Genomic DNA, 72,089 nt, shown 5'->3' on the forward strand with positions numbered 1-72,089 from the left:
TTTAAAAAAACGTATCTTAAATATTGGTAAAAATTCGTTAAAGATGGGCATGTTTCTTGTATCTTAAATATCCTTTAGCCTCAATTAGTTTATAAGTGAGCATTATAGGTTCTAAATGAGCTTGTCAACAAATTTTCCAAAGAGAATGATTTTGAATGTAATAAAAATTTGTCGAACCATTGAACGGTGAGGCATTAATGTGGTATCAAAGTCTTCGGAAGTTTAATTCCCGTGTGGTTTGATACTGTGTTGTTAATCGTTTGATGAATTGAACTGGGTTAGATGTAACTCTCGTCTCTAGTCAGATGTGGATTTCGAAGTTGACAAGAAGTTTTGGAAGCTCATTTCGAAGTTAGGGATTTTAGGAGCAGATAATAATGAGGTGTATGAGGAAGAAATATGAAAGATGGATGCGGGAGATAGAGAATGCAAGTGCTTGAGGGAGAAGACTATATCGCGTGTCCAATGAATTATTTTTTGGATAACCTTATTTCATTGATTTTCAAATATTTTCACATTTATATTTACATGGACAACCATACTTTCACATATAGCATCTTGAGACATAATTGTTTTTATAGAAATTGATATAATATGTAACACTTCTATTTTTTTTTCTCTTTTAAAGTGGACGATTGTATTGCGTAATAAAAAAATGGATTTTTTTAGAGACTTTTTAAAATACTCATTTTATTAAATCCCATGATCAGTCGTAAAGGTGAAAATCGAATATTGATATAATTAATAACAATTTATGAGAAAGTCTTATGTTGATAGTTTCTCACAATGACTGCCCAAATATTATTATTGTTTTATTATTATTATGGGTAAAAATTCGTTAAAGATAAGCATGTTTCTTGTAGCTTAAATATCCTTTCAGCCTCAATTAGTTTATAAGTGAGCATCATAGGTTCTAAATGAGCCTTTCAACTAATTTTCCAAATACAACGGTTTTGAATTTAATAAAAATGTGTCGAACCATTAATCGATGAGGCATTAATGCGGTATCGAAGTCTTCGGAAGTTTAATTCCCAGGTGGTTTAATACTATGTTTTTAATCATTGGATGAAGCAGACTGGGTCAGATGTAACTCTCGTCACAGGTCAGATGTGGATTCCGAAGTTGAAACCAAGTTTTATAAGCTCATTTAGAAGTTTGGGATTTTAGGAGAGGATGATAATGAGTTGTATGAGGAAGAAATATGAAAGATGGATACGAGAGATAGAGAATGAAACTGCTTGAGGGAGAAGACTACATCGGGTGTCCAATGAGTTATTTTTCGGATGACCTTATTTCATTGATTTTATCATATTTTCACATTTATATTTACATGTAGAAAAAGTATTTCATGGACAACCATACTTTCTCACATAGCATCTTGAGACATAATTGTTTTTAGAGAAATTGATGTAATATGTAACATTTCTATTTTTTTCTTTTAAAGTTGACGACTGTATCGCGTAATAAAAAAATTGATTTTTTAGAGACTTTTTAAAATACTCATTTTATTAAATCCGATGATCAGTAAAACAAGTTAAAATCAAATATTGGTATTATTTATAACAATTTATGAGAAAGTCTTATGTTGATAATTTCTCACAATGACTGCCCAAATATTATTATTTTTTCTTATTATTATGGGTAAAAATTCCTTAAAGATAGGCAAGTTTCTTGTAACTTAAATATCCTTTCAGTCGCAATTAGTTTATAAGTGAGCATCATAAGTTCTAACTGAGCTTGTCTACGAATTTTCCAAAGACAACGATTTTGAATTTTAAAAAAACGTATCTTAAATATTGGTAAAAATTCGTTAAAGATGGGCATGTTTCTTGTATCTTAAATATCCTTTAGCCTCAATTAGTTTATAAGTGAGCATTATAGGTTCTAAATGAGCTTGTCAACAAATTTTCCAAAGAGAATGATTTTGAATGTAATAAAAATTTGTCGAACCATTGAACGGTGAGGCATTAATGTGGTATCAAAGTCTTCGGAAGTTTAATTCCCGTGTGGTTTGATATTGTGTTGTTAATCGTTTGATGAATTGAACTGGGTTAGATGTAACTCTCGTCTCTAGTCAGATGTGGATTTCGAAGTTGACAAGAAGTTTTGGAAGCTCATTTCGAAGTTAGGGATTTTAGGAGCAGATAATAATGAGGTGTATGAGGAAGAAATATGAAAGGTGGATGCGGGAGATAGAGAATGCAAGTGCTTGAGGGAGAAGACTATATCGCGTGTCCAATGAATTATTTTTTGGATAACCTTATTTCATTGATTTTCAAATATTTTCACATTTATATTTACATGGACAACCATACTTTCACATATAGCATCTTGAGACATAATTGTTTTTATAGAAATTGATATAATATGTAACACTTCTATTTTTTTTTCTCTTTTAAAGTGGACGATTGTATTGCGTAATAAAAAAATGGATTTTTTTAGAGATTTTTAAAATACTCATTTTATTAAATCCCATGATCAGTCGTAAAAGTGAAAATCGAATATTGATATAATTAATAACAATTTATGAGAAAGTCTTATGTTGATAGTTTCTCACAATGACTGCCCAAATATTATTATTGTTTTATTATTATTATGGGTAAAAATTCGTTAAAGATAAGCATGTTTCTTGTAGCTTAAATATCCTTTCAGCCTCAATTAGTTTATAAGTGAGCATCATAGGTTCTAAATGAGCCTTTCAACTAATTTTCCAAATACAACGGTTTTGAATTTAATAAAAATGTGTCGAACCATTAATCGATGAGGCATTAATGCGGTATCGGAGTCTTCGGAAGTTTAATTCCCAGGTGGTTTAATACTGTGTTTTTAATCATTGGATGAAGCAGACTGGGTCAGATGTAACTCTCGTCACAGGTCAGATGTGGATTCCGAAGTTGAAACCAAGTTTGATAAGCTCATTTAGAAGTTTGGGATTTTAGGAGAGGATGATAATGAGTTGTATGAGGAAGAAATATGAAAGATGGATACGAGAGATAGAGAATGAAACTGCTTGAGGGAGAAGACTACATCGGGTGTCCAATGAGTTATTTTTCGGATGACCTTATTTCATTGATTTTATCATATTTTCACATTTATATTTACATGTAGAAAAAGTATTTCATGGACAACCATACTTTCTCACATAGCATCTTGGGACATAATTGTTTTTAGAGAAATTGATGTAATATGTAACATTTCTATTTTTTTCTTTTAAAGTTGACGACTGTATCGCGTAATAAAAAAATTGATTTTTTAGAGACTTTTTTAAATACTCATTTTATTAAATCCGTTGATCAGTCAAACAAAATAAAATCGAATATTGGTATAATTTATAACAATTTATGGGAAAGTCCTATGTTGATAGTTTCTCACAATGACTACCCAAATATTATTATTTTTTCATATTATTATGGGTAAAAATTCATTAAAGATAGGCAAGTTTCTTTTAACTTAAATATCCTTTTTGCCTCAATTAGTTTATAAGTGAGCATCATAAGTTCTAAATGAGCTTGTCAAAGAATTTCCCAAAGATAACGATTTTGAATTTAATAAAAATGTGTTGAACCATTGAACGGTGAGGCATTAATGCGGTATCAATGTCTTCGGAAGTTTAATTCCCATGTGGTTTGATACTGTGTTGTTAATCGTTGGATGAATCGGACTGGGTCAGGTGTAACTCTCGTCTCAGGTCAGATGTGGATTACGAAGTTGACAAGAAGTTTTGGAAGCTCAGTTAGAATTTCGGAATTTTATGAGCTGATAATAATGAGGTGTATGAGATAGAAATATGAAAGATGGACGCGAGAGATAGAGATTGCAAGTGGTTGAGGGACAAGACTATATCGGGTCTCCAATGAATACTTTTTCGGATAACCTTATTTCATTGATTTTATCATATTTTCACATTTATATTTACATGTAGAAAAAGTATTTCATGGACCACCATACTTTCTCATATAGCATCTTGAGACATAATTGTTTTTAGAGTAATTGATGTAATACGTAACACTTCTTTCTTTTTTCTTTTAAAGTAGACGACTGTATCGCGTGATAAAAAATTTGATTTTTTAGAAACTTTTTTAAATACTCATTTTATTAAATCCGATGACCAATCAAACAAATTAAAATCGAATATTGGTATAATTTATAATAATTTATGAGAAAGTCTTCTCTTGATAGTTTCTCACAATGACTGCCAAAATATTATTATTGTTTTCGTATTATTATGGGTAAAAATTCGTTAAAGATAGGCAAGTTTCGTGTATCTTAAATATCCTTCCAGTCTCAGTTAGTTTTCAAGTGAGCATCATACGTTCTAAATGAGCTTGTCAACTAATTTTCCAAAGACAACGATTTTGAATTTGATAAAAATGTGTCGAACCATTGAACCGTGAGGCATTAATGTGGTATCGAAGTCTTCAGAAGTTTAATTTTAAGGTGGTTTGAATTGTGTTGTTAATCGTTGGATGAATCGGATTGGGTCAGATGTAACTCTCGTCTCAGGTCAGATGTGGATTACGAAGTTGACAAGAAGTTTTGAAGCTCATTTAGAAGTTAGGTATTTTAGGGGAAGATATTAATGAGGTGTATGAGAAAGAAATATGAAAGATGGATGCGAGAGATAGAGAATGCAAATGCATGAGGGAGAAGACAATATCGGGCGTCCAATGAATTCTTTGTTGGATAACCTTATTTCATTGATTTTATCATATATTCACATTTATATTTACATGTAGAAAATGTATTTCTTGGACAACCATACTTTCTCATTCAGCATATTAAGACAGAACTGTTTTTAGAGAAATTGATGTAATATGTAACACTTCTATTTTTTTTCTTTTAAAGTGGATGACTGTATCGCATAATAAAAAAATTGATTATTTAGAGACTTTTTAAAATACTCATTTTATTAAATCCGATGATCAGTCAAACAAGTTAAAATCAAATATTGGTATTATTTATAACAATTTATGAGAAAGTCTTATGTTGATAATTTCTCACAATGACTGCCTAAATATTATTATTTTTTCTTATTATTATGGGTAAAAATTCCTTAAAGATAGGCATGTTTCTTGTAACTTAAATATCCTTTCAGTCGCAATTAGTTTATAAGTGAGCATCATAAGTTCTAACTGAGCTTGTCTACGAATTTTCCAAAGACAACGATTTTGAATTTTAAAAAAACGTATCTTAAATATTGGTAAAAATTCGTTAAAGATGGGCATGTTTCTTGTATCTTAAATATCCTTTAGCCTCAATTAGTTTATAAGTGAGCATTATAGGTTCTAAATGAGCTTGTCAACAAATTTTCCAAAGAGAATGATTTTGAATGTAATAAAAATTTGTCGAACCATTGAACGGTGAGGCATTAATGTGGTATCAAAGTCTTCGGAAGTTTAATTCCCGTGTGGTTTGATACTGTGTTGTTAATCGTTGGATGAATTGAACTGGGTCAGATGTAACTCTCGTCTCTAGTCAGATGTGGATTTCGAAGTTGACAAGAAGTTTTGGAAGCTCTTTCGAAGTTAGGGATTTTAGGAGCAGATAATAATGAGGTGTATGAGGAAGAAATATGAAAGATGGATGCGGGAGATAGAGAATGCAAGTGCTTGAGGGAGAAGACTATATCGCGTGTCCAATGAATTATTTTTTGGATAACCTTATTTCATTGATTTTCAAATATTTTCACATTTATATTTACATGGACAACCATACTTTCACATATAGCATCTTGAGACATAATTGTTTTTATAGAAATTGATATAATATGTAACACTTCTATTTTTTTTTCTCTTTTAAAGTGGACGATTGTATTGCGTAATAAAAAAATGGATTTTTTTAGAGACTTTTTAAAATACTCATTTTATTAAATCCCATGATCAGTCGTAAAAGTGAAAATCGAATATTGATATAATTAATAACAATTTATGAGAAAGTCTTATGTTGATAGTTTCTCACAATGACTGCCCAAATATTATTATTGTTTTATTATTATTATGGGTAAAAATTCGTTAAAGATAAGCATGTTTCTTGTAGCTTAAATATCCTTTCAGCCTCAATTAGTTTATAAGTGAGCATCATAGGTTCTAAATGAGCCTTTCAACTAATTTTCCAAATACAACGGTTTTGAATTTAATAAAAATGTGTCGAACCATTAATCGATGAGGCATTAATGCGGTATCGGAGTCTTCGGAAGTTTAATTCCCAGGTGGTTTAATACTGTGTTTTTAATCATTGGATGAAGCAGACTGGGTCAGATGTAACTCTCGTCACAGGTCAGATGTGGATTCCGAAGTTGAAACCAAGTTTGATAAGCTCATTTAGAAGTTTGGGATTTTAGGAGAGGATGATAATGAGTTGTATGAGGAAGAAATATGAAAGATGGATACGAGAGATAGAGAATGAAACTGCTTGAGGGAGAAGACTACATCGGGTGTCCAATGAGTTATTTTTCGGATGACCTTATTTCATTGATTTTATCATATTTTCACATTTATATTTACATGTAGAAAAAGTATTTCATGGACAACCATACTTTCTCACATAGCATCTTGGGACATAATTGTTTTTAGAGAAATTGATGTAATATGTAACATTTCTATTTTTTTCTTTTAAAGTTGACGACTGTATCGCGTAATAAAAAAATTGATTTTTTAGAGACTTTTTTAAATACTCATTTTATTAAATCCGTTGATCAGTCAAACAAAATAAAATCGAATATTGGTATAATTTATAACAATTTATGGGAAAGTCCTATGTTGATAGTTTCTCACAATGACTACCCAAATATTATTATTTTTTCTTATTATTATGGGTAAAAATTCATTAAAGATAGGCAAGTTTCTTTTAACTTAAATATCCTTTTTGCCTCAATTAGTTTATAAGTGAGCATCATAAGTTCTAAATGAGCTTGTCAAAGAATTTCCCAAAGATAACGATTTTGAATTTAATAAAAATGTGTTGAACCATTGAACGGTGAGGCATTAATGCGGTATCAATGTCTTCGGAAGTTTAATTCCCATGTGGTTTGATACTGTGTTGTTAATCGTTGGATGAATCGGACTGGGTCAGGTGTAACTCTCGTCTCAGGTCAGATGTGGATTACGAAGTTGACAAGAAGTTTTGGAAGCTCAGTTAGAATTTCGGAATTTTATGAGCTGATAATAATGAGGTGTATGAGATAGAAATATGAAAGATGGACGCGAGAGATAGAGATTGCAAGTGGTTGAGGGACAAGACTATATCGGGTCTCCAATGAATACTTTTTCGGATAACCTTATTTCATTGATTTTATCATATTTTCACATTTATATTTACATGTAGAAAAAGTATTTCATGGACCACCATACTTTCTCATATAGCATCTTGAGACATAATTGTTTTTAGAGTAATTGATGTAATACGTAACACTTCTTTCTTTTTTCTTTTAAAGTAGACGACTGTATCGCGTGATAAAAAATTTGATTTTTTAGAAACTTTTTTAAATACTCATTTTATTAAATCCGATGACCAATCAAACAAATTAAAATCGAATATTGGTATAATTTATAATAATTTATGAGAAAGTCTTCTCTTGATAGTTTCTCACAATGACTGCCAAAATATTATTATTGTTTTCGTATTATTATGGGTAAAAATTCGTTAAAGATAGGCAAGTTTCGTGTATCTTAAATATCCTTCCAGTCTCAGTTAGTTTTCAAGTGAGCATCATACGTTCTAAATGAGCTTGTCAACTAATTTTCCAAAGACAACGATTTTGAATTTGATAAAAATGTGTCGAACCATTGAACCGTGAGGCATTAATGTGGTATCGAAGTCTTCAGAAGTTTAATTTTAAGGTGGTTTGAATTGTGTTGTTAATCGTTGGATGAATCGGATTGGGTCAGATGTAACTCTCGTCTCAGGTCAGATGTGGATTACGAAGTTGACAAGAAGTTTTGAAGCTCATTTAGAAGTTAGGTATTTTAGGGGAAGATATTAATGAGGTGTATGAGAAAGAAATATGAAAGATGGATGCGAGAGATAGAGAATGCAAATGCATGAGGGAGAAGACAATATCGGGCGTCCAATGAATTCTTTGTTGGATAACCTTATTTCATTGATTTTATCATATATTCACATTTATATTTACATGTAGAAAATGTATTTCTTGGACAACCATACTTTCTCATTCAGCATATTAAGACAGAACTGTTTTTAGAGAAATTGATGTAATATGTAACACTTCTATTTTTTTTCTTTTAAAGTGGATGACTGTATCGCATAATAAAAAAATTGATTATTTAGAGACTTTTTAAAATACTCATTTTATTAAATCCGATGATCAGTCAAACAAGTTAAAATCAAATATTGGTATTATTTATAACAATTTATGAGAAAGTCTTATGTTGATAATTTCTCACAATGACTGCCTAAATATTATTATTTTTTCTTATTATTATGGGTAAAAATTCCTTAAAGATAGGCATGTTTCTTGTAACTTAAATATCCTTTCAGTCGCAATTAGTTTATAAGTGAGCATCATAAGTTCTAACTGAGCTTGTCTACGAATTTTCCAAAGACAACGATTTTGAATTTTAAAAAAACGTATCTTAAATATTGGTAAAAATTCGTTAAAGATGGGCATGTTTCTTGTATCTTAAATATCCTTTAGCCTCAATTAGTTTATAAGTGAGCATTATAGGTTCTAAATGAGCTTGTCAACAAATTTTCCAAAGAGAATGATTTTGAATGTAATAAAAATTTGTCGAACCATTGAACGGTGAGGCATTAATGTGGTATCAAAGTCTTCGGAAGTTTAATTCCCGTGTGGTTTGATACTGTGTTGTTAATCGTTGGATGAATTGAACTGGGTCAGATGTAACTCTCGTCTCTAGTCAGATGTGGATTTCGAAGTTGACAAGAAGTTTTGGAAGCTCTTTCGAAGTTAGGGATTTTAGGAGCAGATAATAATGAGGTGTATGAGGAAGAAATATGAAAGATGGATGCGGGAGATAGAGAATGCAAGTGCTTGAGGGAGAAGACTATATCGCGTGTCCAATGAATTATTTTTTGGATAACCTTATTTCATTGATTTTCAAATATTTTCACATTTATATTTACATGGACAACCATACTTTCACATATAGCATCTTGAGACATAATTGTTTTTATAGAAATTGATATAATATGTAACACTTCTATTTTTTTTTCTCTTTTAAAGTGGACGATTGTATTGCGTAATAAAAAAATGGATTTTTTTAGAGACTTTTTAAAATACTCATTTTATTAAATCCCATGATCAGTCGTAAAAGTGAAAATCGAATATTGATATAATTAATAACAATTTATGAGAAAGTCTTATGTTGATAGTTTCTCACAATGACTGCCCAAATATTATTATTGTTTTATTATTATTATGGGTAAAAATTCGTTAAAGATAAGCATGTTTCTTGTAGCTTAAATATCCTTTCAGCCTCAATTAGTTTATAAGTGAGCATCATAGGTTCTAAATGAGCCTTTCAACTAATTTTCCAAATACAACGGTTTTGAATTTAATAAAAATGTGTCGAACCATTAATCGATGAGGCATTAATGCGGTATCGGAGTCTTCGGAAGTTTAATTCCCAGGTGGTTTAATACTGTGTTTTTAATCATTGGATGAAGCAGACTGGGTCAGATGTAACTCTCGTCACAGGTCAGATGTGGATTCCGAAGTTGAAACCAAGTTTGATAAGCTCATTTAGAAGTTTGGGATTTTAGGAGAGGATGATAATGAGTTGTATGAGGAAGAAATATGAAAGATGGATACGAGAGATAGAGAATGAAACTGCTTGAGGGAGAAGACTACATCGGGTGTCCAATGAGTTATTTTTCGGATGACCTTATTTCATTGATTTTATCATATTTTCACATTTATATTTACATGTAGAAAAAGTATTTCATGGACAACCATACTTTCTCACATAGCATCTTGGGACATAATTGTTTTTAGAGAAATTGATGTAATATGTAACATTTCTATTTTTTTCTTTTAAAGTTGACGACTGTATCGCGTAATAAAAAAATTGATTTTTTAGAGACTTTTTTAAATACTCATTTTATTAAATCCGTTGATCAGTCAAACAAAATAAAATCGAATATTGGTATAATTTATAACAATTTATGGGAAAGTCCTATGTTGATAGTTTCTCACAATGACTACCCAAATATTATTATTTTTTCTTATTATTATGGGTAAAAATTCATTAAAGATAGGCAAGTTTCTTTTAACTTAAATATCCTTTTTGCCTCAATTAGTTTATAAGTGAGCATCATAAGTTCTAAATGAGCTTGTCAAAGAATTTCCCAAAGATAACGATTTTGAATTTAATAAAAATGTGTTGAACCATTGAACGGTGAGGCATTAATGCGGTATCAATGTCTTCGGAAGTTTAATTCCCATGTGGTTTGATACTGTGTTGTTAATCGTTGGATGAATCGGACTGGGTCAGGTGTAACTCTCGTCTCAGGTCAGATGTGGATTACGAAGTTGACAAGAAGTTTTGGAAGCTCAGTTAGAATTTCGGAATTTTATGAGCTGATAATAATGAGGTGTATGAGATAGAAATATGAAAGATGGACGCGAGAGATAGAGATTGCAAGTGGTTGAGGGAGAAGACTATATCGGGTCTCCAATGAATACTTTTTCGGATAACCTTATTTCATTGATTTTATCATATTTTCACATTTATATTTACATGTAGAAAAAGTATTTCATGGACCACCATACTTTCTCATATAGCATCTTGAGACATAATTGTTTTTAGAGTAATTGATGTAATACGTAACACTTCTTTCTTTTTTCTTTTAAAGTAGACGACTGTATCGCGTGATAAAAAATTTGATTTTTTAGAAACTTTTTTAAATACTCATTTTATTAAATCCGATGACCAATCAAACAAATTAAAATCGAATATTGGTATAATTTATAATAATTTATGAGAAAGTCTTCTCTTGATAGTTTCTCACAATGACTGCCAAAATATTATTATTGTTTTCGTATTATTATGGGTAAAAATTCGTTAAAGATAGGCAAGTTTCGTGTATCTTAAATATCCTTCCAGTCTCAGTTAGTTTTCAAGTGAGCATCATACGTTCTAAATGAGCTTGTCAACTAATTTTCCAAAGACAACGATTTTGAATTTGATAAAAATGTGTCGAACCATTGAACCGTGAGGCATTAATGTGGTATCGAAGTCTTCAGAAGTTTAATTTTAAGGTGGTTTGAATTGTGTTGTTAATCGTTGGATGAATCGGATTGGGTCAGATGTAACTCTCGTCTCAGGTCAGATGTGGATTACGAAGTTGACAAGAAGTTTTGAAGCTCATTTAGAAGTTAGGTATTTTAGGGGAAGATATTAATGAGGTGTATGAGAAAGAAATATGAAAGATGGATGCGAGAGATAGAGAATGCAAATGCATGAGGGAGAAGACAATATCGGGCGTCCAATGAATTCTTTGTTGGATAACCTTATTTCATTGATTTTATCATATATTCACATTTATATTTACATGTAGAAAATGTATTTCTTGGACAACCATACTTTCTCATTCAGCATATTAAGACAGAACTGTTTTTAGAGAAATTGATGTAATATGTAACACTTCTATTTTTTTTCTTTTAAAGTGGATGACTGTATCGCATAATAAAAAAATTGATTATTTAGAGACTTTTTAAAATACTCATTTTATTAAATCCGATGATCAGTCAAACAAGTTAAAATCAAATATTGGTATTATTTATAACAATTTATGAGAAAGTCTTATGTTGATAATTTCTCACAATGACTGCCTAAATATTATTATTTTTTCTTATTATTATGGGTAAAAATTCCTTAAAGATAGGCATGTTTCTTGTAACTTAAATATCCTTTCAGTCGCAATTAGTTTATAAGTGAGCATCATAAGTTCTAACTGAGCTTGTCTACGAATTTTCCAAAGACAACGATTTTGAATTTTAAAAAAACGTATCTTAAATATTGGTAAAAATTCGTTAAAGATGGGCATGTTTCTTGTATCTTAAATATCCTTTAGCCTCAATTAGTTTATAAGTGAGCATTATAGGTTCTAAATGAGCTTGTCAACAAATTTTCCAAAGAGAATGATTTTGAATGTAATAAAAATTTGTCGAACCATTGAACGGTGAGGCATTAATGTGGTATCAAAGTCTTCGGAAGTTTAATTCCCGTGTGGTTTGATACTGTGTTGTTAATCGTTGGATGAATTGAACTGGGTCAGATGTAACTCTCGTCTCTAGTCAGATGTGGATTTCGAAGTTGACAAGAAGTTATGGAAGCTCTTTCGAAGTTAGGGATTTTAGGAGCAGATAATAATGAGGTGTATGAGGAAGAAATATGAAAGATGGATGCGGGAGATAGAGAATGCAAGTGCTTGAGGGAGAAGACTATATCGCGTGTCCAATGAATTATTTTTTGGATAACCTTATTTCATTGATTTTCAAATATTTTCACATTTATATTTACATGGACAACCATACTTTCACATATAGCATCTTGAGACATAATTGTTTTTATAGAAATTGATATAATATGTAACACTTCTATTTTTTTTTCTCTTTTAAAGTGGACGATTGTATTGCGTAATAAAAAAATGGATTTTTTTAGAGACTTTTTAAAATACTCATTTTATTAAATCCCATGATCAGTCGTAAAAGTGAAAATCGAATATTGATATAATTAATAACAATTTATGAGAAAGTCTTATGTTGATAGTTTCTCACAATGACTGCCCAAATATTATTATTGTTTTATTATTATTATGGGTAAAAATTCGTTAAAGATAAGCATGTTTCTTGTAGCTTAAATATCCTTTCAGCCTCAATTAGTTTATAAGTGAGCATCATAGGTTCTAAATGAGCCTTTCAACTAATTTTCCAAATACAACGGTTTTGAATTTAATAAAAATGTGTCGAACCATTAATCGATGAGGCATTAATGCGGTATCGGAGTCTTCGGAAGTTTAATTCCCAGGTGGTTTAATACTGTGTTTTTAATCATTGGATGAAGCAGACTGGGTCAGATGTAACTCTCGTCACAGGTCAGATGTGGATTCCGAAGTTGAAACCAAGTTTGATAAGCTCATTTAGAAGTTTGGGATTTTAGGAGAGGATGATAATGAGTTGTATGAGGAAGAAATATGAAAGATGGATACGAGAGATAGAGAATGAAACTGCTTGAGGGAGAAGACTACATCGGGTGTCCAATGAGTTATTTTTCGGATGACCTTATTTCATTGATTTTATCATATTTTCACATTTATATTTACATGTAGAAAAATTATTTCATGGACAACCATACTTTCTCACATAGCATCTTGAGACATAATTGTTTTTAGAGAAATTGATGTAATATGTAACATTTCTATTTTTTTCTTTTAAAGTTGACGACTGTATCGCGTAATAAAAAAATTGATTTTTTAGAGACTTTTTTAAATACTCATTTTATTAAATCCGTTGATCAGTCAAACAAAATAAAATCGAATATTGGTATAATTTATAACAATTTATGGGAAAGTCCTATGTTGATAGTTTCTCACAATGACTACCCAAATATTATTATTTTTTCTTATTATTATGGGTAAAAATTCATTAAAGATAGGCAAGTTTCTTTTAACTTAAATATCCTTTTTGCCTCAATTAGTTTATAAGTGAGCATCATAAGTTCTAAATGAGCTTGTCAAAGAATTTCCCAAAGATAACGATTTTGAATTTAATAAAAATGTGTCGAACCATTGAACGGTGAGGCATTAATGCGGTATCAATGTCTTCGGAAGTTTAATTCCCATGTGGTTTGATACTGTGTTGTTAATCGTTGGATGAATCGGACTGGGTCAGGTGTAACTCTCGTCTCAGGTCAGATGTGGATTACGAAGTTGACAAGAAGTTTTGGAAGCTCAGTTAGAATTTCGGAATTTTATGAGCTGATAATAATGAGGTGTATGAGATAGAAATATGAAAGATGGACGCGAGAGATAGAGATTGCAAGTGGTTGAGGGAGAAGACTATATCGGGTGTCCAATGAATTCTTTTTCGGATGACCTTATTTAATTGATTTTATCATATTTTCACATTTATATTTACATGTAGAAAAAGTATTTCATGGACAACCATACTTTCACATATAGCATCTTGAGACAGAATTATTTTTAGAGAAATTTTCGTAATATGTAACACTTCTATTTTTTTTCTTTTAAAGTGGACGAATGTAACACGTAAAGTGCCTATTGACATCATTATATACACATGTCCAAACTAAAAATATCAAATGGACTTGTTATACAATAGGGCCTAAAAATAAAAATCTAAGAACTATGTACAATATCTTCATTGTACATAACTCCACAGCGGAAGATCACGATAAACAACATCCCTTGAAACATCAGTAGACAACCTCTCTTGAATTCAACGTGCAAGGAATACATGAAAAATAACAACAATAATGGGATGAGATGATAATCTCAGTGAGTTCTCCTATCCTATGGGTCCACTCGGCTCTACAAGCTTTTTACTCGATTCTAACTCAAGTATCCACCTTCCGTTACTTGATCATCACTCGCACCTTGTAACTAGGACTTAGGTAACTAAGGGATAATCACAATGTATGGAAACATGTAACATCACTATTCGGATTCACGCAATATCGATCCCCAACCGTACCTACGTCTAGGCCAAGGCTTGGTTCACGCATGCCCGTATGGTCCAACTTTCACGGTTGATACCAGGTTCCCCTATAGAACTTGAATCCACTTTTAAGAACCATCACTCGTATGGGACTCGAATCCACTTTGAGTATCTTTCACTGTATGGGACTCTAACCCACTTAGGTGTCCACCTTTCCGCCATGTCCACCATGGTTGGGGCTCAAACCTAATTGAGGCACGAGTCATTGGTGCCACATCCCCACTTACTACTTTACCTAAGCCCTTGAAGTGGTATGTGCATAATCACAACTAGTTTCGATAATGTGATTAATTCTCAATACCCAATAGGACTTTCGGAGCAACACTCCTCACCACATTAGGACTTTTGGAACAAAAGTTCCTCACCAAAATATCAAAAAAATTCTCATGATATCATATCAATTCTCATGGCATCATAAAATGATCCATTCTTATTACATAAAGTCACACATGTTCCATACAAAGCATATTAATTCATTTATCAGGTGAATACTTGTCCATGATACACACGTAGGTACTGTTGCGTCCAAGCATCATCGTATACCCATTTCCATAACCTAGATTATCTTCTAAGTTGTTAATCAAGTTATTCTCCTAGGTTTCCTCACTCATCTTCATAGGATTTTAAAACATGTTATTTCACATTCAACACAACAACAATGTTTAGCATTCATCATAATATAATTCATAGCATTTGTAAGGCACATAATATACTATAACATGGTACAAGAATAATAGTCTTTTACGTTATCTTTCTAACGCATCCGTCCGCGTCAAAAATAGAGTTACAACACTCAAATAATCTAACAATGTAACTTAATCAAGAATATAGGTTAACACTTGTTCCTTGCACACATATTCAACAACAGGAGCTTAGTCTAGTGGTAAGGCTTGCTTCATATCAAGGAGGTCCTGACTTCAACCCCCATTGGTGACATATTTTAATTTAACAAGGAATTAATTCATGTCAATGGACTGATCAAATAAAACCTGCATAAACTTCCTTTTTTTTCTAACACAACAATTCAACTGATTCCTCAAACAATACTCATCAAAGTTTCACCTTACATCATACAATCATTCCTTAATTTACCCAAGATCATGAAAACATAATCATAATAACAACAAGTTCATCATGGATTCATCAAGTTCATGGTTATGCATTACACACAAAACCTAACCCCAAATTTATAAAATTTCTTCCCCCCAATGCTACACTAGCTAAGAACTCACCTCGAAGATGAAGATGATGGAAAGGATTTGGTTTGATGGTTGATGTTTTCCATTTCTTCTTCAAGACTTCTTCATCCTCCAAGTTTCCTCTTCTCTCTTTCTCTTCTCCTTTTCTCTTCTTTTTCCCCTTTATTTCTTTTCTTTATGATATCTCTATCTCTAATACCTACTCTTCCTTTCTATCTTTATTCATATCCACTTCTTCTTTCTTTTCAATCACCACCACACAATATACATACATAATATATAACTATAATATATAATATCAAGTAGTGATAAAAATATCTCAATTGATATTTTGTCTTCTAGTACCAATTATTAATGTTATCAAAATGTCCCCTCTTGTACTTATTAATAATGGTCCTTCTCTTTTAATAAGGATTGATCTCTTCAGAGTTCACTTGTTACTCTATTGGTCCCAACTGACAAAAGATAGAGTACATAGGAACTCAATTGGTTTTAACTGATAACTAATTAAGTATTCAAGGGAATATGGGATATTACATTCTCCCCCCTTAAATTGAAATTCACCCTCAAATTTCCTCCTCTCGATAAATAAACAATTCTTGCATAAATGTCTTAGACCAACACTTGACTTCTCTTCAATTTCAAACCTCCTACATATTCATTCTTCCAACTTATTTTCCTTGACAAACTTCTTTCTTATGTGAACTCTCAATACTTTATGGTCTTAACCATATCCTCATTCCAATACTGGATTAACATTTAAACTTGCTCCCACCTAATTCATCTGATATACCGCTCTACATCAGTTGGTCACTTTCCTCCCGGAAACCATGACTTCCCTTCCTTGCACTAAGTGACACAAAACATAATTACGACATCTTATCTTGATTTGGGTAATAAATACTCATTTAATCTTCATAAGAAAACTTATTGATTCCTTGATCACACACAATATTTATTGCTCTTCTTTTATTATTCCTTCAACAAATGCGACAAACTTTGTAATCCATCTATTGATAATCTCATCAACTTCACTTAATCTGATACTATATGCTGCAAGCCTTTACTCCTAATGTTTCACTTCTCTCATACTACTCCAATAAGATAACACCATTAACATGAGATTGTCTTACACCAATTCTTATAACTAATTATCTCTCATATCCCTATAATCTTGATTAAGCTCTATCATCCATCACTTTTCACTACACTACTATAATTCCAACAGTCGAACACCCGGGATTCCTAGACATTATTGGTTAGCTAACAGTCTACATAGAGGACCACACCTATCCTCCAGAGTGCCCACCACCCAAAACAGTACTAGGACCTCACTGACATCTATTAATAGAATAAATTTCTTGTTGACATACAAAGGTTTAGAATATGACCAACACCCTCCATAAGATAGATATGCAGGAGCCACATAACTACAACCATAAAGGTGTATGACATTCAGATTTATCCTGTGCTTGAATGAACTTATCCAAATTAGCTTGACAATATCTAATTCTTGTTACTATATTCCATATCAAATCCTCTTATAGGGTTCTAATTCTTTCAAGGTTTCTGCTGACACATGATCTCGACCAATAACAAAATAGCACCATCAAGGAACTTCGAGTCATCCATGATTAATAATATTCCTTCTCTTTTAATAAGGATTGATCTCTTCAGAGTTCACTGGTTACTATATTGGTCCCAACTGACAAGAGATAGACTTCAACTTTGAGATCAAAATGTCAAGACTTCAAGCTTTCACATAAGAGTGTTAGAAAATCCAATATCTATATCACTTGCGTTATATACCATGCAACGAAATGTAAAGCATTGAACTTTTTCTGTTTTGGGCTAACTTAATTAAAATCAAATTGATCAATATTAATTTTTCTCATACATGGATGTTTGCAAATTAATCATTTTGATAAATATAAATTTTTTATAGAGGCAATGACTCTTTAGAACATCTCTCAATATATGCAGAGTTTCTCCATTTAGACTCATTGATCATATGGGATATGAAAATCCTTTTGATCATTAATTCTTTAGAGTAAATTAACCTTCTAAAATGATGCAAAATAAAGTGACTCTGCACAAAAGCACTTACAAAAAAGGCATTCTAAAAAAAGAAAAGACTTAAAATTTTCCATAATTATTCATTTTGCTACATGATTTTGTTTGTCTCTATTATACATTTCAGGTTGGTTTTAATACATTTTCCGCTCATATTTGTGCCATTCACATTCTTGAATCATTTAGTCATTCTCATCATTTCTTGAGTTGTTTCATTCATAATAATTTTGAGTGTATCTTCCTATGCTTAACTTTCTTATTTGTTTTTGAAAATTCTGCTTTTTTTGTCTTATAGTATTTTCTATTTAAACTCTATTGTTGAAAGCCTTTGTAGATTTGTTGCATTATATTTGAAGTCTTGATTGCCATTCTTACTTGGGTTCCTTTTTAAGAACTTGAAAAATGGACTTTGATTGGGAAAATTTAAGATGACAAATCTTTTAGAAGTCATAAATCAAGTGAAAAGACAATTGAAAAATCCAAGAGTGTGGACACATAGTTGACTGAAAATGTCCCTTTTAAACATGGGATTTTCCCACAATCGGCCAAAACATCATTTTAAAAAAAAAAGAGCTTTTGCACATTATCAATTCAAAAACAGTCTACCAACAATCATCAATTTTACACAGACTCAACTGAATAACTTTATCTAGAGTTTTTACACAGACTCAACTAAAGAACGTTCACTAGAGCTTTTAACAGGTTCAACTCAATAAAATTCAATTATCTCTTAACATGCTATGCTTGTAACCTTTAAAATTATTACAAAGAAGACACAAGAGACTATGCTCTTGAATAAACACTTTCATCACAACAATTCTCAAATGGAACTTTTTACTCTTTTTTCGCTAAGACAACTCTAATGAAAAAAGAGTGACAAAAGAAGGCTTCTAATTAGAAAGAAGGCTTATATTTCGCTAAAAAAGAAAATAATCCATGGTCATTCTTAATGAATTAATCGATTAAACCTATGTATTAATCAATTAATCAATTTAAAATATGAAAATTTGATTTTCTAAATCAGTTAATCGATTATCATCCTCTTTAATCGATTAGGATGCATTACACTTTCATTCTAATTGATTAAATGACCTCTTAACTTAGACATTGTATAATACATTTTTAATTGATTAAGCAAGCTTCTAATCAATTAAGTGCTTTCCTTAGGTGGTTTTAAGAGATTTTATCATAAGAGAAGAGGTTTAAAGACACATTTATCTCTGTGTACGCGCATTGCTTTAATACCTCAAATTTTACTCATATTCCTTAACAATTAAATTGATTATAACTAGAGAAAACTATGCGCATGACAAGAAAATATTTCACACTTTCAACTTTGAGATCAAAATTCAAGCTTTTACATAAGAGTGTTAGCAAATCCAACATCTATATCACTTGCGTTATATACTATGCCACAAAACGTAAAGCATTGAACTTGTTCTGTTGTGGGGTAACTTAAGTTAAAATCAAATTGATCAATATTAATATTTCTTATACATGGATGTTTGCAAATTAACCATTTTTATAAATAAAAAAATTTCATATTTGAAACATTGACTCTTTAGAAGATCTCAATTTGAGACTAATAACTAACTCTCATTTGTTTTATAGAGCAAGATTTCATATTTTCAACTTTGAGATCAAAATGTCAAGACTTCAAACTTTCACATAAGAGTGTTAGCAAATCCAACATCTATATCACTTACGTTATATACTATGCCACGAAATGTAAAGCATTGTACTTGTTCTGTTGTGGGCTAACTTAAGTTAAAATTAAATTGATCAATATTAATATTTCTTATACATAGATGTTTGCAAATTAATCATTCAGATAAATATAAAAATTGCATATTTGAAGCAATGACTCTTTAGAACATCTCTCAATATATGTAGAGTTTCTCCATTTAGATTCATTGATCATATGGGATATGAAAATCCTTTTGATCATTAATTCTCTAGAGTAAATTAACCTTCAATGATATTTTTGTCATGTCGTTTGGACGACTCAATCTTTAAACTTAGGCGTGCAATTTTTTTTAAAAAAAGTTCTCTCTCTTTTGATTTAAATTATTTTAACACACCACTTATAACCTTCTAAGGCATTTTCCTGATTTTTTTACAAAATATTGTAATTTTAAAATATTGTGTTATTGAGATTCCAAGTTGAGAGTAATAACAATGAATACTCATTTGATTCATAAAGCAAGTATGAAAATTAAGTGAAATGAACATTTAGAAATACATTCGTAAATAATAAAATTATAACAACAGATAATCAGTTAACACTTTACAATTGATTATAGAAGAACAAAAATAAATAAAATAATTAATTTAATTATAAAATATTGAAACGAATGATTTAATGAATAGCAATTGATTGTTTGTGATCAAGAAAGAATGTGAAGAATTAGTTGGCAGCACTGCAGATACGTCTAATGACTCCGGCGGATCCGGTTAATGGTTGAATATCTCCCATGTTTATCATAGCAGTTGCAAAATCAGACTTGAAAACCGTAGGATTTTGGCTGTATTGAGAAACGATAAATGAAGAACATGGGGATCTATATATGATGTCTAGAACCATTGTGAGTCATCTCTTGATTGATCTCCTTGCATTGAGTGTCTTAAACCCTAGATATGAGCTTGATGAGGAATTGGTGGACACACACTACCTACAAACACAACAAACTATACATTTTTGGTATTTTGGTTAGTTAATAATGAAAAACAAAGTATGATACAATCAAATTGTGCTTGGTGATCTCTCCCAATGCAAACCCAATGAATGAGGAGGAAGGAGGATGCCAAGGTGTGATCCCAAAACTAATGCACATGATGAGATAGCATGAGGGATCTTAGGGTCAAAATTGGGGTCTTACCCCAACACTTCCTTTGCTGCAGAGAGCAGTGAAAAATAAAAAGATGGATGAGGAACTTAAAGATGACAATAAACATTCCACTTCTTGATGTTATTAAGCAGGTTCCCAAATATGTAAAATTTCTGAAAGAGTTGTGCACACACAAAGGATATTAAAGGAAAATGAAAGAGTGAACATGAGACAAAACGTTTCAACTTTCATTCCACCTATGCATTTATTTGTAAAAGCCAAAATGGGCCAGAATGTTTTGTCTCTCACTCAGACCATGCCCTAAAAGTGAAAAGATTCAGGAAACTTTTCTATTCCACGAACTATTGGGGATACCAAGTTTGAAAATTGCATATTAGATTTAGTTGGTACTGACAAAGGTTTAATCGAGTGTAAAATATCTAAGCTCTGAAAAACACTCCATTTATGCACATAAAAAGCATCCATGTAAATCATACAAAGAACAAGATTTGAGACTAATAACAAATTCTCATTTGTTTTATAGAGCAAGATTTCACACTTTCAACTTTGAAATCAAAATTCAAGCTTTCACATAAGAGTGTTAGCAAATCCAACATCTGTATCACTTGCGTTATATACTATGTCACGAAATGTAAAGCATTGAACTTGTTCTGTTTTGGGCTAACTTAAGTTAAAATCAAATTGATCAATATTAATTTTTCTTATACATAGATGTTTGCAAATTAATCATTCTGATAAATATAAAAATTGCATATTTGAAACAATGACTCTTTAGAACATCTCTCAATATATGTTGAGTTTCTCCATTTAGACCCATTCATCATATGAGATATGAAAATCCTTTTGATCATCTAGAAATACATTTGTATATAATAAAATTATAACAAAAGATAATCATTTAACACTTTACAATTGATTACACAAGAACAAAAATAAATAAAATAATTAATTTAATTATAAAATATTGAAACAGACCATTTAATGAATATCAATGGATTGTTTGTGATAAAGAAAGAAAGAATGTGTAGAATTAGTTGGCAGCACTGCAGATACGTCTAATGATTCCGGCGGATCCTGTTAATGGTTGAATATCTCCCATGTTTATCATAGAAGCTGCAAAATCAGATTTAAAAGCGGTAGGATTTTGGCTGTATTGAGAAACGATAGAATCCGTAGATCCACCGCTGAAAAGAACTTGGTCTGATTGTAGAAGACCCTTCTTTTGAATTAAATTCTTAAAGTAGTTGTTGTCAAAAGAATTTGGTGTGACCAAGTCGAGTGCTGCCAACTTCTGATTGTTTGAAGTGGAACTGGAAGATGGACAACCACGTTGGCGAGTGGTAGCGAATCCAGCATCTATGTCACTTGCATTGTTGTATATCCTATCACGAAATGTAAAGCATTGAGCTTGTCCGATTGTGTGGGCACCTAAGTTAGTTAAAATGAAATTGATTAATATAAGCAAATATGAAAATATGGATGTTTGAAACTAGTAATAAATTTACCAGATAGAGCAACCATGTCTTTGGCAGTGAGACCTTTAATAGTAAATTTAGATATAAGAGTTTGAAGATCGTCGGTAAAGAATGGAAGGTCCGTATTGGCCAAACTTTTGCTTGCCGTAGTAGAATCTCTTCTTCCAAGTTTCACTGTCCATGATGGACCACCTACCTGTAATTGTAAATATGAAATTATTAATATATAGTCATGAAATTATTAATAAGCATGCAATGCAAATTGTAAACTTACAGCGAATGATGCATCACGTGCGGCTACAGCTACTATGTCTGCACAAGACACAACTCCGGGACATACTTTCTCTACCTGTGATTTTGCATTATCAATGACTTGAAATCCTCTTGCTGAGTTAAGATTTGGAAGTGCAGTCTTTTCGCTCTCGATTGTGGTACTGTCATCTAGCAAAATGGATGCATCACAGCCCTGCACAAAGCAGTCATGAAAATGAAGGCGAATGAGAGATGCAGCCATGCGACGCTCTTTAGAGACAGCTGTACGAATGGCAGTTCTAATGGTGGTTAGTGCATCGGGGCATGTAGTGTCGTAAAATGTAGAAGACAACTGTGCATCACATATTGTGGCTAGCAGCACCAATATTGTAACAACAATTCTATAAGCCATGTAAGTGTTGATTGATGATTGAATTTCAGAAAATAATATATGAATGTTAGCAAGATGATTATGAAATGATCGATCATGCATATATATATATATATATAGTGTGTGTAATAGAAACTGCGAGAGAATGTTTCATGGTCACTCATGTCCGCTACCTTCAACGCGTTGCACTGCAAAGGTTTGCTAATTCGCTCCTCAACCTTTTCCATATTCACAATTCTGACCAATTCTCCCTTGGTTGGTTGGTTGACAAATAGTATTGTTTCTTGCCACTTCATCATCTCTACGTACATACTTTTCAATATAGCACCTTGAGACAAAATTGATTTTATCGACAACCATACTTTCACATATAGCACCTTGAGACAAAATTGATTTTTTAGAGACTATATTAAATACTCATTTTATTAAATCTGATGATAAGTCAAACAAGTTAAAATCTAAGATTGGTATAATTTCTAACAATTTATGAGAAAGTCTTCGGTTGACAGTTTCTCACAATGACAACCCAAATATTATTATTGTTTTCTTATTATTATGGGTAAAAATTCGTTAAAGATAGACAAGTTTCTTGTAATTTAAATATCCTTTCGATCTCAATTTGTTTATAAGTGAGCATCATAGGTTCTAAATGAGTTTGTCAACGAATTTTCCAAAGACAACGATTTTGAATTCAATAAAAATGTGTCGAACCATTGAACGGTGAGGCATTAATGCGGTATCGAAGTCTTCAGAAGTTTAATTCCCAGGTGGTTTGATACCGTGTTGTTAATCGTTGGCTGAATCGGACGCGGTCAGATGTAACTCTCGTCTCAGATCATATGTGGATTCCGAAGTTGACAAGAAGGTTTGGAAACTCATTTATAAGTTGGGAGTTTCAGGAGCGGATAATAGAGATGGATGCGAGAGATAGAAAAGGCAAGTGCTTGAGGAAGAAGACTATATCGGATGTCCAATGAATTGCTTCACATTCAATATAAGATGAGGTGGTAACAAGGTGAACTGACGTAGAATTACTAACATAATGTAGAAAGGTAACACTGATTTTTGTTTTTTCCACGAAACAAAATTACATATTTTCAATGATTTGTTAGCTGCTTCTTTTTGGGGTAAAAATTGTGTTGAGTCGTATGCTAATGAAGCTAACGGAGCGGAAGGTGGATTGGTTATCCTATGGAAGAAGGGTCTTTTAAGGAAAATTTACTTCATATCCATGCAGTTACACCAACACCCCTATATATTTTTAAAAATACCAAATTTACCCTTGTTTGTTTTTAACCAATTTACCATTTCACTTTTAACCGTTCAATTGAGACTTTCGAAAATTACACTATTCACCCTCATACCGGAACTCATTGGAAAAGATTTTCGGTATGTTTTTTTCCAAACCGGAAGACTTCATTAAAGACATTTAGTTTATTGCATAACGTGTTCCGGAAGACTTACTTGAAGAGTTCCAGTTCAGTTTTGAAAAAACAACGTTTCAGAACACTTATCATATGTGTTACGGTTAATAAAGTCACATACACTTAAAGTCTTTCACAAAGACTTCCGGTATGTTATTTGTATGATCTGGAACTCTTCCTTGCAGACTTCCGGTTTACATTTTTAAAAAAAAATTGACTTTTTTTTAAATATTTTTTATTGTACATGTATGTAAATTCTTTCCCAAATATGTGTAGGTACTTCTGATGCTTTTTTAACCACTCAAAGATTTGAAACAGACACTGAAACAGACACTGAAAAAGGTTCAAATCCATAATAAAGTAACTATGATCATCACTCGTTCAGATACTGAAACAGACAAGAGAGAGAGAGAAGTAACAAATTAATATTTGGTTGTGATAAAGGTGGGAAGTACAAGGATACTGATAGTGGAACCCAAAATGCGTCCAAAAAATACGGATGCCCATTTAAAATCAGGCCGACTCCGGCGAAAAATGAGTCTGGTTGGAAGATTGATGTAAAATATTGGGTCCATAATCATAGTTTACCTGATAGATTAGAAGGTCATTCCTTTGTTGGTAGGTTGACCACAAATGAGAAGCATCATATCGTTGATTTGACAAAGAGACATGTACCACCTAGACACATATTTCTTGCAAGACCGAGATCTAGAGAATGTCACTCGGATTACGCAAATATACAAGCATAAGAGTATGATAGAAAAAGAGATAAGAGGTCCTAGAAGTGATATACATCATTTGTTTAAGCTTATTAAGGATGCAGACTGTGTCAATCCGTGCATGACTTTCTTTTCTTTGACAAGTTCACAATCACCAAATGTCTCCATTTATTGCACTGGTTTTGTTAACCAAAATCATTGGGTTCAGGTACATATTTTATTTTAAATGACTTACTATTTTAATTATTTAACTTAGTTCACTTTATTAAATATAAGTTATAATTATTGTTATCAGGTAAACATGAAAGAGGGGTTTTCGTTGCCACCGGTCACATTAGATTGGAAGAAGTTTCGTTGACCAGCAGCAACGACTTGGATGTTAGGATTTGCAAAACGTCTACAACATTGGAAATTACTTAGGCCTATATTAGCATGAATCTGTAATCAAAACATGAATATTATATTATAAATATTATATTATGAATATTATGTCAGTTTTAATACATTCAGTTCTAAAAGTTAATACATAAATCAATGTGAACAAGAAATATGCAAAGCTTCAAATAAATCAACAAACTACAGATCTTCCTCTTCGGCATTAACTTGTCTCAAATAACGATGAATCAATGTAGAAACACGAGCCCAATTAGGACCAGGTGGTCCTGCTTCGTAAACATGAACTGTCACCTGTGTTGGTCCATCATGATGGGGCGGGACCAAACGAGGATGCGAAACACAATAATACCACTATAGGTATCCATCTTCTATATCAGATGGAGTGGTGGTCAATGTTATTGGACGGATCACAGCAACAACGCTTTGATGGTAACCAATCCAATCAACATCAATATCATTAGTCATCATACAATCAGGAGGTGGGGATGGAACATACTGTCTGTACCCGGACTAACGTATACATCTGTCAGGAAAGTATGGAACAACTGTGTCACCCCACTTCAAACACCCCCTGTACAGACATAACTCATCAAACTGACTTCATCCTCTATGATCCTCAAATGGACGCCATATGATGTCGATAGGTGTCAGCTCGTCCAAAATAGTTCACAAGTCATCCACCTTCAGGACTCCTTGCTTATATGATCATCTCATCCCTCGAGGAAGACCATAATTATCAACTGATTTCTAATTCTCTCCTCTTTTTCCAACAGTTGGAAAGTACTCGTGAATCCAGCACTGTTACAATATAAAAATATAATAAACAAAATAAATGAAATTAACATACTTTATAAAATTAATTAACACAAAATAAACAAAATTAAATTAAATACATGTAGGAGAGTAGGATATCCACCGAGCTTCTTGCAACTGAACATGGACGTATCTCCAAAGGTAACCAATGCAGTTGCTCCCCAACTGTATCCCGGACATCTATCTAAGTTCGTAATCAGTAAGAGATATCGTGCCTCGACAAGTGTAAAAGTCTTGTCGGCAAAAATTATGGAACCCACCAACATCAACAAATATGCTCTAGTCGCATATGTCCATATAGAAGCAGCTTTATGATGTACGAATAAATCGTATAACAACTCCACATTATAATAAGAACTCATGCAACTACGAACATGTCTCTGTGCCTCACTCTGTGACACTCCTAAGTAGTCAACAACAAGTTCAACAACAACTTCTTCAGTGACATCTTGAGGACTCCATAACACACCCCTGATGGGCAAGTGAAGCAGACAAGAGACGTCATCCAAAGTAATGCTCATCTCACCAAACGACATGTGAAATGAAGACGTCTCTAGATTCCATCTCTCCACAAATGCGGATATAAAGTTTGTGTCTATCTTCGTTAAACTAGTTCTTTGGAGTGAATATAACCCAGACCTAGAAACCCAACTGTCCATCTGTTGTGGAAGAGCTAGTGGAAGCCTCGATGTCAACTTAAGTCCGTGTCCAACAACCTTCAAATCTTTCTTCGGACCTATCTCCTGAAAACAATTAAAACACATGTTATAAAACACAATATAAAATATTCAAATATTACTCAATTAAAGCACATTTTTCCGATTAATGTTCAAAATCGTAAGTCTTGTACAAAGAGTTCTAGTATGTTGTTTGTGAACCGGAAGACTTACTCTATGAGTTCCGATTTACAATGGTAAAAATGTTGTTCTGAAAGTCTTGAAGCGAAAATGAAGTAAAAACCAATTTTTTTCAGAAATATAACCTATTTATGGGGTATGAGGTAAAATTTTCGTCTTTTAAACATGAAGTTTAGCTTCAGGGGCGAGGGGTTTGTTGGAGTCAATGTAGATTGTAAAGGTCAGAACTACTTCTTTCGAATGTGTATTCTCCTTGTAATATATAAGGGAATGTCATAACTTATTTAATTTAATTTTTATTATTCTTTTATAATCCACATGGATTTTATTTTATTTTATTTTTAATTTTAAAAAAAATATTAATTTCTTTTTTAATATTTTTCATTTATATTTTGTGAATGATGAATTTCCTCTCACACTCACACCATTCCCCACGCCTTTTTCCTTCTTCTTCCTCCATGAAATTCACCAATACATAATCCTAATAATCTCCATGATAAACTTTGTTCGGGGCACCGTTGAGAGTGTCGACTTTTGGTTATCCGTGTGTTGTTTTTAGTTGGATGACGATTCTTTTCGTGAAGCAACTTAAAGTGAACGAGGGTATTGCGTAATTAAATAAATTTATTTTTTAGAAAATTTATTAAATACTCATTTTATAAAATGTGATGATCAGTTAAACAAGTTAAAATCGAAGATTGTTATATCTTATTCGTCAGTCTTAGGCTGATTTATATAGTGAAGATACAATTATTACAATTGATTTTCTCCTTAATGGAGAATTAAGAAAAATAAAAGTAGTATTAAAGGCAATAATAAAATCGGAAATAATATATTTTCCAACACCCCCCTCAAGTTGGTGCATAGATATCTATCATGCCTAACTTGTCTATCAAATATTCAAAAGTAGGTCTTGCCAAACTTTTTATCAGGATATCTGCAGTTTTCTAACTTGAAATCACGAAGGGTAGACATATGATTCCCACATCTAACTTCTCCTTTATGAAATGTCGATCAATATCGATATGCTTTGTTCTGTCATGTTGAACTGGATTATGAGCTATGCTAATAACATCTTTACTATTAGAGTATAATTTCAATGGAAGCTCAATTTTCATCTTAAGTTCTTCTAGGACTCTAAGGATCCATAATCCTTCACAAATACCTTGATACATATCTCTAAACTCGACCTCTGCACTACTCCTTGCTACAACTCCTTGTTTATTGCTCCTCCATGTCACAAGATTACCCCAAACATATGCACAATATTCAGAGATTGATCTTTTATCTGTGACTGAACCTTCCCAATCGACATCGGTGAAGATAGACACATTTCTTTCACTAGTCTTAAAAAATAAACCCTTTCCATGATTTCCTTTCAAATATCTCAGTATCCTATAGACTGCCTCAAGATGTTCCTCGAAAGGAGAATGCATAAATTGACTCACTACACTAACTGAGAAAGCAATATCAGGTTGCATGTGTGATAAATAGATCAGTTTCCGAACCAGACTTTGATATCTCCCAGTATCAACAGAAACATTACCTTCTCCCCAAAGTTTAGCATTAGGATCCATAGGGGTATCTGCAGGACGACATCCACTCATTCATGTTTCTTTCAACAAGTTTAGAATGTATTTCTGCTGTGAAACCACAATACCATCTTTGACCGAGCAACCTCCATACCTAGAAAATGTCTCATGAATCCCAAGTCCTTGATTTCAAAGTCTACTGCCAATTTCTCTTTTAAGCTTGCCATGTCCACTGTATCGTCTCCAGTAAGGGCAATATTATAAACATAAACAATCAAGACAACAACTTTCCCATCGTGGGAGAACTTTGTGAACAAGGTGTGGTCAGCCTGTCCTTGGATGTACCCTTGTTTCTTCATGGATTGAGTGAATTTTTCAAACCAAGCTCTAGGGGACTGCTTTAATCCATACAAAGACGTATTTAGTTTGCACACATTTGATCCAAATTTATTTTCAAAGCCAGGAGGAATGTCCATATAAACTTCTTCTTCTAGATCGCCATTAAGAAAGGCATTTTTAACATCTAACTGATGCAAAGGCCAATCCATGTTAGCAGCAAGAGACAAAAGAATTCTGACAGTGTTCAATTTTGCAATAGGAGAAAATGTCTCTGAGTAATCAATACCGTAGGTCTGAGTAAAGCCTTTAGCCACCAAGCGAGACTTGTACCTTTTAATTGACCCATCTAAATTATAATTCACAATAAACACCCATTTACATCCAACTCTCTTCTTGCCATCTGGTAATGCCATAACACTCCAAGTTTTATTCTTTTCAAGAGCTTTCATCTCCTCAAGTACAACTTCCATCCACTTTGGAATTTCTAGAGCAACCTGTATACTTTTTGGAATTTCTACACTAGACAATTTTGAAGTGAAGGCATACATAAATGAAAACAAATTTGAATATGATATAAAATTGGACATGGGATGTTTAGTGCAAGATCTAACAGGTTTTCTAATGGAAACATGATCATCTATATCCGGATACAAAATACGAATCTAAAAAACAAAGATAGACTTACCTTCCCTTTTGTTAGGAAGTTGATCATTCCCCGATTCAGATTCCCGGTAGTGTTGAGATGTGGATTGGTCATTTCCTTTATGGTGCTTTTTCATAAAAACCTTTCCTTTCCAAGTCTTGTTTCCTAATTCAAATTTGTTTTGGTGAAATGACTCATTATTTTGTGGCATTTCAATTAGATCATCATTATCATCGTTTTCAGGATTCTCATTGTTTTCTACAAGAGAAAATGTAGGCTCGGATTCACAAGGTTCCTTACTCATAACAGGAGTAGAATCAGATAAAGAATCATGGCCATTTTCTACTGGTGCAGGAGTAAAAATCTCAGAATTTTGTGATGTTGGCTAAGATAAGTTATTTAAAAAACCCATGCCCTAAATTAAAACGAGTCTTCGTTTATCTCCCCCCGTTGAAGATGAGTGTCATCAAAAAAAGATTTATTTTCAAAGAATGTAACATCCATAGTGACAAACATTTTCTTATTTTTTGGATCAAAAAATTAATACCTTTTTGGGTTTGATTTGACCTCAAAGCAACTCGATTTGAGTTGCTTCGAATTGACCTCAAAGCAACTCGGTCTTGTTGCCTATATTGGTAGGACTTCAGACAACCAAAGATCAAGAAGAATTATGGAGAATTGAGTGAGAATCGAAGAGATGAAAATTTCTGGAAAACACCATCAATGCAGGTCTGTATAGACTCGATCTTGCTTCCACTTTCTCTTGATCTTGCTCAGGACACTTGGAGGAATGGAAATGAATCAATAAAAGGTACAAGACTCTTGGAGATTTGAATCTCAAAACAGTGAGATTCAAACTCAATTTCCAAAGGAAAATCTTAAGGTTATCCTTTGAATGAAAGGGTTTTGGAGATTGGGATTCAAATTTGGCGCACATGGTCCTTAATTCTGATCACAAGGGTCTCTATTTATAGCCATATGATTGCTAAATGCACACTTGAAATCAAAGCTCCAAAAATAGAAATGTACATTGCATGGGTGCATGGGCGTGTGATAGGCCCATGTAATCATCTCTTAAGGTCCAAAAACAAGTACAAACATTGTTGAAGTCACATTGGTAAGCCATGCAATTGTGTATGAAAGTTTCAAGTTCACTTGTGCCAAATGGTCGTCCATGTTCAAGCCATGCGCAAGTCACTCATACTTTGTCCAAATGGGATGAAATGGGACTTTTTGGAAAGGTTAGATCAATAGGAACAACTTTTATGTTGGACACTTTTTAATTTGAAGCTTGGATAATGATTAATTTTGAGGTGGAAGTTGGGAAAATCAAACATGTCAAAAAAAAAATTCTAAGTGTCAAGCCATATGTTCACTTATTCCAACTTGGCTAACTTTTTATGTGAGCTTCAAATGAAAAAGGTTCCTTCATCAAAATTGTATCTATCTGAAAGTAATTCAAAATGGTTACAAACTTGACCTCATTTGGATTTAATATGAAGAAGTTATGCATTTTTTAAACCCTAGATGTGAGCTTGATAGATCAATGGTGAGCACATGCCCTACCTACAATAGAGTTAGTTTATACAAAGACATATTTTTGGTATTTTGGTTAGTAAAGATGATAAAATACAAAGTATAATACAATCAAATATGCTTGGTGATCTTTCCCAATGCAAACCCAATGAATGAGGGGTAAGGAGGATCCAAGATGTGATCCCAATGCCAATGCATATGATGAGATAGCATGAGGGATCTTAGGGTTAAAATTGGGGTCTTACAAACCTTATTTCATTGATTTGATCATATTTTAAAATTTATATTTACATGCAGAAAAAGTATTTCATGAACAACCATACTTTCACATATAGCATCTTGAGACATAATTGTTTTTAGAGAAATTGATGTAATATGTAACACTTCTATTTTTTTTCTTATGAAGTGGACGACTGTATCGTGTAATAAAAAAATGATTTTTTAGAGACTTTTTTAAATACTCATTTTATTAAATCTGATGATCAGTCAAACAAGTTAAAATCGAATATTGGTAAAATTTATAACAATTTATTAGAAAGTCTTACGTTGATAGTTTCAGACAATGACTGCCAAATATTATTATTGTTTTCTTATTATTATGGGTAAAAATTCGTTAAAGATAGGCAAGTTTCTTGTAACTTAAATATCCTTTCAGCCTCAATTAGTTTATAAGTGAGCATCATAAGTTCTAAATGAGCTTGTCAAAGAATTTTCCAAAGACAACGATTTTGAATTTAATTAAAATGTGTCGAACCATTGGATGGTGAGGCATTAATGCGGTATCGAAGTGTTCAGAACTTTAATTCCGAGGTGGTTTTATTCTGTGTTATTAATCGTTGGATGAATCGGACTGGGTCAGATGTAACTCTCGTCTCAGGTCAGATATGGATTCTGAAGTTGACAAGAAGTTTTGGAAGCTTATTTAGAAGTTAGGGATTTTAAGGGCGGATAATAACGAGGTGTTTGAGGAAGAAATATGAAAGGTGGATGCGAGAGATAGAGAATGCAAGTGCTTGAGCGAGAAGACTATATTGGGTGTCCAATGAATTCTTTTTCGATAACCTTATTTCATTGATTTTATCATATTTTCACATTTATATTTACATCTAGAAAAAGTATTTCTTGGACAACCATACTTTCTCCTATAGCATCTTGAGACATAACCTTTTTTTTAGAGAAATTGATGTAATATGTAACACTTATATTTATTTTTTCTTTTAAAGTGGACGATTGTATCGCGTAATAAAAAAATTTATTTTTTAGACACTTTTTAAAATACTCATTTTATTAAATCCGATGATCAGTCAAACGAGTTAAAATCGAATATTGGTATAATTTATAACAATTTATGAGAAGGTCTTATGTTGATAATTTCTCACAATGGTTGTCCAAATATTATTATTGTTTTCTTATTATTATGGGTTAAAATTCATTAAAGATAGGCAAGTTTCTTGTAACTTAAATATCATTTCAGCCTCAATTAGTGTATAAGTGAGCATTATATGTTCTAAATGAGCTTGTCAAAGAATTTTGCAAAGACAACAATTTTGAATTTAATAAAAATGTGTTAAACCGTTGAACGGTGAGGCATTAATGCGGTATCGAAGTCGTCGGAGGTTTAATTCCTAGGTGGTTTGATACTGTGATGTTAATTGTTGGATGATTCGGACTGGGTCAGATGTGACTCTCATCTAAGGTCAGATGTGGATTCCGAAGTTAACAAGAAGTTTTTGAAGCTCGTTTAGAATTTAGGGATTTTAGGAGCGGATAATAACATGGTGTTTAAGGAAGAAATATGAAAGATGGACGCGAGAGATAGAGATTGCAAGTGGTTGAGGGAAAAGACTATATCGGGTGTCTAATGAATTCTTTTTCTAAATGAGCTTGTCAACAAATTTTCCAAGGATAATGATGTTGAATTTAATAAATGTGTTGAATCATTGAAGGGTGAGGCATCAATGTGCTATTGAAGTCTTCAGAAGTTTAATTCTAAGGTGGTTTGAAATTGTGTTGTTAATCGTTGGATGAATCGGACTGGGTCAGATGTAACTCTCGTCTCAAGTCAGATTGGATTCCGAAGTTGACAAGAAGTTTTGGAAGCTCATTTAGAAGTTAGGGATATTAGGAGCAGATAATAATGAGGTGTATGAGGAAGAAAGATGAAAGATAGATGGGAGAGATAGAGAATGCAAGTGCATGAGGGAGAAGACTATATCGGGTGTCCAATGAATTCTTTTTCGGATAACCTTATTTCACTGATTTTATCATATTTTCACATTTATATTTACATGTAGAATATGTATTTCTTGGACAACCATACTTTCTAATTCAACATATTGAGACATAAATGTTTTTAGAGAAATTGATGTAATATGTAACACTTCTATTTTTTTTCCAGTTAAAGTGGATGACTGTATCGCGTAATAAAAAAATTGATTTTTTAGAGACTTTTTTAAATACTCATTTAATTAAATCCGTTGATCAGTCAAACAAAATAAAATCGAATATTGGTATAATTTATAACAATTTATGGGAAAGTCCTATGTTGATAGTTTCTCACAATGACTACCCAAATATTATTATTTTTTCTTATTAGTATGGGTAAAAATTCATTAAAGATAGGCAAGTTTCTTTTAACTTAAATATCCTTTTCGCCTCAATTAGTTTATAAGTGAGCATCATAAGTTCTAAATGAGCTTGTCAAAGAATTTCCCAAAGATAACGATTTTGAATTTAATAAAAATGTGTTGAACCATTGAACGGTGAGGCATTAATGCGGTATCGAAGTCTTCGGAAGTTTAATTCCCAGGAGGTTTGATACTGTGTTGTTAATCGTTGGATGAATCGGACTGGGTCAGATGTAACTCTCGTCTCAGGTCAGATGTGGATTACGAAGTTGACAAGAAGTTTTGGAAGCTCAGTTAGAATTTAGGAATATTTACATGGACAACCATACTTTCACATATAGCATCTTGAGACAGAATTGTTTTTATAGAAATTGATATAATATGTAACACTTCTATTTTTTTTTCTCTTTTAAAGTGGACGATTGTATTGCGTAATAAAAAAATGGATTTTTTAGAGACTTTTTAAAATACTCATTTTATTAAATCCCATGATCAGTCGTACAAGTGAAAATCGAATATTGATATAATTTATAACAATTTATGAGAAAGTCTTATGTTGATAGTTTCTCACAATGACTGCCCAAATATTATTATTGTTTTATTATTATTATGGGTAAAAATTCGTTAAAGATAAGCATGTTTCTTGTAGCTTAAATATCCTTTCAGCCTCAATTAGTTTATAAGTGAGCATCATAGGTTCTAAATGAGCCTTTCAACTAATTTTCCAAAGACAACGGTTTTGAATTTAATAAAAATGTGTCGAACCATTAATCGATGAGGCATTAATGCGGTATCGAAGTCTTCGGAAGTTTAATTCCCAGGTGGTTTAATATTGTGTTTTTAATCTTTGGATGAAGCAGACTGGGTCAGATGTAACTCTCGTCACAGGTCAGATGTGGATTCCGAAGTTGAAACCAAGTTTTGAAAGCTCATTTAGAAGTTTGGGATTTTAGGAGAGGATGATAATGAGTTGTATGAGGAAGAAATATGAAAGATGGATACGAGAGATAGAGAATGCAACTGCTTGAGGGAGAAGACTACATCGGGTGTCCAATGAGTTATTTTCCGGATGACCTTATTTCATTGATTTTATCATTTATATTTACATGTAGAAAAAGTATTTCATGGACAACCATAACTTTCTCACATAGCATCTTGAGACATAATTGTTTTTAGAGAAATTGATGTAATATGTAACATTTCTATTTTTTTCTTTTAAAGTTGACGACTGTATCGCGTAATAAAAAAATTGATTTTTTAGAGACTTTTTTAAATACTCATTTTATTAAATCCGTTGATCAGTCAAACAAAATAAAATCGAATATTGGTATAATTTATAACAATTTATGGGAAAGTTCTATGTTGATAGTTTCTCACAATGACTTCCCAAATATTATTATTTTTTCTTATTATTATAGGTAAAAATTCATTAAAGATAGGCAAGTTTCTTTTAACTTAAATATCCTTTTCGCCTCAATTAGTTTATAAGTGAGCATCATAAGTTCTAAATGAGTTTGTCAAAGAATTTCCCAAAGATAACGATTTTGAATTTAATAAAAATGTGTCGAACCATTGAACGGTGAGGCATTAATGCGGTATCGAAGTCTTCGGAAGTTTAATTCCCATGTGGTTTGATACTGTGTTGTTAATCGTTGGATGAATCGGACTGGGTCAGATGTAACTCTCGTCTCAGGTCAGATGTGGATTACGAAGTTGACAAGAAGTTTTGGAAGCTCAGTTAGAATTTAGGAATTTTAGGAGCCGATAATAATGAGGTGTATGAGATAGAAATATGAAAGATGGACGCGAGAGATAGAGATTGCAAGTGGTTGAGGGAGAAGACTATATCGGGTCTCCAATGAATACTTTTTCGGATAACCTTATTTCATTGATTTTATTATATTTTCACATTTATATTTACATGTAGAAAAAGTATTTCATGGACCACCATACTTTCTCATATAGCATCTTGAGACATAATTGTTTTTAGAGTAATTGATGTAATACGTAACACTTTTTTCTTTTTTCTTTTAAAGTAGACGACTGTATCGCGTGATAAAAAATTTGATTTTTTAGAGACTTGTTTAAATACTCATTTTATTAAATCCGATGACCAATCAAACAAATTAAAATCGAATATTGGTATAATTTATAACAATTTATGAGAAAGTCTTCTCTTGATAGTTTCTCACAATGACTGCCAAAATATTATTATTGTTTTCGTATTATTATGGGTAAAAATCCGTTAAAGATAGGCAAGTTTCGTGTATCTTAAATATCCTTCCAGTCTCAGTTAGTTTTCAAGTGAGCATCATAGGTTCTTAATGAGCTTGTCAACTAATTTTCCAAAGACAACGATTTTGAATTTGATAAAAATGTGTCGAACCATTGAACCGTGAGGCATTAATGTGGTATCGAAGTGTTCGGAAGTTTAATTTTAAGGTGGTTTGAATTGTGTTGTTAATCATTGGATGAATCGAATTGGGTCAGATGTAACTCTCGTCTCAGGTCAGATGTGGATTACGAAGTTGACAAGAAGTTTTGAAGCTCATTTAGAAGTTAGGTATTTTAGGGGAAGATACTAATGAGGTGTATGAGAAAGAAATATGAAAGATGGATGCGAGAGATAGAGAATGCAAATGCATGAGGGAGAAGACAATATCGGGTGTCCAATGAATTCTTTTTTGGATAACCTTATTTCATTGATTTTATCATATATTCACATTTATATTTACATGTAGAAAATGTATTTCTTGGACAACCATACTTTCTCATTCAGCATATTAAGACATAACTGTTTTAAGAGAAATTGATGTAATATGTAACACTTCTATTTTTTTTCATTTAAAGTGGATGACTGTATCGCATAATAAAAAAATTGATTTTTTAGAGACTTTTTAAAATACTCATTTTATTAAATCCGATGATCAGTCAAACAAGTTAAAATCAAATATTGGTATTATTTATAACAATTTATGAGAAAGTCTTATGTTGATAATTTCTCACAATGACTGCCCAAATATTATTATTTTTTCTTATTATTATGGGTAAAAATTCCTTAAAGATAGGCAAGTTTCTTGTAACTTAAATATCCTTTCAGTCGCAATTAGTTTATAAGTGAGCATCATAAGTTCTAACTGAGCTTGTCTACGAATTTTCCAAAGACAACGATTTTGAATTTTAAAAAAACGTATCTTAAATATTGGTAAAAATTCGTTAAAGATGGGCATGTTTCTTGTATCTTAAATATCCTTTAGCCTCAATTAGTTTATAAGTGAGCATTATAGGTTCTAAATGAGCTTGTCAACAAATTTTCCAAAGAGAATGATTTTGAATGTAATAAAAATTTGTCGAACCATTGACAACCATACTTTCACATATAGCATCTTGAGACATAATTGTTTTTATAGAAATTGATATAATATGTAACACTTCTATTTTTTTTTCTCTTTTAAAGTGGACGATTGTATTGCGTAATAAAAAAATGGATTTTTTTAGAGACTTTTTAAAATACTCATTTTATTAAATCCCATGATCAGTCGTAAAAGTGAAAATCGAATATTGATATAATTAATAACAATTTATGAGAAAGTCTTATGTTGATAGTTTCTCACAATGACTGCCCAAATATTATTATTGTTTTATTATTATTATGGGTAAAAATTCGTTAAAGATAAGCATGTTTCTTGTAGCTTAAATATCCTTTCAGCCTCAATTAGTTTATAAGTGAGCATCATAGGTTCTAAATGAGCCTTTCAACTAATTTTCCAAATACAACGGTTTTGAATTTAATAAAAATGTGTCGAACCATTAATCGATGAGGCATTAATGCGGTATCGAAGTCTTCGGAAGTTTAATTCCCAGGTGGTTTAATACTATGTTTTTAATCATTGGATGAAGCAGACTGGGTCAGATGTAACTCTCGTCACAGGTCAGATGTGGATTCCGAAGTTGAAACCAAGTTTTATAAGCTCATTTAGAAGTTTGGGATTTTAGGAGAGGATGATAATGAGTTGTATGAGGAAGAAATATGAAAGATGGATACGAGAGATAGAGAATGAAACTGCTTGAGGGAGAAGACTACATCGGGTGTCCAATGAGTTATTTTTCGGATGACCTTATTTCATTGATTTTATCATATTTTCACATTTATATTTACATGTAGAAAAAGTATTTCATGGACAACCATACTTTCTCACATAGCATCTTGAGACATAATTGTTTTTAGAGAAATTGATGTAATATGTAACATTTCTATTTTTTTCTTTTAAAGTTGACGACTGTATCGCGTAATAAAAAAATTGATTTTTTAGAGACTTTTTAAAATACTCATTTTATTAAATCCGATGATCAGTAAAACAAGTTAAAATCAAATATTGGTATTATTTATAACAATTTATGAGAAAGTCTTATGTTGATAATTTCTCACAATGACTGCCCAAATATTATTATTTTTTCTTATTATTATGGGTAAAAATTCCTTAAAGATAGGCAAGTTTCTTGTAACTTAAATATCCTTTCAGTCGCAATTAGTTTATAAGTGAGCATCATAAGTTCTAACTGAGCTTGTCTACGAATTTTCCAAAGACAACGATTTTGAATTTTAAAAAAACGTATCTTAAATATTGGTAAAAATTCGTTAAAGATGGGCATGTTTCTTGTATCTTAAATATCCTTTAGCCTCAATTAGTTTATAAGTGAGCATTATAGGTTCTAAATGAGCTTGTCAACAAATTTTCCAAAGAGAATGATTTTGAATGTAATAAAAATTTGTCGAACCATTGAACGGTGAGGCATTAATGTGGTATCAAAGTCTTCGGAAGTTTAATTCCCGTGTGGTTTGATATTGTGTTGTTAATCGTTTGATGAATTGAACTGGGTTAGATGTAACTCTCGTCTCTAGTCAGATGTGGATTTCGAAGTTGACAAGAAGTTTTGGAAGCTCATTTCGAAGTTAGGGATTTTAGGAGCAGATAATAATGAGGTGTATGAGGAAGAAATATGAAAGATGGATGCGGGAGATAGAGAATGCAAGTGCTTGAGGGAGAAGACTATATCGCGTGTCCAATGAATTATTTTTGGATAACCTTATTTCATTGATTTTCAAATATTTTCACATTTATATTTACATGGACAACCATACTTTCACATATAGCATCTTGAGACATAATTGTTTTTATAGAAATTGATATAATATGTAACACTTCTATTTTTTTTTCTCTTTTAAAGTGGACGATTGTATTGCGTAATAAAAAAATGGATTTTTTAGAGACTTTTTAAAATACTCATTTTATTAAATCCCATGATCAGTCGTAAAAGTGAAAATCGAATATTGATATAATTAATAACAATTTATGAGAAAGTCTTATGTTGATAGTTTCTCACAATGACTGCCCAAATATTATTATTGTTTTATTATTATTATGGGTAAAAATTCGTTAAAGATAAGCATGTTTCTTGTAGCTTAAATATCCTTTCAGCCTCAATTAGTTTATAAGTGAGCATCATAGGTTCTAAATGAGCCTTTCAACTAATTTTCCAAATACAACGGTTTTGAATTTAATAAAAATGTGTCGAACCATTAATCGATGAGGCATTAATGCGGTATCGGAGTCTTCGGAAGTTTAATTCCCAGGTGGTTTAATACTGTGTTTTTAATCATTGGATGAAGCAGACTGGGTCAGATGTAACTCTCGTCACAGGTCAGATGTGGATTCCGAAGTTGAAACCAAGTTTGATAAGCTCATTTAGAAGTTTGGGATTTTAGGAGAGGATGATAATGAGTTGTATGAGGAAGAAATATGAAAGATGGATACGAGAGATAGAGAATGAAACTGCTTGAGGGAGAAGACTACATCGGGTGTCCAATGAGTTATTTTTCGGATGACCTTATTTCATTGATTTTATCATATTTTCACATTTATATTTACATGTAGAAAAAGTATTTCATGGACAACCATACTTTCTCACATAGCATCTTGAGACATAATTGTTTTTAGAGAAATTGATGTAATATGTAACATTTCTATTTTTTTCTTTTAAAGTTGACGACTGTATCGCGTAATAAAAAAATTGATTTTTTAGAGACTTTTTTAAATACTCATTTTATTAAATCCGTTGATCAGTCAAACAAAATAAAATCGAATATTGGTATAATTTATAACAATTTATGGGAAAGTCCTATGTTGATAGTTTCTCACAATGACTACCCAAATATTATTATTTTTTCTTATTATTATGGGTAAAAATTCATTAAAGATAGGCAAGTTTCTTTTAACTTAAATATCCTTTTTGCCTCAATTAGTTTATAAGTGAGCATCATAAGTTCTAAATGAGCTTGTCAAAGAATTTCCCAAAGATAACGATTTTGAATTTAATAAAAATGTGTCGAACCATTGAACGGTGAGGCATTAATGCGGTATCGAAGTCTTCGGAAGTTTAATTCCCATGTGGTTTGATACTGTGTTGTTAATCGTTGGATGAATCGAACTGGGTCAGGTGTAACTCTCGTCTCAGGTCAGATGTGGATTACGAAGTTGACAAGAAGTTTTGGAAGCTCAGTTAGAATTTCGGAATTTTATGAGCTGATAATAATGAGGTGTATGAGATAGAAATATGAAAGATGGACGCGAGAGATAGAGATTGCAAGTGGTTGAGGGAGAAGACTATATCGGGTCTCCAATGAATACTTTTTCAGATAACCTTATTTCATTGATTTTATCATATTTTCACATTTATATTTACATGTAGAAAAAGTATTTCATGGACCACCATACTTTCTCATATAGCATCTTGAGACATAATTGTTTTTAGAGTAATTGATGTAATACGTAACACTTCTTTCTTTTTTCTTTTAAAGTAGACGACTGTATCGCGTGATAAAAAATTTGATTTTTTAGAAACTTTTTTAAATACTCATTTTATTAAATCCGATGACCAATCAAACAAATTAAAATCGAATATTGGTATAATTTATAATAATTTATGAGAAAGTCTTCTCTTGATAGTTTCTCACAATGACTGCCAAAATATTATTATTGTTTTCGTATTATTATGGGTAAAAATTCGTTAAAGATAGGCAAGTTTCGTGTATCTTAAATATCCTTCCAGTCTCAGTTAGTTTTCAAGTGAGCATCATACGTTCTAAATGAGCTTGTCAACTAATTTTCCAAAGACAACGATTTTGAATTTGATAAAAATGTGTCGAACCATTGAACCGTGAGGCATTAATGTGGTATCGAAGTCTTCAGAAGTTTAATTTTAAGGTGGTTTGAATTGTGTTGTTAATCGTTGGATGAATCGGATTGGGTCAGATGTAACTCTCGTCTCAGGTCAGATGTGGATTACGAAGTTGACAAGAAGTTTTGAAGCTCATTTAGAAGTTAGGTATTTTAGGGGAAGATATTAATGAGGTGTATGAGAAAGAAATATGAAAGATGGATGCGAGAGATAGAGAATGCAAATGCATGAGGGAGAAGACAATATCGGGCGTCCAATGAATTCTTTGTTGGATAACCTTATTTCATTGATTTTATCATATATTCACATTTATATTTACATGTAGAAAATGTATTTCTTGGACAACCATACTTTCTCATTCAGCATATTAAGACAGAACTGTTTTTAGAGAAATTGATGTAATATGTAACACTTCTATTTTTTTTCTTTTAAAGTGGATGACTGTATCGCATAATAAAAAAATTGATTATTTAGAGACTTTTTAAAATACTCATTTTATTAAATCCGATGATCAGTCAAACAAGTTAAAATCAAATATTGGTATTATTTATAACAATTTATGAGAAAGTCTTATGTTGATAATTTCTCACAATGACTGCCTAAATATTATTATTTTTTCTTATTATTATGGGTAAAAATTCCTTAAAGATAGGCATGTTTCTTGTAACTTAAATATCCTTTCAGTCGCAATTAGTTTATAAGTGAGCATCATAAGTTCTAACTGAGCTTGTCTACGAATTTTCCAAAGACAACGATTTTGAATTTTAAAAAAACGTATCTTAAATATTGGTAAAAATTCGTTAAAGATGGGCATGTTTCTTGTATCTTAAATATCCTTTAGCCTCAATTAGTTTATAAGTGAGCATTATAGGTTCTAAATGAGCTTGTCAACAAATTTTCCAAAGAGAATGATTTTGAATGTAATAAAAATTTGTCGAACCATTGAACGGTGAGGCATTAATGTGGTATCAAAGTCTTCGGAAGTTTAATTCCCGTGTGGTTTGATACTGTGTTGTTAATCGTTGGATGAATTGAACTGGGTCAGATGTAACTCTCGTCTCTAGTCAGATGTGGATTTCGAAGTTGACAAGAAGTTTTGGAAGCTCTTTCGAAGTTAGGGATTTTAGGAGCAGATAATAATGAGGTGTATGAGGAAGAAATATGAAAGATGGATGCGGGAGATAGAGAATGCAAGTGCTTGAGGGAGAAGACTATATCGCGTGTCCAATGAATTATTTTTTGGATAACCTTATTTCATTGATTTTCAAATATTTTCACATTTATATTTACATGGACAACCATACTTTCACATATAGCATCTTGAGACATAATTGTTTTTATAGAAATTGATATAATATGTAACACTTCTATTTTTTTTTCTCTTTTAAAGTGGACGATTGTATTGCGTAATAAAAAAATGGATTTTTTTAGAGACTTTTTAAAATACTCATTTTATTAAATCCCATGATCAGTCGTAAAAGTGAAAATCGAATATTGATATAATTAATAACAATTTATGAGAAAGTCTTATGTTGATAGTTTCTCACAATGACTGCCCAAATATTATTATTGTTTTATTATTATTATGGGTAAAAATTCGTTAAAGATAAGCATGTTTCTTGTAGCTTAAATATCCTTTCAGCCTCAATTAGTTTATAAGTGAGCATCATAGGTTCTAAATGAGCCTTTCAACTAATTTTCCAAATACAACGGTTTTGAATTTAATAAAAATGTGTCGAACCATTAATCGATGAGGCATTAATGCGGTATCGGAGTCTTCGGAAGTTTAATTCCCAGGTGGTTTAATACTGTGTTTTTAATCATTGGATGAAGCAGACTGGGTCAGATGTAACTCTCGTCACAGGTCAGATGTGGATTCCGAAGTTGAAACCAAGTTTGATAAGCTCATTTAGAAGTTTGGGATTTTAGGAGAGGATGATAATGAGTTGTATGAGGAAGAAATATGAAAGATGGATACGAGAGATAGAGAATGAAACTGCTTGAGGGAGAAGACTACATCGGGTGTCCAATGAGTTATTTTTCGGATGACCTTATTTCATTGATTTTATCATATTTTCACATTTATATTTACATGTAGAAAAAGTATTTCATGGACAACCATACTTTCTCACATAGCATCTTGAGACATAATTGTTTTTAGAGAAATTGATGTAATATGTAACATTTCTATTTTTTTCTTTTAAAGTTGACGACTGTATCGCGTAATAAAAAAATTGATTTTTTAGAGACTTTTTTAAATACTCATTTTATTAAATCCGTTGATCAGTCAAACAAAATAAAATCGAATATTGGTATAATTTATAACAATTTATGGGAAAGTCCTATGTTGATAGTTTCTCACAATGACTACCCAAATATTATTATTTTTTCTTATTATTATGGGTAAAAATTCATTAAAGATAGGCAAGTTTCTTTTAACTTAAATATCCTTTTTGCCTCAATTAGTTTATAAGTGAGCATCATAAGTTCTAAATGAGCTTGTCAAAGAATTTCCCAAAGATAACGATTTTGAATTTAATAAAAATGTGTCGAACCATTGAACGGTGAGGCATTAATGCGGTATCAAGTCTTCGGAAGTTTAATTCCCATGTGGTTTGATACTGTGTTGTTAATCGTTGGATGAATCGGACTGGGTCAGGTGTAACTCTCGTCTCAGGTCAGATGTGGATTACGAAGTTGACAAGAAGTTTTGGAAGCTCAGTTAGAATTTCGGAATTTTATGAGCTGATAATAATGAGGTGTATGAGATAGAAATATGAAAGATGGACGCGAGAGATAGAGATTGCAAGTGGTTGAGGGAGAAGACTATATCGGGTGTCCAATGAATTCTTTTTCAGATGACCTTATTTAATTGATTTTATCATATTTTCACATTTATATTTACATGTAGAAAAAGTATTTCATGGACAACCATACTTTCACATATAGCATCTTGAGACAGAATTATTTTTAGAGAAATTTTCGTAATATGTAACACTTCTATTTTTTTTCTTTTAAAGTGGACGAATGTAACGCGTAAAGTGCCTATTGACATCATTATATACACATGTCCAAACTAAAAATATCAAATGGACTTGTTATACAATAGTGCCTAAAAATAAAAATCTAAGAACTATGTACAATATCTTCATTGTACATAACTCCACAGCGGAAGATCACGATAAACAACATCCCTTGAAACATCAGTAGACAACCTCTCTTGAATTCAACGTGCAAGGAATACATGAAAAATAACAACAATAATGGGATGAGATGATAATCTCAGTGAGTTCTCCTATCCTATGGGTCCACTCGGCTCTACAAGCTTTTTACTCGATTCTAACTCAAGTATCCACCTTCCGTTACTTGATCATCACTCGCACCTTGTAACTAGGACTTAGGTAACTAAGGGATAATCACAATGTATGGAAACATGTAACATCACTATTCGGATTCACGCAATATCGATCCCCAACCGTACCTACGTCTAGGCCAAGGCTTGGTTCACGCATGCCCGTATGGTCCAACTTTCACGGTTGATACCAGGTTCCCCTATAGAACTTGAATCCACTTTTAAGAACCATCACTCGTATGGGACTCGAATCCACTTTGAGTATCTTTCACTGTATGGGACTCTAACCCACTTAGGTGTCCACCTTTCCGCCATGTCCACCATGGTTGGGGCTCAAACCTAATTGAGGCACGAGTCATTGGTGCCACATCCCCACTTACTGCTTTACCTAAGCCCTTGAAGTGGTATGTGCATAATCACAACTAGTTTCGATAATGTGATTAATTCTCAATAACCAATAGGACTTTCGGAGCAACACTCCTCACCACATTAGGACTTTTGGAACAAAAGTTCCTCACCAAAATATCAAAAAAATTCTCATGATATCATATCAATTCTCATGGCATCATAAAATGATCCATTCTTATTACATAAAGTCACACATGTTCCATACAAAGCATATTAATTCATTTATCAGGTGAATACTTGTCCATGATACACACGTAGGTACTGTTGCGTCCAAGCATCATCGCATACCCATTTCCATAACCTAGATTATCTTCTAAGTTGTTAATCAAGTTATTCTCCTAGGTTTCCTCACTCATCTTCATAGGATTTTAAAACATGTTATTTCACATTCAACACAACAACAATGTTTAGCATTCATCATAATATAATTCATAGCATTTGTAAGGCACATAATATACTATAACATGGTACAAGAATAATAGTCTTTTACGTTATCTTTCTAACGCATCCGTCCGCGTCAAAAATAGAGTTACAACACTCAAATAATCTAACAATCTAACTTAATCAAGAATATAGGTTAACACTTGTTCCTTGCACACATATTCAACAACAGGAGCTTAGTCTAGTGGTAAGGCTTGCTTCATATCAAGGAGGTCCCGACTTCAACCCCCATTGGTGACATATTTTAATTTAACAAGGAATTAATTCATGTCAATGGACTGATCAAATAAAACCTGCATAAACTTCCTTTTTTTTCTAACACAACAATTCAATTGATTCCTCAAACAATACTCATCAAAGTTTCACCTTACATCATACAATCATTCCTTAATTTACCCAAGATCATGAAAACATAATCATAATAACAACAAGTTCATCATGGATTCATCAAGTTCATGGTTATGCATTACACACAAAACCTAACCCCAAATTTATAAAATTTCTTCCCCCCAATGCTACACTAGCTAAGAACTCACCTCGAAGATGAAGATGATGGAAAGGATTTGGTTTGATGGTTGATGTTTTCCATTTCTTCTTCAAGACTTCTTCATCCTCCAAGTTTCCTCTTCTCTCTTTCTCTTCTCCTTTTCTCTTCTTTTTCCCCTTTATTTCTTTTCTTTATGATATCTCTATCTCTAATACCTACTCTTCCTTTCTATCTTTATTCATATCCACTTCTTCTTTCTTTTCAATCACCACCACACAATATACATACATAATATATAACTATAATATATAATATCAAGTAGTGATAAAAATATCTCAATTGATATTTTGTCTTCTAGTACCAATTATTAATGTTATCAAAATGTCCCCTCTTGTACTTATTAATAATGGTCCTTCTCTTTTAATAAGGATTGATCTCTTCAGAGTTCACTTGTTACTCTATTGGTCCCAACTGACAAAAGATAGAGTACATAGGAACTCAATTGGTTTTAACTGATAACTAATTAAGTATTCAAGGGAATATGGGATATTACATTCTCCCCCCTTAAATTGAAATTCACCCTCAAATTTCCTCCTCTCGATAAATAAACAATTCTTGCATAAATGTCTTAGACCAACACTTGACTTCTCTTCAATTTCAAACCTCCTACATATTCATTCTTCCAACTTATTTTCCTTGACAAACTTCTTTCTTATGTGAACTCTCAATACTTTATGGTCTTAACCATATCCTCATTCCAATACTGGATTAACATTTAAACTTGCTCCCACTTAATTCATCTGATATACCGCTCTACATCAGTTGGTCACTTTCCTCCCGGAAACCATGACTTCCCTTCCTTGCACTAAGTGACACAAAACATAATTACGACATCTTATCTTGATTTGGGTAATAAATACTCATTTAATCTTCATAAGAAAACTTATTGATTCCTTGATCACACACAATATTTATTGCTCTTCTTTTATTATTCCTTCAACAAATGCGACAAACTTTGTAATCCATCTATTGATAATCTCATCAACTTCACTTAATCTGATACTATATGCTGCAAGCCTTTACTCCTAATGTTTCACTTCTCTCATACTACTCCAATAAGATAACACCATTAACATGAGATTGTCTTACACCAATTCTTATGAGTAATTATCTCTCATATCCCTATAATCTTGATTAAGCTCTATCATCCATCACTTTTCACTACACTACTATAATTCCAACAGTCGAACACCCGGGATTCCTAGACATTATTGGTTAGCTAACAGTCTACATAGAGGACCACACCTATCCTCCAGAGTGCCCACCACCCAAAACAGTACTAGGACCTCACTGACATCTATTAATAGAATAAATTTCTTGTTGACATACAAAGGTTTAGAATATGACCAACACCCTCCATAAGATAGATATGCAGGAGCCACATAACTACAACCATAAAGGTGTATGACATTCAGATTTATCCTGTGCTTGAATGAACTTATCCAAATTAGCTTGACAATATCTAATTCTTGTTACTATATTCCATATCAAATCCTCTTATAGGGTTCTGATTCTTTCAAGGTTTCTGCTGACACATGATCTCGACCAATAACAAAATAACACCATCAAGGAACTTCGAGTCATCCATGAGACACCACTTCCAAAAGCCTTAAGCAATCTAGAATGTAACTATGAGTTTCCATACTAGTCTCTGAGACACACAACGCTTCACAACTTTAGAAATAACATTGCACTTCTTATCTAGACCCCTTAATCTTAACGTCTTGATCCATCTTCAAGAATCTTAGCTTAAGCACTTACTAATATACAGCATGAGTTACACGGTTAACTTCAGCAACATCTGATTCTCGTTCCTCCTCGAAAGTACAACTCGTGAATCCTTCCAATAGGGTAGAGTATCGTTGTATACAAAAAATACTACTCTCCCGGGGGCCTATATTCGAAGGCATGAATCCAAGAAATTATCGAATGTCATAATCTGACTAACCAATTTACACCTTACTAAAACATATGTAAAATACACAACTAACCTCCTCAAGATCACCACTCGATAAGTCTCTTCCATCTATGTTCCTTATAGTTATTCGTAGTCATAAGAATGTTACTTCCAAGACTTACTTAAACTGAGCATGGGTCACCAGGTGGGTCCTCCAAACATCTGACTTCTATGACATCTCTACAGATGACCAATTACGCATTACACCTTCAAAAATCCCAAATTCAAAACTATCAATCTGACTTATGGTAACTTGTAACTCCATCCTCAATTTGTACATCCACAACGGTACACTTATGAGATTTAGGATACCCTTAGCTCCAACAAGGTGTGAATGTTTATACTCTGTAACCAACCAACCGAACACTACTTAAGAAGATAAATAACAACTAGACTTCCAATAAGCCACCATTACTCTTGAAATTCAACAAGATGCACTTAAGATGAACCTTAGCATTACCACACACTTATGACTGGACTTTTCTTCTACACCAATACCTACTATACACTTCATCATACTGGGGTTACTCGTATAGATGACTTGCTACTAACATTCCTCATTGTCTCTCCATAAGCTCTTACAACATAACATATTTCACATCCTACACTTAGTCCCCATGCTCCAGCTTGGCTTGTCTTTCGTTGTCTATCATAAACTCAACTTCTCACAATACAAGACTCACTACTCAACAAAGTGTGTGTTACTTCACATCCATCTCAAGACAAGGAATCCATTACGCATACTTGTGACCATAATGTCGTTATCACATACTTCTCTTAATACCAAGGTTTAACTTTTTCCACTACACTCCCTCCTCGGTAAATATCCACATATGAATGATTATCAACCATACACCCCTATCTTAGCCTCAATAAAATCCTTATGACTCCATAGTCTCCTTATGTGAAGTTCATTCCCTTACGATGATTTTAGTGCAAGGTTTACACTACTCCCAAACTCTATGTCTACTTCTTTTCTATGGTAATGCCATTAACTCCAATAATAGAACCATTCTACTAGAATTTTCCTCATGGTTCTTTCTTTTTCCTCATAATATTGATTCCTCAAACAATATTCATCAAAGTTTCACCTTACATCATACAATCATTCCTTAAGTTACCCAAGATCATGAAAACATAACCATAACAACAACACCAAGTTCATCATGGATTCATCAAGTTCATGATTATGTATTACACACAAAACCTAACCCCAAATTTATAAAATTTCTTCCCCCCAATGTTACACTAGCTAAGAGCTAACCTTGAAGATGAAGATGATGGAAAGGATTTGGTTTAATGGTTGATGTTTTCATTTCTTCTTCAAGTCTTCTTCATCCTCCAAGTTTCCTCTTCTCTCTTTCTCTTCTCCTTTTCTCTTCCTTTTCCCCTTTCTTTCTTTTCTTTCTGATATCTCTATATCTCCTACCTACTCTTCCTTTCTATCTTCATTCATATCCACTTCTTCTTTCTTTTCAATCACCACCACACAATATACATACATAATATATAATATCAAGTAGTGATAAAAATATCTCAATTGATATTTTATCTTCTAGTACCAATTACTAATGTTATCAAAATGTCCCCTCTTGTACTTATTAATAATATTCCTTCTCTTTTAATAAGGATTGATCTCTTCAGAGTTCACTGGTTACTATATTGGTCCCAACTGACAAGAGATAGACTTCAACTTTGAGATCAAAATGTCAAGACTTCAAGCTTTCACATAAGAGTGTTAGAAAATCCAATATCTATATCACTTGCGTTATATACCATGCAACGAAATGTAAAGCATTGAACTTTTTCTGTTTTGGGCTAACTTAATTAAAATCAAATTGATCAATATTAATTTTTCTCATACATGGATGTTTGCAAATTAATCATTTTGATAAATATAAATTTTTTATAGAGGCAATGACTCTTTAGAACATCTCTCAATATATGCAGAGTTTCTCCATTTAGACTCATTGATCATATGGGATATGAAAATCCTTTTGATCATTAATTCTTTAGAGTAAATTAACCTTCTAAAATGATGCAAAATAAAGTGACTCTGCACAAAAGCACTTACAAAAAAGGCATTCTAAAAAAAGAAAAGACTTAAAATTTTCCATAATTATTCATTTTGCTACATGATTTTGTTTGTCTCTATTATACATTTCAGGTTGGTTTTAATACATTTTCCCCTCATATTTGTGCCATTCACATTCTTGAATCATTTAGTCATTCTCATCATTTCTTGAGTTGTTTCATTCATAATAATTTTGAGTGTATCTTCCTATGCTTAACTTTCTTATTTGTTTTCGAAAATTCTTCTTTTTTGTCTTATAGTATTTTCTATTTAAACTCTATTGTTGAAAGCCTTTGTAGATTTGTTGCATTATATTTGAAGTCTTGATTGCCATTCTTACTTGGGTTCCTTTTTAAGAACTTGAAAAATGGACTTTGATTGGGAAAATTTAAGATGACAAATCTTTTAGAAGTCATAAATCAAGTGAAAAGACAATTGAAAAATCCAAGAGTGTGGACACATAGTTGACTGAAAATGTCCCTTTTAAACATGGGATTTTCCCACAATCGGCCAAAACATCATTTAAAAAAAAAAGAGCTTTTGCACATTATCAATTCAAAAACAGTCTACCAACAATCATCAATTTTACACAGACTCAACTGAATAACTTTATCTAGAGTTTTTACACAGACTCAACTCAAGAACGTTAACTAGAGCTTTTAACAGGTTCAACTCAATAAAATTCAATTATCTCTTAACATGCTATGCTTGTAACCTTTAAAATTATTACAAAGAAGACACAAGAGACTATGCTCTTGAATAAACACTTTCATCACAACAATTCTCAAATGGAACTTTTTACTCTTTTTTCGCTAAGACAACTCTAATGAAAAAAGAGTGACAAAAGAAGGCTTCTAATTAGAAAGAAGGCTTATATTTCGCTAAAAAAGAAAATAATCCATGGTCATTCTTAATGAATTAATCGATTAAACCTATGTATTAATCAATTAATCAAGTTAAAATATGAAAATTTGATTTTCTAAATCAGTTAATCGATTATCATCCTCTTTAATCGATTAGGATGCATTACACTTTCATTCTAATTGATTAAATGACCTCTTAACTTAGACATTGTATAATACATTTTTAATTGATTAAGCAAGCTTCTAATCAATTAAGTGCTTTCCTTAGGTGGTTTTAAGAGATTTTATCATAAGAGAAGAGGTTTAAAGACACATTTATCTCTGTGTACGCGCATTGCTTTAATACCTCAAATTTTACTCATATTCCTTAACAATTAAATTGATTATAACTAGAGAAAACTATGCGCATGACAAGAAAATATTTCACACTTTCAACTTTGAGATCAAAATTCAAGCTTTTACATAAGAGTGTTAGCAAATCCAACATCTATATCACTTGCGTTATATACTATGCCACAAAACGTAAAGCATTGAACTTGTTCTGTTGTGGGGTAACTTAAGTTAAAATCAAATTGATCAATATTAATATTTCTTATACATGGATGTTTGCAAATTAACCATTTTTATAAATAAAAAAATTTCATATTTGAAACATTGACTCTTTAGAAGATCTCAATTTGAGACTAATAACTAACTCTCATTTGTTTTATAGAGCAAGATTTCATATTTTCAACTTTGAGATCAAAATGTCAAGACTTCAAACTTTCACATAAGAGTGTTAGCAAATCCAACATCTATATCACTTACGTTATATACTATGCCACGAAATGTAAAGCATTGTACTTGTTCTGTTGTGGGCTAACTTAAGTTAAAATTAAATTGATCAATATTAATATTTCTTATACATAGATGTTTGCAAATTAATCATTCAGATAAATATAAAAATTGCATATTTGAAGCAATGACTCTTTAGAACATCTCTCAATATATGTAGAGTTTCTCCATTTAGATTCATTGATCATATGGGATATGAAAATCCTTTTGATCATTAATTCTCTAGAGTAAATTAACCTTCAATGATATTTTTGTCATGTCGTTTGGACGACTCAATCTTTAAACTTAGGCGTGCAATTTTTTTTAAAAAAAGTTCTCTCTCTTTTGATTTAAATTATTTTAACACACCACTTATAACCTTCTAAGGCATTTTCCTGATTTTTTTACAAAATATTGTAATTTTAAAATATTGTGTTATTGAGATTCCAAGTTGAGAGTAATAACAATGAATACTCATTTGATTCATAAAGCAAGTATGAAAATTAAGTGAAATGAACATTTAGAAATACATTCGTAAATAATAAAATTATAACAACAGATAATCAGTTAACACTTTACAATTGATTATAGAAGAACAAAAATAAATAAAATAATTAATTTAATTATAAAATATTGAAACGAATGATTTAATGAATAGCAATTGATTGTTTGTGATCAAGAAAGAATGTGAAGAATTAGTTGGCAGCACTGCAGATACGTCTAATGACTCCGGCGGATCCGGTTAATGGTTGAATATCTCCCATGTTTATCATAGCAGTTGCAAAATCAGACTTGAAAACCGTAGGATTTTGGCTGTATTGAGAAACGATAAATGAAGAACATGGGGATCTATATATGATGTCTAGAACCATTGTGAATCATCTCTTGATTGATCTCCTTGCATTGAGTGTCTTAAACCCTAGATATGAGCTTGATGAGGAATTGGTGGACACACACTACCTACAAACACAACAAACTATACATTTTTGGTATTTTGGTTAGTTAATAATGAAAAACAAAGTATGATACAATCAAATTGTGCTTGGTGATCTCTCCCAATGCAAACCCAATGAATGAGGAGGAAGGAGGATGCCAAGGTGTGATCCCAAAACTAATGCACATGATGAGATAGCATGAGGGATCTTAGGGTCAAAATTGGGGTCTTACCCCAACACTTCCTTTGCTGCAGAGAGCAGTGAAAAATAAAAAGATGGATGAGGAACTTAAAGATGACAATAAACATTCCACTTCTTGATGTTATTAAGCAGGTTCCCAAATATGTAAAATTTCTGAAAGAGTTGTGCACACACAAAGGATATTAAAGGAAAATGAAAGAGTGAACATGAGACAAAACGTTTCAACTTTCATTCCACCTATGCATTTATTTGTAAAAGCCAAAATGGGCCAGAATGTTTTGTCTCTCACTCAGACCATGCCCTAAAAGTGAAAAGATTCAGGAAACTTTTCTATTCCACGAACTATTGGGGATACCAAGTTTGAAAATTGCATATTAGATTTAGTTGGTACTGACAAAGGTTTAATCGAGTGTAAAATATCTAAGCTCTGAAAAACACTCCATTTATGCACATAAAAAGCATCCATGTAAATCATACAAAGAACAAGATTTGAGACTAATAACAAATTCTCATTTGTTTTATAGAGCAAGATTTCACACTTTCAACTTTGAAATCAAAATTCAAGCTTTCACATAAGAGTGTTAGCAAATCCAACATCTGTATCACTTGCGTTATATACTATGTCACGAAATGTAAAGCATTGAACTTGTTCTGTTTTGGGCTAACTTAAGTTAAAATCAAATTGATCAATATTAATTTTTCTTATACATAGATGTTTGCAAATTAATCATTCTGATAAATATAAAAATTGCATATTTGAAACAATGACTCTTTAGAACATCTCTCAATATATGTTGAGTTTCTCCATTTAGACCCATTCATCATATGAGATATGAAAATCCTTTTGATCATCTAGAAATACATTTGTATATAATAAAATTATAACAAAAGATAATCATTTAACACTTTACAATTGATTACACAAGAACAAAAATAAATAAAATAATTAATTTAATTATAAAATATTGAAACAGACCATTTAATGAATATCAATGGATTGTTTGTGATAAAGAAAGAAAGAATGTGTAGAATTAGTTGGCAGCACTGCAGATACGTCTAATGATTCCGGCGGATCCTGTTAATGGTTGAATATCTCCCATGTTTATCATAGAAGCTGCAAAATCAGATTTAAAAGCGGTAGGATTTTGGCTGTATTGAGAAACGATAGAATCCGTAGATCCACCGCTGAAAAGAACTTGGTCTGATTGTAGAAGACCCTTCTTTTGAATTAAATTCTTAAAGTAGTTGTTGTCAAAAGAATTTGGTGTGACCAAGTCGAGTGCTGCCAACTTCTGATTGTTTGAAGTGGAACTGGAAGATGGACAACCACGTTGGCGAGTGGTAGCGAATCCAGCATCTATGTCACTTGCATTGTTGTATATCCTATCACGAAATGTAAAGCATTGAGCTTGTCCGATTGTGTGGGCACCTAAGTTAGTTAAAATGAAATTGATTAATATAAGCAAATATGAAAATATGGATGTTTGAAACTAGTAATAAATTTACCAGATAGAGCAACCATGTCTTTGGCAGTGAGACCTTTAATAGTAAATTTAGATATAAGAGTTTGAAGATCGTCGGTAAAGAATGGAAGGTCCGTATTGGCCAAACTTTTGCTTGCCGTAGTAGAATCTCTTCTTCCAAGTTTCACTGTCCATGATGGACCACCTACCTGTAATTGTAAATATGAAATTATTAATATATAGTCATGAAATTATTAATAAGCATGCAATGCAAATTGTAAACTTACAGCGAATGATGCATCACGTGCGGCTACAGCTACTATGTCTGCACAAGACACAACTCCGGGACATACTTTCTCTACCTGTGATTTTGCATTATCAATGACTTGAAATCCTCTTGCTGAGTTAAGATTTGGAAGTGCAGTCTTTTCGCTCTCGATTGTGGTACTGTCATCTAGCAAAATGGATGCATCACAGCCCTGCACAAAGCAGTCATGAAAATGAAGGCGAATGAGAGATGCAGCCATGCGACGCTCTTTAGAGACAGCTGTACGAATGGCAGTTCTAATGGTGGTTAGTGCATCGGGGCATGTAGTGTCGTAAAATGTAGAAGACAACTGTGCATCACATATTGTGGCTAGCAGCACCAATATTGTAACAACAATTCTATAAGCCATGTAAGTGTTGATTGATGATTGAATTTCAGAAAATAATATATGAATGTTAGCAAGATGATTATGAAATGATCGATCATGCATATATATATATATATAGTGTGTGTAATAGAAACTGCGAGAGAATGTTTCATGGTCACTCATGTCCGCTACCTTCAACGCGTTGCACTGCAAAGGTTTGCTAATTCGCTCCTCAACCTTTTCCATATTCACAATTCTGACCAATTCTCCCTTGGTTGGTTGGTTGACAAATAGTATTGTTTCTTGCCACTTCATCATCTCTACGTACATACTTTTCAATATTTTCCTTTGATTTGTATGTCTTAATAGTCAAAATCTATTTTATTATAAACACTATCCCCAACCTAGGTTCTATTTTCTTTTTCGGATAACCTTATTTCAGTATTTTATGGACAATCATACTTTCACATATAGCACCTTGAAACGGAATTGTTTTTTAGAGAACTGCATATTAAACTCCTAAGATTTACTTCAAGAGTTCCGGTTCAGTTTTGAAAAAAAAACGTTTCTTGTAATTTAAATATCCTTTCGATCTCAATTTGTTTATAAGTGAGCATCATAGGTTCTAAATGAGTTTGTCAACGAATTTTCCAAAGACAACGATTTTGAATTCAATAAAAATGTGTCGAACAATTGAACGGTGAGGCATTAATGCGGTATCGAAGTCTTCAGAAGTTTAATTCCCAGGTGGTTTGATACCGTGTTGTTAATCGTTGGCTGAATCGGACGCGGTCAGATGTAACTCTCGTCTCAGATCATATGTGGATTCCGAAGTTGACAAGAAGGTTGGAAACTCATTTATAAGTTGGGAGTTCAGGAGCGGATAATAGAGATGGATGCGAGAGATAGAAAGGCAAGTGCTTGAGGAAGAAGACTATATCGGATGTCCAATGAATTGCTTCACATTCAATAAACATATTTCAATGATTTGTTAGCTGCTTCTTTTTGGGGTAAAAATTGTGTTGAGTCGTATGCTAATGAAGCTAACGGAGCGGAAGGTGGATTGGTTATCCTATGGAAGAAGGGTCTTTTAAGGAAAATTTACTTCATATCCATGCAGTTACACCAACACCCCTATATATTTTTAAAAATACCAAATTTACCCTTGTTGTTTTTAACCAATTTACCATTTCACTTTAACCGTTCAATTGAGACTTTCGAAAATTACACTATTCACCCTCATACCGGAACTCATTGGAAAAGATTTTATGAGAAATTGATGTAATATGTAACACTTACATTTATTTTTCTTTTAAAATGGACGACTGTATCGCGTAATAAAAAATTTATTTTAGAGACACTTTTTAAAATACTCATTTTATTAAATCCGATGATCAGTCAAACGAGTTAAAATCGAAATTGGTATAATTTATAACAATTATGAGAAGGTCTTATGTTGATAATTTCTCACAATGGTTGTCCAAATATTATTATTGTTTTCTTATTATTATGGGTTAAAATTCATTAAAGATAGGCAAGTTTCTTGTAACTTAAATATCATTTCAGCCTCAATTAGTGTATAAGTGAGCATTATATGTTCTAAATGAGCTTGTCAAAGAATTTTGCAAGACAACAATTTTGAATTTAATAAAAATGTGTTAAACCGTTGAACGGTGAGGCATTAATGCGGTATCGAAGTCGTCGGAAGTTTAATTCCTAGGTGGTTGATACTGTGATGTAATTGTTGGATGATTCGGACTGGGTCAGATGTGACTCTCATCTAAGGTCAGATGTGGATTCCGAAGTTAACAAGAAGTTTTTGAAGCTCGTTTAGAATTTAGGGATTTTAGGAGCGGATAATAACATGGTGTTTAAGGAAGAAATATGAAAGATGGACGCGAGAGATAGAGATTGCAAGTGGTTGAGGGAGAAGACTATATCGGGTGTCTAATGAATTCTTTTTCTAAATGAGCTTGTCAACAATTTTCCAAGGATATGATGTTGAATTTAATAAATGTGTTGAATCATGAAGGGTGAGGCATCAATGTGCTATGAAGTCTTCAGAAGTTTAATTCTAAGGTGGTTTGAAATTGTGTTGTTAATCGTTGGATGAATCGGACTGGGTCAGATGTAACTCTCGTCTCAAGTCAGATTGGATTCCGAAGTTGACAAGAAGTTTTGGAAGCTCATTTAGAAGTTAGGGATATTAGGAGCAGATAATAATGAGGTGTATGAGGAAGAAGATGAAAGATAGATGGGAGAGATAGAGAATGCAAGTGCATGAGGGAGAAGACTATATCGGGTGTCCAATGAATTCTTTTTCGGATAACCTTATTTCACTGATTTTATCATATTTTCACATTATATTTACATGTAGAATATGTATTTCTTGGACAACCATACTTTCTAATTCAACATATTGAGACATAAATGTTTTTAGAGAAATTGATGTAATATGTAACACTTCTATTTTTTTTCCAGTTAAAGTGGATGACTGTATCGCGTAATAAAAAAATGATTTTTTAGAGACTTTTTTAAATACTCATTTAATTAAATCCGTTGATCAGTCAAACAAATAAAATCGAATATTGGTATAATTTATAACAATTTATGGGAAAGTCCTATGTTGATAGTTCTCACAATGACTACCCAAATATTATTATTTTTCTTATTATTATGGGTAAAAATTCATTAAAGATAGGCAAGTTTCTTTAACTTAAATATCCTTTTCGCCTCAATTAGTTTATAAGTGAGCATCATAAGTTCTAAATGAGTTTGTCAAAGAATTTCCCAAAGATAACGAATTTGAATTTAATAAAAATGTGTCGAACCATTGAACTGTGAGGCATTAATGCGGTATCGAAGTCTTCGAAAGTTTAATTCCCAGGAGGTTTGATACTGTGTTGTTAATCGTTGGATGAATCGGACTGGTCAGATGTAACTCTCGTCTCAGGTCAGATGGGATACGAAGTTGACAAGAAGTTTGGAAGCTCAGTTAGAATTTAGGAATATTTACATGGACAACCATACTTTCACATATAGCATCTTGAGACAGAATTGTTTTATAGAAATTGATATATATGTAACACTTCTATTTTTTTTTTCTTTAAAGTGGACGATTGTATTGCGTAATAAAAAAATGGAGTTTTTAGAGACTTTTTAAAATACTCACTTTATTAAATCCCATGATCAGTCGTACAAGTGAAAATCGAATATTGATATAATTTATAACAATTTATGAGAAAGTCTTATGTTGATAGTTTCTCACAATGACTGCCCAAATATTATTATGTTTTATTATTATTATGGGTAAAAATTCGTTAAAGATAAGCATGTTTCTTGTAGCTTAAATATCCTTTCAGCCTCAATTAGTTTATAAGTGAGCATCATAGGTTCTAAATGAGCCTTTCAACTAATTTTCCAAAGACAACGGTTTTGAATTTAATAAAAATGTGTCGAACCATTAATCGATGAGGCATTAATGCGGTATCGAAGTCTTCGGAAGTTTAATTCCCAGGTGGTTTAATATGTGTTTTTAATCATTGGATGAAGCAGACTGGGTCAGATGTAACTCTCGTCACAGGTCAGATGTGGATTCCGAAGTTGAAACCAAGTTTTGAAAGCTCATTTAGAAGTTTGGGATTTTAGGAGAGGATGATAATGAGTTGTATGAGGAAGAAATATGAAAGATGGATACGAGAGATAGAGAATGCAACTGCTTGAGGGAGAAGACTACATCGGGTGTCCAATGAGTTCTTTTCCGGATGACCTTATTTCATTGATTTTATCATTTATATTTACATGTAGAAAAAGTATTTCATGGACAACCATACTTTCTCACATAGCATCTTGAGACATAATTGTTTTTAGAGAAATTGATGTAATATGTAACATTTCTATTTTTTTCTTTTAAGTTGACGACTGTATCGCGTAATAAAAAAATTGATTTTTTAGAGACTTTTTTAAATACTCATTTTATTAAATCCGTTGATCAGTCAAACAAAATAAAATCGAATATTGGTATAATTTATAACAATTTATGGGAAAGTCCTATGTTGATAGTTTCTCACAATGACTACCCAAATATTATTATTTTTTCTTATTATTATGGGTAAAAATTCATTAAAGATAGGCAAGTTTCTTTTAACTTAAATATCCTTTTCGCCTCAATTAGTTTATAAGTGAGCATCATAAGTTCTAAATGAGTTTGTCAAAGAATTTCCCAAAGATAACGATTTTGAATTTAATAAAAATGTGTCGAACCATTGAACGGTGAGGCATTAATGCGGTATCGAAGTCTTCGGAAGTTTAATTCCCATGTGGTTTGATACTGTGTTGTTAATCGTTGGATGAATCGGACTGGGTCAGATGTAACTCTCGTCTCAGGTCAGATGTGGATTACGAAGTTGACAAGAAGTTTTGGAAGCTCAGTTAGAATTTAGGAATATTTACATGGACAACCATACTTTCACATATAGCATCTTGAGACAGAATTGTTTTTATAGAAATTGATATAATATGTAACACTTCTATTTTTTTTTCTCTTTTAAAGTGGACGATTGTATTGCGTAATAAAAAAATGGAGTTTTTAGAGACTTTTTAAAATACTCACTTTATTAAATCCCATGATCAGTCGTACAAGTGAAAATCGAATATTGATATAATTTATAACAATTTATGAGAAAGTCTTATGTTGATAGTTTCTCACAATGACTGCCCAAATATTATTATTGTTTTATTATTATTATGGGTAAAAATTCGTTAAAGATAAGCATGTTTCTTGTAGCTTAAATATCCTTTCAGCCTCAATTAGTTTATAAGTGAGCATCATAGGTTCTAAATGAGCCTTTCAACTAATTTTCCAAAGACAACGGTTTTGAATTTAATAAAAATGTGTCGAACCATTAATCGATGAGGCATTAATGCGGTATCGAAGTCTTCGGAAGTTTAATTCCCAGGTGGTTTAATATTGTGTTTTTAATCATTGGATGAAGCAGACTGGGTCAGATGTAACTCTCGTCACAGGTCAGATGTGGATTCCGAAGTTGAAACCAAGTTTTGAAAGCTCATTTAGAAGTTTGGGATTTTAGGAGAGGATGATAATGAGTTGTATGAGGAAGAAATATGAAAGATGGATACGAGAGATAGAGAATGCAACTGCTTGAGGGAGAAGACTACATCGGGTGTCCAATGAGTTATTTTCGGATGACCTTATTTCATTGATTTTATCATTTATATTTACATGTAGAAAAAGTATTTCATGGACAACCATACTTTCTCACATAGCATCTTGAGACATAATTGTTTTTAGAGAAATTGATGTAATATGTAACATTTCTATTTTTTCTTTTAAAGTTGACGACTGTATCGCGTAATAAAAAAATTGATTTTTTAGAGACTTTTTTAAATACTCATTTTATTAAATCCGTTGATCAGTCAAACAAAATAAAATCGAATATTGGTATAATTTATAACAATTTATGGGAAAGTCCTATGTTGATAGTTTCTCACAATGACTACCCAAATATTATTATTTTTTCTTATTATTATGGGTAAAAATTCATTAAAGATAGGCAAGTTTCTTTTAACTTAAATATCCTTTTCGCCTCAATTAGTTTATAAGTGAGCATCATAAGTTCTAAATGAGTTTGTCAAAGAATTTCCCAAAGATAACGATTTTGAATTTAATAAAAATGTGTCGAACCATTGAACGGTGAGGCATTAATGCGGTATCGAAGTCTTCGGAAGTTTAATTCCCATGTGGTTTGATACTGTGTTGTTAATCGTTGGATGAATCGGACTGGGTCAGATGTAACTCTCGTCTCAGGTCAGATGTGGATTACGAAGTTGACAAGAAGTTTTGGAAGCTCAGTTAGAATTTCGGAATTTTAGGAGCTGATAATAATGAGGTGTATGAGATAGAAATATGAAAGATGGACGCGAGAGATAGAGATTGCAAGTGGTTGAGGGAGAAGACTATATCGGGTCTCCAATGAATACTTTTTCGGATAACCTTATTTCATTGATTTTATTATATTTTCACATTTATATTTACATGTAGAAAAAGTATTTCATGGACCACCATACTTTCTCATATAGCATCTTGAGACATAATTGTTTTTAGAGTAATTGATGTAATACGTAACACTTTTTTCTTTTTTCTTTTAAAGTAGACGACTGTATCGCGTGATAAAAAATTTGATTTTTTAGAGACTTTTTTAAATACTCATTTTATTAAATCCGATGACCAATCAAACAAATTAAAATCGAATATTGGTATAATTTATAACAATTTATGAGAAAGTCTTCTCTTGATAGTTTCTCACAATGACTGCCAAAATATTATTATTGTTTTCGTATTATTATGGGTAAAAATCCGTTAAAGATAGGCAAGTTTCGTGTATCTTAAATATCCTTCCAGTCTCAGTTAGTTTTCAAGTGAGCATCATAGGTTCTTAATGAGCTTGTCAACTAATTTTCCAAAGACAACGATTTTGAATTTGATAAAAATGTGTCGAACCATTGAACCGTGAGGCATTAATGTTGTATCGAAGTCTTCGGAAGGTTAATTTTAAGGTGGTTTGAAGTGTGTTGTTAATCATTGGATGAATCGAATTGGGTCAGATGTAACTCTCGTCTCAGGTCAGATGTGGATTACGAAGTTGACAAGAAGTTTTGAAGCTCATTTAGAAGTTAGGTATTTTAGGGGAAGATACTAATGAGGTGTATGAGAAAGAAATATGAAAGATGGATGCGAGAGATAGAGAATGCAAATGCATGAGGGAGAAGACAATATCGGGTGTCCAATGAATTCTTTTTTGGATAACCTTATTTCATTGATTTTATCATATATTCACATTTATATTTACATGTAGAAAATGTATTTCTTGGACAACCATACTTTCTCATTCAGCATATTAAGACATAACTGTTTTAGAGAAATTGATGTAATATGTAACACTTCTATTTTTTTTCATTTAAAGTGGATGACTGTATCGCATAATAAAAAATTGATTTTTAGAGACTTTTTAAAATACTCATTTTATTAAATCCGATGATCAGTCAAACAAGTTAAAATCAAATATTGGTATTATTTATAACAATTTATGAGAAAGTCTTATGTTGATAATTTCTCACAATGACTGCCCAAATATTATTATTTTTTCTTATTATTATGGGTAAAAATTCCTTAAAGATAGGCAAGTTTCTTGTAACTTAAATATCCTTTCAGTCGCAATTAGTTTATAAGTGAGCATCATAAGTTCTAACTGAGCTTGTCTACGAATTTTCCAAAGACAACGATTTTGAATTTTAAAAAAACGTATCTTAAATATTGGTAAAAATTCGTTAAAGATGGGCATGTTTCTTGTATCTTAAATATCCTTTAGCCTCAATTAGTTTATAAGTGAGCATTATAGGTTCTAAATGAGCTTGTCAACAAATTTTCCAAAGAGAATGATTTTGAATGTAATAAAAATTTGTCGAACCATTGAACGGTGAGGCATTAATGTGGTATCAAAGTCTTCGGAAGTTTAATTCCCGTGTGGTTTGATACTGTGTTGTTAATCGTTGGATGAATTGAACTGGGTCAGATGTAACTCTCGTCTCTAGTCAGATGTGGATTTCGAAGTTGACAAGAAGTTTTGGAAGCTCATTTCGAAGTTAGGGATTTTAGGAGCAGATAATAATGAGGTGTATGAGGAAGAAATATGAAAGATGGATGCGGGAGATAGAGAATGCAAGTGCTTGAGGGAGAAGACTATATCGCGTGTCCAATGAATTATTTTTTGGATAACCTTATTTCATTGATTTTCAAATATTTTCACATTTATATTTACATGGACAACCATACTTTCACATATAGCATCTTGAGACAGAATTGTTTTTATAGAAATTGATATAATATGTAACACTTCTATTTTTTTTTCTCTTTTAAAGTGGACGATTGTATTGCGTAATAAAAAAATGGATTTTTTTAGAGACTTTTTAAAATACTCATTTTATTAAATCCCATGATCAGTCGTAAAGTGAAAATCGAATATTGATATAATTTATAACAATTTATGAGAAAGTCTTATGTTGATAGTTTCTCACAATGACTGCCCAAATATTATTATTGTTTTATTATTATTATGGGTAAAAATTCGTTAAAGATAAGCATGTTTCTTGTAGCTTAAATATCCTTTCAGCCTCAATTAGTTTATAAGTGAGCATCATAGGTTCTAAATTAGCCTTTCAACTAATTTTCCAAATACAACGGTTTTGAATTTAATAAAAATGTGTCGAACCATTAATCGATGAGGCATTAATGCGGTATCGAAGTCTTCGGAAGTTTAATTCCCAGGTGGTTTAATACTGTGTTTTTAATCATTGGATGAAGCAGACTGGGTCAGATGTAACTCTCGTCACAGGTCAGATGTGGATTCCGAAGTTGAAACCAAGTTTTATAAGCTCATTTAGAAGTTTGCGATTTTAGGAGAGGATGATAATGAGTTGTATGAGGAAGAAATATGAAAGATGGATACGAGAGATAGAGAATGAAACTGCTTGAGGGTGAAGACTACATCGGGTGTCCAATGAGTTATTTTTCGGATGACCTTATTTCATTGATTTTATCATATTTTCACATTTATATTTACATGTAGAAAAAGTATTTCATGGACAACCATACTTTCTCACATAGCATCTTGAGACATAATTGTTTTTAGAGAAATTGATGTAATATGTAACATTTCTATTTTTTTCTTTTAAAGTTGACGACTGTATCGCGTAATAAAAAAATTGATTTTTTAGAGACTTTTTTAAATACTCATTTTATTAAATCCGTTGATCAGTCAAACAAAATAAAATCGAATATTGGTATAATTTATAACAATTTATGGGAAAGTCCTATGTTGATAGTTTCTCACAATGACTACCCAAATATTATTATTTTTTCTTATTATTATGGGTAAAAATTCATTAAAGATAGGCAAGTTTCTTTTAACTTAAATATCCTTTTTGCCTCAATTAGTTTATAAGTGAGCATCATAAGTTCTAAATGAGCTTGTCAAAGAATTTCCCAAAGATAACGATTTTGAATTTAATAAAAATGTGTCGAACCATTGAACGGTGAGGCATTAATGCGGTATCGAAGTCTTCGGAAGTTTAATTCCCATGTGGTTTGATACTGTGTTGTTAATCGTTGGATGAATCGGACTGGGTCAGGTGTAACTCTCGTCTCAGGTCAGATGTGGATTACGAAGTTGACAAGAAGTTTTGGAAGCTCAGTTAGAATTTCGGAATTTTATGAGCTGATAATAATGAGGTGTATGAGATAGAAATATGAAAGATGGACGCGAGAGATAGAGATTGCAAGTGGTTGAGGGAGAAGACTATATCGGGTGTCCAATGAATTCTTTTTCAGATGACCTTATTTAATTGATTTTATCATATTTTCACATTTATATTTACATGTAGAAAAAGTATTTCATGGACAACCATACTTTCACATATAGCATCTTGAGACAAATTATTTTTAGAGAAATTTTCGTAATATGTAACACTTCTATTTTTTTTCTTTTAAAGTGGACGAATGTAACGCGTAAAGTGCCTATTGACATCATTATATACACATGTCCAAACTAAAAATATCAAATGGACTTGTTATACAATAGTGCCTAAAAATAAAAATCTAAGAACTATGTACAATATCTTCATTGTACATAACTCCACAGCGGAAGATCACGATAAACAACATCCCTTGAAACATCAGTAGACAACCTCTCTTGAATTCAACGTGCAAGGAATACATGAAAAATAACAACAATAATGGGATGAGATGATAATCTCAGTGAGTTCTCCTATCCTATGGGTCCACTCGGCTCTACAAGCTTTCTACTCGATTCTAACTCAAGTATCCACCTTCCGTTACTTGATCATCACTCGCACCTTGTAACTAGGACTTAGGTAACTAAGGGATAATCACAATGTATGGAAACATGTAACATCACTATTCGGATTCACGCAATATCGATCCCCAACCGTACCTACGTCTAGGCCAAGGCTTGGTTCACGCATGCCCGTATGGTCCAACTTTCACGGTTGATACCAGGTTCCCCTATAGAACTTGAATCCACTTTTAAGAACCATCACTCGTATGGGACTCGAATCCACTTTGAGTATCTTTCACTGTATGGGACTCTAACCCACTTAGGTGTCCACCTTTCCGCCATGTCCACCATGGTTGGGGCTCAAACCTAATTGAGGCACGAGTCATTGGTGCCACATCCCCACTTACTGCTTTACCTAAGCCCTTGAAGTGGTATGTGCATAATCACAACTAGTTTCGATAATGTGATTAATTCTCAATAACCAATAGGACTTTCGGAGCAACACTCCTCACCACATTAGGACTTTTGGAACAAAAGTTCCTCACCAAAATATCAAAAAAATTCTCATGATATCATATCAATTCTCATGGCATCATAAAATGATCCATTCTTATTACATAAAGTCACACATGTTCCATACAAAGCATATTAATTCATTTATCAGGTGAATACTTGTCCATGATACACACGTAGGTACTGTTGCGTCCAAGCATCATCGCATACCCATTTCCATAACCTAGATTATCTTCTAAGTTGTTAATCAAGTTATTCTCCTAGGTTTCCTCACTCATCTTCATAGGATTTTAAAACATGTTATTTCACATTCAACACAACAACAATGTTTAGCATTCATCATAATATAATTCATAGCATTTGTAAGGCACATAATATACTATAACATGGTACAAGAATAATAGTCTTTTACGTTATCTTTCTAACGCATCCGTCCGCGTCAAAAATAGAGTTACAACACTCAAATAATCTAACAATCTAACTTAATCAAGAATATAGGTTAACACTTGTTCCTTGCACACATATTCAACAACAGGAGCTTAGTCTAGTGGTAAGGCTTGCTTCATATCAAGGAGGTCCCGACTTCAACCCCCATTGGTGACATATTTTAATTTAACAAGGAATTAATTCATGTCAATGGACTGATCAAATAAAACCTGCATAAACTTCCTTTTTTTTCTAACACAACAATTCAATTGATTCCTCAAACAATACTCATCAAAGTTTCACCTTACATCATACAATCATTCCTTAATTTACCCAAGATCATGAAAACATAATCATAATAACAACAAGTTCATCATGGATTCATCAAGTTCATGGTTATGCATTACACACAAAACCTAACCCCAAATTTATAAAATTTCTTCCCCCCAATGCTACACTAGCTAAGAACTCACCTCGAAGATGAAGATGATGGAAAGGATTTGGTTTGATGGTTGATGTTTTCCATTTCTTCTTCAAGACTTCTTCATCCTCCAAGTTTCCTCTTCTCTCTTTCTCTTCTCCTTTTCTCTTCTTTTTCCCCTTTATTTCTTTTCTTTATGATATCTCTATCTCTAATACCTACTCTTCCTTTCTATCTTTATTCATATCCACTTCTTCTTTCTTTTCAATCACCACCACACAATATACATACATAATATATAACTATAATATATAATATCAAGTAGTGATAAAAATATCTCAATTGATATTTTGTCTTCTAGTACCAATTATTAATGTTATCAAAATGTCCCCTCTTGTACTTATTAATAATGGTCCTTCTCTTTTAATAAGGATTGATCTCTTCAGAGTTCACTTGTTACTCTATTGGTCCCAACTGACAAAAGATAGAGTACATAGGAACTCAATTGGTTTTAACTGATAACTAATTAAGTATTCAAGGGAATATGGGATATTACATTCTCCCCCCTTAAATTGAAATTCACCCTCAAATTTCCTCCTCTCGATAAATAAACAATTCTTGCATAAATGTCTTAGACCAACACTTGACTTCTCTTCAATTTCAAACCTCCTACATATTCATTCTTCCAACTTATTTTCCTTGACAAACTTCTTTCTTATGTGAACTCTCAATACTTTATGGTCTTAACCATATCCTCATTCCAATACTGGATTAACATTTAAACTTGCTCCCACTTAATTCATCTGATATACCGCTCTACATCAGTTGGTCACTTTCCTCCCGGAAACCATGACTTCCCTTCCTTGCACTAAGTGACACAAAACATAATTACGACATCTTATCTTGATTTGGGTAATAAATACTCATTTAATCTTCATAAGAAAACTTATTGATTCCTTGATCACACACAATATTTATTGCTCTTCTTTTATTATTCCTTCAACAAATGCGACAAACTTTGTAATCCATCTATTGATAATCTCATCAACTTCACTTAATCTGATACTATATGCTGCAAGCCTTTACTCCTAATGTTTCACTTCTCTCATACTACTCCAATAAGATAACACCATTAACATGAGATTGTCTTACACCAATTCTTATGAGTAATTATCTCTCATATCCCTATAATCTTGATTAAGCTCTATCATCCATCACTTTTCACTACACTACTATAATTCCAACAGTCGAACACCCGGGATTCCTAGACATTATTGGTTAGCTAACAGTCTACATAGAGGACCACACCTATCCTCCAGAGTGCCCACCACCCAAAACAGTACTAGGACCTCACTGACATCTATTAATAGAATAAATTTCTTGTTGACATACAAAGGTTTAGAATATGACCAACACCCTCCATAAGATAGATATGCAGGAGCCACATAACTACAACCATAAAGGTGTATGACATTCAGATTTATCCTGTGCTTGAATGAACTTATCCAAATTAGCTTGACAATATCTAATTCTTGTTACTATATTCCATATCAAATCCTCTTATAGGGTTCTGATTCTTTCAAGGTTTCTGCTGACACATGATCTCGACCAATAACAAAATAACACCATCAAGGAACTTCGAGTCATCCATGAGACACCACTTCCAAAAGCCTTAAGCAATCTAGAATGTAACTATGAGTTTCCATACTAGTCTCTGAGACACACAACGCTTCAAAACTTTAGAAATAACATTGCACTTCTTATCTAGACCCCTTAATCTTAACGTCTTGATCCATCTTCAAGAATCTTAGCTTAAGCACTTACTAATATACAGCATGAGTTACACGGTTAACTTCAGCAACATCTGATTCTCGTTCCTCCTCGAAAGTACAACTCGTGAATCCTTCCAATAGGGTAGAGTATCGTTGTATACAAAAAATACTACTCTCCCGGGGGCCTATATTCGAAGGCATGAATCCAAGAAATTATCGAATGTCATAATCTGACTAACCAATTTACACCTTACTAAAACATATGTAAAATACACAACTAACCTCCTCAAGATCACCACTCGATAAGTCTCTTCCATCTATGTTCCTTATAGTTATTCGTAGTCATAAGAATGTTACTTCCAAGACTTACTTAAACTGAGCATGGGTCACCAGGTGGGTCCTCCAAACATCTGACTTCTATGACATCTCTACAGATGACCAATTACGCATTACACCTTCAAAAATCCCAAATTCAAAACTATCAATCTGACTTATGGTAACTTGTAACTCCATCCTCAATTTGTACATCCACAACGGTACACTTATGAGATTTAGGATACCCTTAGCTCCAACAAGGTGTGAATGTTTATACTCTGTAACCAACCAACCGAACACTACTTAAGAAGATAAATAACAACTAGACTTCCAATAAGCCACCATTACTCTTGAAATTCAACAAGATGCACTTAAGATGAACCTTAGCATTACCACACACTTATGACTGGACTTTTCTTCTACACCAATACCTACTATACACTTCATCATACTGGGGTTACTCGTATAGATGACTTGCTACTAACATTCCTCATTGTCTCTCCATAAGCTCTTACAACATAACATATTTCACATCCTACACTTAGTCCCCATGCTCCAGCTTGGCTTGTCTTTCGTTGTCTATCATAAACTCAACTTCTCACAATACAAGACTCACTACTCAACAAAGTGTGTGTTACTTCACATCCATCTCAAGACAAGGAATCCATTACGCATACTTGTGACCATAATGTCGTTATCACATACTTCTCTTAATACCAAGGTTTAACTTTTTCCACTACACTCCCTCCTCGGTAAATATCCACATATGAATGATTATCAACCATACACCCCTATCTTAGCCTCAATAAAATCCTTATGACTCCATAGTCTCCTTATGTGAAGTTCATTCCCTTACGATGATTTTAGTGCAAGGTTTACACTACTCCCAAACTCTATGTCTACTTCTTTTCTATGGTAATGCCATTAACTCCAATAATAGAACCATTCTACTAGAATTTTCCTCATGGTTCTTTCTTTTTCCTCATAATATTGATTCCTCAAACAATATTCATCAAAGTTTCACCTTACATCATACAATCATTCCTTAAGTTACCCAAGATCATGAAAACATAACCATAACAACAACACCAAGTTCATCATGGATTCATCAAGTTCATGATTATGTATTACACACAAAACCTAACCCCAAATTTATAAAATTTCTTCCCCCCAATGTTACACTAGCTAAGAGCTAACCTTGAAGATGAAGATGATGGAAAGGATTTGGTTTAATGGTTGATGTTTTCATTTCTTCTTCAAGTCTTCTTCATCCTCCAAGTTTCCTCTTCTCTCTTTCTCTTCTCCTTTTCTCTTCCTTTTCCCCTTTCTTTCTTTTCTTTCTGATATCTCTATATCTCCTACCTACTCTTCCTTTCTATCTTCATTCATATCCACTTCTTCTTTCTTTTCAATCACCACCACACAATATACATACATAATATATAATATCAAGTAGTGATAAAAATATCTCAATTGATATTTTATCTTCTAGTACCAATTACTAATGTTATCAAAATGTCCCCTCTTGTACTTATTAATAATATTCCTTCTCTTTTAATAAGGATTGATCTCTTCAGAGTTCACTGGTTACTATATTGGTCCCAACTGACAAGAGATAGACTTCAACTTTGAGATCAAAATGTCAAGACTTCAAGCTTTCACATAAGAGTGTTAGAAAATCCAATATCTATATCACTTGCGTTATATACCATGCAACGAAATGTAAAGCATTGAACTTTTTCTGTTTTGGGCTAACTTAATTAAAATCAAATTGATCAATATTAATTTTTCTCATACATGGATGTTTGCAAATTAATCATTTTGATAAATATAAATTTTTTATAGAGGCAATGACTCTTTAGAACATCTCTCAATATATGCAGAGTTTCTCCATTTAGACTCATTGATCATATGGGATATGAAAATCCTTTTGATCATTAATTCTTTAGAGTAAATTAACCTTCTAAAATGATGCAAAATAAAGTGACTCTGCACAAAAGCACTTACAAAAAAGGCATTCTAAAAAAAGAAAAGACTTAAAATTTTCCATAATTATTCATTTTGCTACATGATTTTGTTTGTCTCTATTATACATTTCAGGTTGGTTTTAATACATTTTCCCCTCATATTTGTGCCATTCACATTCTTGAATCATTTAGTCATTCTCATCATTTCTTGAGTTGTTTCATTCATAATAATTTTGAGTGTATCTTCCTATGCTTAACTTTCTTATTTGTTTTCGAAAATTCTTCTTTTCTTGTCTTATAGTATTTTCTATTTAAACTCTATTGTTGAAAGCCTTTGTAGATTTGTTGCATTATATTTGAAGTCTTGATTGCCATTCTTACTTGGGTTCCTTTTTAAGAACTTGAAAAATGGACTTTGATTGGGAAAATTTAAGATGACAAATCTTTTAGAAGTCATAAATCAAGTGAAAAGACAATTGAAAAATCCAAGAGTGTGGACACATAGTTGACTGAAAATGTCCCTTTTAAACATGGGATTTTCCCACAATCGGCCAAAAAATCATTTTAAAAAAAAAAAGAGCTTTTGCACATTATCAATTCAAAAACAGTCTACCAACAATCATCAATTTTACACAGACTCAACTGAATAACTTTATCTAGAGTTTTTACACAGACTCAACTCAAGAACGTTAACTAGAGCTTTTAACAGGTTCAACTCAATAAAATTCAATTATCTCTTAACATGCTATGCTTGTAACCTTTAAAATTATTACAAAGAAGACACAAGAGACTATGCTCTTGAATAAACACTTTCATCACAACAATTCTCAAATGGAACTTTTTACTCTTTTTTCGCTAAGACAACTCTAATGAAAAAAGAGTGACAAAAGAAGGCTTCTAATTAGAAAGAAGGCTTATATTTCGCTAAAAAAGAAAATAATCCATGGTCATTCTTAATGAATTAATCGATTAAACCTATGTATTAATCAATTAATCAAGTTAAAATATGAAAATTTGATTTTCTAAATCAGTTAATCGATTATCATCCTCTTTAATCGATTAGGATGCATTACACTTTCATTCTAATTGATTAAATGACCTCTTAACTTAGACATTGTATAATACATTTTTAATTGATTAAGCAAGCTTCTAATCAATTAAGTGCTTTCCTTAGGTGGTTTTAAGAGATTTTATCATAAGAGAAGAGGTTTAAAGACACATTTATCTCTGTGTACGCGCATTGCTTTAATACCTCAAATTTTACTCATATTCCTTAACAATTAAATTGATTATAACTAGAGAAAACTATGCGCATGACAAGAAAATATTTCACACTTTCAACTTTGAGATCAAAATTCAAGCTTTTACATAAGAGTGTTAGCAAATCCAACATCTATATCACTTGCGTTATATACTATGCCACAAAACGTAAAGCATTGAACTTGTTCTGTTGTGGGGTAACTTAAGTTAAAATCAAATTGATCAATATTAATATTTCTTATACATGGATGTTTGCAAATTAACCATTTTTATAAATAAAAAAATTTCATATTTGAAACATTGACTCTTTAGAAGATCTCAATTTGAGACTAATAACTAACTCTCATTTGTTTTATAGAGCAAGATTTCATATTTTCAACTTTGAGATCAAAATGTCAAGACTTCAAACTTTCACATAAGAGTGTTAGCAAATCCAACATCTATATCACTTACGTTATATACTATGCCACGAAATGTAAAGCATTGTACTTGTTCTGTTGTGGGCTAACTTAAGTTAAAATTAAATTGATCAATATTAATATTTCTTATACATAGATGTTTGCAAATTAATCATTCAGATAAATATAAAAATTGCATATTTGAAGCAATGACTCTTTAGAACATCTCTCAATATATGTAGAGTTTCTCCATTTAGATTCATTGATCATATGGGATATGAAAATCCTTTTGATCATTAATTCTCTAGAGTAAATTAACCTTCAATGATATTTTTGTCATGTCGTTTGGACGACTCAATCTTTAAACTTAGGC

General features: G+C 32.1%; 2 protein-coding genes across 2 annotated transcripts; both read right to left on the bottom strand.

The window, feature by feature from the left end:
• Positions 1 to 21,610: 21,610 nt before the first annotated feature.
• On the bottom strand, positions 21,611 to 23,025 carry LOC127112041 (lignin-forming anionic peroxidase). The gene is made up of 3 exons (XM_051046235.1): positions 22,590 to 23,025; positions 22,346 to 22,511; positions 21,611 to 22,268 (listed from the first exon to the last, which is right to left on the bottom strand). The coding sequence occupies exons 1-3, from the start codon at positions 22,977 to 22,979 to the stop codon at positions 21,871 to 21,873; spliced, it is 954 nt and encodes a 317-aa protein (XP_050902192.1). The 5' UTR covers positions 22,980 to 23,025; the 3' UTR covers positions 21,611 to 21,870.
• A 30,420-nt stretch (positions 23,026 to 53,445) lies between these two features.
• Positions 53,446 to 54,860, bottom strand: LOC127112042 (lignin-forming anionic peroxidase). Its single transcript, XM_051046236.1, has 3 exons — positions 54,425 to 54,860; positions 54,181 to 54,346; positions 53,446 to 54,103 (listed from the first exon to the last, which is right to left on the bottom strand). Exons 1-3 carry the CDS (start codon positions 54,812 to 54,814, stop codon positions 53,706 to 53,708), a joined length of 954 nt encoding a protein of 317 aa, XP_050902193.1. The 5' UTR covers positions 54,815 to 54,860; the 3' UTR covers positions 53,446 to 53,705.
• Between the last annotated feature and the right edge of the window lie 17,229 nt (positions 54,861 to 72,089).

Source organism: Lathyrus oleraceus, unplaced genomic scaffold (assembly GCF_024323335.1).
Source record: "Lathyrus oleraceus cultivar Zhongwan6 unplaced genomic scaffold, CAAS_Psat_ZW6_1.0 chrUn0023, whole genome shotgun sequence".
Taxonomy (NCBI): Eukaryota; Viridiplantae; Streptophyta; class Magnoliopsida; order Fabales; family Fabaceae; genus Lathyrus; species Lathyrus oleraceus.

Coding starts and splice junctions, on each gene's coding strand:
- LOC127112042 (XM_051046236.1), bottom strand. CDS start 54,814: ATGGCTTATAGAATTGTTGTTACAATATTGGTGCTGCTAGCCACAATA. Junction 54,347..54,424: donor CACGTGATGCATCATTCGCT/GTAAGTTTACAA, acceptor TTACAATTACAG/GTAGGTGGTCCATCATGGAC. Junction 54,104..54,180: donor AGACATGGTTGCTCTATCTG/GTAAATTTATTA, acceptor TAACTAACTTAG/GTGCCCACACAATCGGACAA.
- LOC127112041 (XM_051046235.1), bottom strand. CDS start 22,979: ATGGCTTATAGAATTGTTGTTACAATATTGGTGCTGCTAGCCACAATA. Junction 22,512..22,589: donor CACGTGATGCATCATTCGCT/GTAAGTTTACAA, acceptor TTACAATTACAG/GTAGGTGGTCCATCATGGAC. Junction 22,269..22,345: donor AGACATGGTTGCTCTATCTG/GTAAATTTATTA, acceptor TAACTAACTTAG/GTGCCCACACAATCGGACAA.